The 72089-nt window shown below is 36.3% G+C and overlaps 2 protein-coding genes across 3 annotated transcripts in view; both read left to right on the forward strand.

Annotated features, from left to right (window-relative positions):
* The first annotated feature begins 22121 nt into the window (after window positions 1-22121).
* On the forward strand, window positions 22122-46172 carry LOC139115190 (uncharacterized). The gene is made up of 14 exons (XM_070677128.1): window positions 22122-22310; window positions 23279-23389; window positions 24012-24140; window positions 24955-25072; window positions 25644-25768; window positions 28246-28435; window positions 31966-32094; window positions 32650-32839; window positions 36499-36611; window positions 37958-38089; window positions 39467-39709; window positions 40683-40829; window positions 43334-43468; window positions 44925-46172. Exons 4-14 carry the CDS (start codon window positions 25057-25059, stop codon window positions 45338-45340), a joined length of 1836 nt encoding a protein of 611 aa, XP_070533229.1. The 5' UTR covers window positions 22122-22310; window positions 23279-23389; window positions 24012-24140; window positions 24955-25056; the 3' UTR covers window positions 45341-46172.
* A 19989-nt stretch (window positions 46173-66161) lies between these two features.
* Window positions 66162-72089, forward strand: part of LOC139115189 (uncharacterized) — a 35616-nt gene continuing 29688 nt past the window's right edge. For both annotated transcript variants that reach the window (XM_070677126.1, XM_070677127.1), the window contains exons 1-4: window positions 66162-66312; window positions 67216-67292; window positions 68096-68206; window positions 71357-71467. In XM_070677126.1, the coding sequence (XP_070533227.1) occupies window positions 66177-66312; window positions 67216-67292; window positions 68096-68206; window positions 71357-71467 (435 nt within the window). In that variant the 5' untranslated portion in view covers window positions 66162-66176. The remainder of the gene's footprint in view (window positions 66313-67215; window positions 67293-68095; window positions 68207-71356; window positions 71468-72089) is intronic.

Below are 72089 nucleotides of genomic sequence, written 5' to 3' on the forward strand. Positions count from 1 at the left end.
CCTGCTAATTTACGTCCAGTCCCTAACTGCCTAGCTATGCCTAGGAGACATGCCACGTCGGCTACCCCCACCACAGCCCAGTTCCGCCGCCGTTAACAATCGATTTTAATCCGAAATCGTGGTCGACCTCTGTTTTCGAGCACGCCCAACTATTCTAGATACGCGATATGCTGAGCTGCTCTTTAAAACTTACGCAAAGCCCTGTTTTTCTCTCTGTCGAGGAGACCGACCAAATCACAGCCGCCATTGTGATGTGCAATGATTTCTGGGTAGGGTTCAAATGCAGGTCAAATAATGAGTTCAGATAATAAAGTAGGTCAAATAATGAAAGCCCAGCTAATGTCATAATAATGTCGTAATCATGACCAAATAATCGCATAATAATGGCTAGTAATGACACAAAAAATGACCAATCACCAAATAATGAAATAATAATGATGAGATAAGTTCCAAATCAAGACATAAATACTAAATAATAGCAAATGTAATGCAATAAACAATTTTAGTACTTACCTGATGTAAAAATTGCTAAACAATTTTATTAATAGCATCTTTAATGTACTATATAGGCAAATCTCACTTTTGCCTCTATTTAGTATGAGTTTTGTGAAACTGATTTATAATTATCATTATAATCATGTTAAATTTTCAATTAGTGAAAGTCAACACGAGTTTGTCAATGGTCGTTTAGCTGTGACAAATCTGATATCATACACCAACTTAGTTGTTGACAAAGGAGTGCAGGTTGACTCCATTACCTGGATTTTTCAAAAGCTTTTGACTCAGTACATCATCTTCCGTCGATTCATAAACTTCAGTCATATGGCATCTGTTAACCAGGCTCTCCACTTATATAAGCTGTAGAGTACAAAGGATTGCTTTTGACGAACAACTGCCGTCATAGTAACAAATAATATTAGGTATACCCTAAGGGTCTATTTTGGGCTCACTCCTATTTGTACTTTACATCAATGACATGTCAGAATGTCTGAGTCATGCAAATTTATCTTTGTATGACGACAATTCCAAGTTATTTATGTCCTTTGAGTTGTCTGATTGCGTAATGTTAAAAAACGTTTCTGTATTTCATGTACGATGAAACAAATTGTTAACATATTTCCTACAAATGTGGGAAACGAACTTTCTTGAATCGTGCAAATCATGTATGAGACCTTGGTGTATTTTAACTAGTAAACTTAACTGGAGTATGCATACTAAGCATGTTGTTTCAAAGGCTTTCAAAATTTTTAGATTTATCGAGCGTACTTGCAGACATTTTATCAGTATCCAAGTTTTAAGAACATTATATGTCTCCTTTTCAGAAGCCAGTTGAATATTGCTCACCTATCTGTTCCCCTCCTCCATTAATCGTACTTAATACGGAAACTAGGAAGATTCAAAATGGAATTTATCAAATATCTTGCATCCGTTCATCGCATGCTTATTCTAAGGAAATGTATAGTAATTTGTGTTATAAATTTCGCCTTTATACACTCGGCAACAGGCGATAAGTTTTAGACACAGCCTTTCTTTTTAAAATACTACACTCTTGTTATAGTATCCAGATGTGCTTACACAAATTAATTTTAACGTTCTGCTTTTACATTGCGTTATAGTTTTTTTAAATCAACACGTACAAATATCATGAAAAACTTTTTTATCAAGCTCTCAGACATATTTTAACTTCATTTGCCACTTGCAAAATGTTGATATTTTTAATAACTACACTTATTTCCGACATTCACTATGCAAGATTCTTTTTACTTAATAATTTTATTTGTCTGGTTGTTTCTTTGTCTGTTTGAGATGGTTCTGCTGAGTGTTTTTTTACTCTGTGAAATATCATGTTTGTCTTTTGTTTCGCTTAGTTGTTATATACTTTGTAACGCATTTTATTTTAAACGAACCTGTTATTTGGGCAACCTGTTGGTTCGTGAGCAAAAAATGAATAAATAAAATATATGCATAATATCGTGACCATTCCTTTTCCTCTCCTGGTGGCGTTTGCGATAATATGATAAAGGCGTTTGATTATGTTACCCATACAAAGATTTGCACTGCAGTTACACCTAGTGTTGTTACATTTCTATCTATAATAACATGGCTCATCCATGTTTTCAGTTACATCAGCAGCTGCTGTTTATTTAAATGCAGTCATCTCTTCTATGGATTTGCCTTGATCATCTTGTTAGTTTATATCCCCTTGCATGATAATATCATTCATACTAAGGTGCTACGTTGGGCAAACCTTTATTGGTGATATCTGACTGTCGCCAGAACACTACATCACTTTTTCTGCCATATCTTCCATTCATCGACTTCAAAACACATTACTACAGACTTTGCTTTCAGGCAGGGCAGTATCAGCAATGTCATACAAGAGCTACATTGCCTCATATTTCAGTCACGCCAAAATGCCTCATTACCGAAGGTATAAGTCACTGCAAAGTAGCCTTTGGTAAGTTACACATGAATGTATTTGTCTGGGCAGAGTGTGCATGCTGGTCTAGCTTTCATTTTACATTTCATGCTTTACATTCAAACAGACCACAGACCCCCGAGAAAATTTCTCGATGGTGTATGACGTTTGGAACATCTCCATGTTTCTTCAATGCTGTTTATTCTATGTACGTGTTTTTTTATATTCTACCCGGTTTTAGACACGCTACATGGAACCATTGCGAAAATGAATTATGGTCATGACCATTAATTCATTTTCACCATGATAGCTTCCAAAATTGGTCTCATTTCTCAGTTAAGGCATTGCCTGCCAAGACATATCCTTCTTTTGTTATATAATTCACTTATTCTACCACATATTACATACTGTATTGAAATGGGCAATACATTTACTTCGTATCTACAGCCAATGCTCCTGTTAAAAAAGAAACTTGTCCGTCTGATTACATGTTCTGACATCAACGCTACCTCTGCCATTTTATTCAAACAACTTCGAACCTTAGATGTTCGTCAACTCTGTAAACATTACACATATTCATATTTGATCATATTTGTTCATATTTGATCTGCGTAAAGATCACTTGCCCATGATATACATAATTACCTAATCCAATTCCCCATGATTATACCACCCGCTTTGCTTCTCCTGACAATTTCTCTCTTTCAAAAGTACATTTGATACAGAGTAAACACAACTTTACATATGCTGCCACACTTCCTTGGAACTCCCTACCAAATTACATTAAACTATTTCAGATGGTGAATTCTCGGAAAGATTGATCATCGGAAAATATTTAGAACATTTAGAAGAGACTGTTTTTATTTTTCATTTCAATAAATACATTATGAAAGGGATTACGTTACATGCATATAGAGCACCTTTGATCACTAGATTTCTCACAAGCCAGACCTTAGCCTCCAGTGCTTTTGTTTGCGATCCTGTACAACAAAATGTATACCCATCCAAGAAAAATATGGTTATGTTTATAGTTTAGGGCTTCGAAACGTAATATCCTAGCATATGCCTTACTGTGAGTTGTCCGGAGAGACATGTCACTTTTAAAAGACTAGGGTAAAAACTCGCGGGGAGCAGATAATACTATGGTGTTGCAAACATTACGGTGAAAAGAATCTGGGCTGTGATTCACTTTGCAGATAATATACGCTTCTTCTTTCGTTTTCGAGAGTGACGTCAATCACTTTTAGGTTCCAGGAGCAAAATGGCTGGTTACCTACTGACAAGGAACCCGACAGTAGCAAATGTGAAGTCATGATTTTCGAGACAAGTTTGAATATTTTCTAAAGCTGCAGGTTAATGCCATGTAAAAATAATGTGCAATCCATGAGCTGAAAAGTCTTGCACTGTAAACCGTCATTCGTTTGTGTCTTATACAAAACGAAAGCCTGACGTCAAACCAATGAGGAAAACAGAAGTACAAAATCTTACATCGCTGACATTCACAACAGTTGTTCCAATTAAGTACCACATATAAAGTACCAAACGCAATCAAAGGCGTCAGTCCTTAGACAGAAAGGTTAAACATTTATTCAAATTACATTTCTGATGATGACGTCACGTTCATGTCGAAACTCCTTCAGGGAAGAAATATTATATCGCGGAAAACTCATGATGGAGAAGCGAATGTTATTGAATCGTAGGCAAAACGCCTTGTTCAAGAATGTGAAGCATAAAACTTTATATTTGCAATTTTAATACTGAAAATATAGATTTATATCCCCAAATGTCATTGTTACTTATCTTTGTTTTTCTCCTGTTTTATAAATACACACCATCCATACACATAGCATTAGATTCAAAGTCTCATAATTTTTATCCGTAGACATCATTGCAGCCTATTAATTTACATGGTTACTTATCTTTCTTCCCTACTCGTCTGTGTGTCCATGTGTGTCTCGGTGTCTCTCTCTCTCTATATCGGTGTTTCTCATAAAAGGACACCAAACCAGGAACCGTTGTATTTAAACTACCGGCAGGTGTACACAACCTTTCTAAACTCTGAGTGATGCAGGTGACTTAAATCATCAAATCCAGGGTCGAAATAAGTGAATGAACACAGATTTTATCAATGTTATCAGTGCAATTCACTTATGTATAAACATATTAAACTTCAAAAATACAACTTTACCGTCCACACTTTTTAGAAAGGAAAAAAATTGTTCAGGGCGATGTGAGATAGTGGCTTCTTTCCGCGATACTAGACTATATGTTTTTCACTTCAGTGTTTGCTTGGTAAAAGTGAAACGGGCTAGAATATTCAACGAGCAAAATTTTGCTCTTCAAGCTAATATATCTCAAGGGCCCGCGAACAGATCTTACACGTACACACAATCGTTGGAATCAATCCTAGTGCTAGTGACTCTTTAAAGGTATACAATCACCTGTAATCTAAATATGCCATATATGGTCAAAGGGGCGTTCCTTTGTATGAAAATGCCCATTTGAGGGCACTGTTTTTAAATCTGTGATTGTTTAGATTTTCTCTTTCCATTGTAACTGTGGCAAAATTGGAACAGGTGACAGTATATCTTTAATAGCGCGATTCTTTTATTACCGTGGTCACTTATTGCGTGCGTTTGGTGTACAATCGACGAATTTAATGTAAAATCGGCACTTCCAAAAAGTTTTACCAGTTGACTCTTTTCGCAGTGGAGGCGCTACACTACGCTACGTTGCCGTCCTGGCGTAGCAAAATGCAGCGCCCCATTGAGCAAGGAACGAGTCAATCTCCGTAGGACGATTTTAGTGCGGCATGGATAATTATAAGCTAGCTAGGGCGTCTCAGCATAAACTTGAACCCAGGTGTAACTTATCTTAGGGGCAACGTCAAAAGATCGATGTTTGAAAAAAAACTTAATTGCTTAAGTTTGGGGGTGGGGGGTTTTGGCCAAATTAATTTCTGTGCAGTCAAAAACGATTTAACGTCTTTTTGGCAAATTTTACGATTTCAAGGCTGCTTTTTCGTACGCTAAAACCAATCCAGTCACCCGTATTTTTGTTACTTTATAATGGTTTTCAATTTTTATTTAATTCAATGGTACATTGGTACGTCGTTTGAAAGAATTAGTACAGGGTATGAGTCCGCAATTTTTTCAATTTAGGTCAGTTATGTTAGAAGGGGGGTGGGGGGGGTCTGAGGCCAAACTTAAGCAATTAAGTTAGATTTATTATATTGAACTTTTGATGTTGCCCCTTAGTGAATGGTGCCGCACTGCTAATCGGTCATCCTTACAAAACCAATAGGAAAAAGTGTCCCTGCATTATTAAAAGTTTATCTTTATTCGAGAAAAATGTGAACTTATTTTTGTATCACACTTTTATTGCCATAAATGTGATGTAAATCCTATATTTACAAGCAAGCAATAACATATTATTATTATTATTATTATTATTATTATTATTATTATTATTATTATTATTATTATTATTTTACTCAATATTTTCTGTTTTTCTCAAATTCAACACCTCATCTCAGATATTACAGAACCATTATCAATAGTTGTTTTTCGAAGCCTACATAATTCATCATTACGGGAGGCAGAGTGGGTTTTATCGCCGATTTTTCAGAGAATGATGGCTTTATCTATTCCCATCCTTTTGACCTTGTGTATCTCCCTTCAGGGGTTGTCATGGTTGTAAAAATTCTCAGTTTTGCCCCCCTCTCTCTCTCTAAATAAGACTCAAACCAACAATGTTTCGGCTCTTCCACATCCATGTTTCAACAACAGCACCTTCAAATTAAAATAACACCAATGCAGTCTTATCTGACATGAAGGTTTTCCATAACTTCGTACACAAAGGGTCACTTTTACTTGTCGTGACTGTATAAAATTCCCCTTAAATCTTTTGAAACTCTTACAACCTCTAAATAATCATAAAAATACCGAGACACTATTCTTTTTTTTTTCAAGTATTGTTCACACAAACAATGCACCAATCACTGAAATATTTTCGCGCCTGAATAATTCCATAAAATGTTATCTTTACATCAGTGATAAAAGTTAATTAGCTAATTATATTAAAAGAAATCAAAATGAATTCAACTGGTAGAATTACATCACGGACACACATACTGAGTCGATCTTATTACACTCATTACATGTGAAACCTTCACCTGATGACTTAATAGAGAAAATTCTCTTTTGTTTAAGAAGTCAAAAACGTTAAATTTGTAACAATTCGCTATAAGATAGATTACAAAAGTGATTCTTCATGGAAACCTAATCACTATTACAATCGGCTAAACATCCAGAATAACTCTCAACCTACCTACATGTTCTCACTATTCGAATGTTTCGTCAAAGGGAAGGTCAAAGTCGACTTAAAAAGATATTCTCTAACCATAAAACACTGATCAAATAATTAAGGTATCGAATTATGAATATGTTTCACGATAGTATTTAATTGTCGCTAGATCATAATTAGAATTCATTGAGACTTTGTGCCTAGAGTCCTTGATGCTTGGAACGATACGATACTCATAAATATTTCACTTTAGAGGTCGATGATGTACGCTCCTCGCTGCGTCATATCGGTCTCCGTTGTCGGGTTACGCTGATCGGTTACTCAATTCGTGGACACGTCTTCGGTATTCTAAGTCGTACCTCTAATTTGATGATATTCGAGCTTTGTCTCCTTGTCCTTATATCGACTGTTAGCTTTTAGTGTCTTCAGTTTTACACAGAAACCGTTCTTACCATAGTCTTAACACTTGTAGTCGAGTTCAGATCACCTTTCATCGTATTCCAATCTTCGGTCGTCGCTATGGTGGTTGGTTGTCGGTTCTTCATGTCTTCGTATCTTCGTGCAGTTTGCTATACTTTGTACCCGGCAGATTTTCCCATCGCTTAATACGATTTCGCTTGTATGTAGCTCACGGAAGGACTGGCCATTGAAGCACATTTCTTCCTTCGTTCTGGATTGCATCCATCGTGCTGTACGTTCTTCCGCTTTTTTCCGGATTCTGTCACCATGTATTACTTCTCACTGTCTCCTTTCTGGGAAAAGTAAGCGAGAGGACGTCGGGATACAGATAACATAATTTAGTGGCCGTAAGTCTTTAAAGACAACACCTTGTAATTCTTCAACATTGGTGTCACCATGTTGGCAGGTGTTGTCCTCCGCTTCTTCCACGGTATTCGTAATATATACACTGGTCATTTACTTGCCAGTAAAATATTTCTGCTGTTGCCGAGAACTCGGGTGTGTGCTAGCCGTGCTATATCACGAATATACCACGATTATTCTCACATTTTGACCAAACAGGTTGCTGTATTTGCGCCATCAATATGCTTGTATAGTATAAATTCTCTGAACATGTGGACATCTTTGGAGGCCAGACCCTCTCATACACTGCTACGTCGATATCATTATCACTTTATAGTTTTGGTTATGATTTCTTGACGATTAGTTACTAGGCGCATCGGAAAGGTAACTAGTGTAGGTATTATGTAATAGACATCAAATCATGTCCAATAATCGTCATCATTCAAGGTAACTAAGAAATTTACCAGGTCCAAGGAACATATTGAAAACGACAAATGATGTCAAAGTGAATGACAAATGATGTCAAAGTGAATGACCTCTGTAACATATGTACATATTATCTATCTCTCTCTCTCTATCTATCTATCTATCTATCTATCTATCTATCTATCTATCTATCTTCTATCTATCTATCAATCTATCTATCTGTCTATCTCTAGCTAGCTAGCTAGCTGGCTAGCAAGCTATCCATCTACTCATCTATATATCTCTCAATCTTTAACTATTCGTCGATCAATCTCCTATACTATTATGGGAAAACCTTTTTCTATGTTCAAAGTATTCTAAAATATTTGCGAGACACGACGTATTACAAATAGTTATTACCAGAGCATTTATTTAGAGATAGCCTTACATTGGTTCCATACAAAGATCATGGACAATAAACGTGTGGACCATATTAATATGACGTAGATTTTACAAATGCAATTAAAGTGTAATTTCTCAGATTGTCCAAAGACAGGATTCGCAACAAAGACTGACTACAGTTCGAGTTCTAAAGTAATTGTAATTGTTATATAACTTTCAAATTCATTATGGATCCGCTTCTGTTCTTCAAACTAGGCATGATTTCTTTCTCCCAGTAATTCAATGCCTTGTCGATTTTGACTGTGAAAACTTGTGGACACAATTTCAAACTCCACTGCTTCATTTCTGCGATAGATTTCAACGATGTTTCGTGAAGACATTTATTCTCTCCTTCTGTTAGGATTGAGTTATCTTTCAAAGAAACGCATTTGCCATTTGGAAACGTGACAACTCTAAGACTCACAAGAAAAGGACCACTGGAAGGTGATGTATATATGTTATTCATGGCAGCATCGTAGCAGCTGAAGTCAACAGGCGTTAGCTTGAACTCATAAGTGTATCTCCATACATCTGTGGAATTTTTAGGCATCAGCTGCAGATCGTCAGTCTCCCACATATCCTTCTTCCTGGTTCGTAAGTGTTGTCTTTCAATCAGGTCTTCTTTTCTCACAAACTTATATTGACAAAAGGAATGACAGTAGATGGGAGATTCCTGTGTGAAACCCAGGGGAATTGCTTGGAAAGAAGGATAACCAGACCCGACATCGACGAGGAACTGATCGCCATCGCTGACCACATTATTGGCAATGGATAGGCAATGATCGTTTGGATTGGTTACCCTAGCTGAAATGAAATTGACATCAAACCCAATTGACTCCAAGATGAAATGAAAAGCTGCATTGTTCTCTAAACATAGTCCTCCAATCGTCGTTAAGGCTTTTGCTCTATTTCCGCTTTGGATGGAGCTCGTCTTTGCATTTTGTCGAGACACAGCAGAGTGATGTTATGGAAAGGAACATTGTAGTGATAAGCTTCGATGAGAGAATTCAGAAACGCTAGACGATTTTCATGAAACTTCTCAGATGGATTTTCAATTTTGAGATGACTTTGCACAAAGTCAAGAGCTTCCTGGCGAGTGATCATCTTTCAATTAGCGTTGATGATGAGAGTCTGCAAAACAAGACAAAGAAAAAAACAAGGATACATCATCACTAGTTCAGATTACAATTAAAATACAAGAGACTCAAGGTATCTTTCGCCTCAAAAGTGAAAGACTTAAACTTTGGTTCAAACTTTCCTTCAGGAATATTTCAACAACTCGCTTTTAAAACAAACAATAAAACTCGGGGTCATCGTGCAAAGTTTGGTACAAGAGAAACAAATTACCTATTTAAACATTTACCAATATTTAAAATTCAAAATGGCCTACATCCCTACGTGTTCACTCTATTGAGAAAAACAAAAGTTCGAAAAACTAAGACGATTAACATTTTTCGTAACTCCAAGCTTTAAAATTAGCTCTAACAACTGGTAGACAAGAAAAGTACTGTAAAAATTAACACGATTGGAACTAATTTGGGATAATTGGATGGTGAAGTAAGGTCGTTTTAATCAGCAAATGTAAGCTCATCTGCTTTTCTCTTTAAGTTATACACTTGTTTTTATGAGTAATTTGTAATATTGCAACATTCAGCTATATGGCACCTAACACTTTTGAGAAATGTGCAACATATGAAAATCCAATTATCACAAATTAGTTCCAATTGTGTTAATTTTAGAATCCGAATATTTGTCCCTTCAATGCATGTAGAGGCTGAAATAAATACAAGTAAACAATGATGGCATGGCCACTCTCTTTATTTGTGACCACTTCAATAAGTGCAAAACATGTTCAGGCATGATCATTATCAGCCACTTAACACATCACTACATCGGGTTGAAGTATTACAATCTTGTAAGATGGTCAGGTGACATCTGGCATAAATTCATGAAGTGTATGTAATGGCAAACCTACTCGGTTGTAAAACACCTTGCATTACTTCTTTACACGTTCCACGTATAGTTGGGTCTTAGATCTACATCATCATCACTCATCCTGTCATATATGGGTTGAAATGATAAATGAGGAAGAGGCGCTCAACGCTGAGCCTGATCCTCGTTTAAAGCATTACAATCCTGGGCGAATTATTTGATCTTTGAATATATTAGCACAAAAGTAAAAAGAAAACCCGCCCTTAGCTTGTCAACTATCTAGTTATTAGGTGAGGGTGATAATTCCAAATGTTAGCGATCTGTTTCCCTAAAAACCGAAAAAAAAACCAGTATAAACATAGCGGAAGAGATAAATATACATTCATTTAAGGTCAATGTTTATCATACACACAATATCTATATCAAAGTCTTCCATTCCATATAAAGCGTTGACATAAACCGCTATTTTGACAATATGAAATGTTATTTGTATTTTTACCGAGCCGAGTTATTTTCAGCATAGAGCTGGAATATTTAAATGAAAAGAACTGAGTCGACGGAACAGGTACATATTTGAAACTTTTCAGATATGGTTGAGCAGAAACGGTTGAGCAGAAATAATAGATAAATTAAACATAAAATTGTACAAGTACACGACCCATATGCGGAATACTGAATCATCAGAAAACAGAGGATGTTCATGATCTCATCATGACATCGGCGAGTTTGACATCACTCTTTCCATTCCTGTGTGAAATCTCGATATTCAACCTATCACACATGGTCTCATATCTGATCAAATCAACCAACTATAAATGGATTTTAGTTTTCGTTATACCGATAACTTTAAACGATAACTTTACTACTACAACTATGTGATCAACGGCTATAGTACGGTAATGATAAGATCACCCTGTCATCTGCTATGATTTACGATCGTAATGAAAAAATACAAAATGTACCAGATCAGCAAAATCCACAAATCACTCGCCACCAACAAATTGTCTTTGCCTTGCCATCGTGACATCAAAGTTGGATTATTACAATTATAGTTTTCTCCTACATAACTGCAGAAGGACTAGCTTACTCGGTAACGGTAAAAAAAAAACGCTTCTGCTCGCCAAGTTTGTCTATCGCACAAGTTCGACAATACGACCACACCCGTCTTATACACTGGCTTTTAATTGAAGCTGATATTAGACGATGTTGCGCCGGCATGAAACCTAAGTTCCGAACTGATCCCAATCAGTTTAGTTTACATGTCCCATGACAACTTATACCGCAGAGAGTGTCAATAAGTATTAAACGGCGGAATATTTCCGAGAAGTTAGACTCGGCCAGACCAAGATAAGACCTCCTTATTTTTATCCCTATTGTATATAAAACTTCGTTTAAATGGGTTTTATGCCCTGAAATGTACAAATCTTCTCCATTTGCAGATCTCTATTTGTGGATCTGCTTAACACCTTTAAAAGCAGATAATAAGGAGCGAAATTATTCATAACTTTGTAAATCAAAACTGATTCGATGTATAAAACTCTTTCACAAAGTGGCGACCACCTTAGGGATTTTAAATAAAACATGACTTGAAGAATTAAAATCTTGATCTAAAATCATTCTAGCAACAGATATCTGTTGTGTGTCTATACGAGATAAAACAGTCGTTGAACAATAACCTAATTTGTTCGAACAATAATCTAAATGGGGTAATGAAACAATTATAAAAGGTCAACAGTGCTTTTGGTGGGCGTATACGTTTTTAACTGCAAGAGTTCAAAGCTACATTACTAAATACTTCATAACATATTTATCGCACGTCGAAGTATGAGACCGACCTAAACGTTTTTATTGCTTTACACATTCAAGCTGCTCGCCATCACAAACAACTATTAAGCATTTGTCTGTTCTAGATTTTCTCTGGTAGGTTCCAATAACCATCACCCTGGTCTTTTCTAAATTTATACACATGATAGTATTAAAACACCAAACTCAAAATGGATTTCATGTCACCATTGAGCTTGGTTTCAAGTTCTAGGATGTCGTGGCCTACCGCCGTTGCCTCTGTGTCGTCAGAATAACTATTGATTTGTGAATTGTCTAAAGCTAGAGTGTTACGTACAGAGAAAACGAACAAAAGGGTGAACTCAGCAGTTAACGTTCAAACAAAATTTATTACGAAAATAAACTAATTGCTAAGTCAGGGATAGAGTACAAGCTTTAAAAGTGTACAGACTACTTATCTCAGCTGGGACGGCAAAGCTCCAGTCTCAGAGTTGCAACAGTCAGTCGGATGAATGAACAATCCTTTGGCTTGCAGGCTTGAAGTTGCACAAAGTCCACAGCATAAATCCAGCGTTGGCAGTGAAGGTCTTGAAAAGCCTTGAAAATTACTACGGCTGGAGTTTAGTAACACACAAGAGACACGATCCCAAAAGTCTGACTGGAAGCTGTGCACGTCCCTTTTTTATACACATGTGCTTACATAAGAGCATATAAGAACAGTCCAGAACTTTTATTGACATGCTAATTACTGTTCTAAAATTATCTCTCTTACACAGCTAACTAAATTTCTAGAACATTCCAAACATGACTAATTGAATTCAAGGTGTGTGAGGTCATTAAGGGCAGTGACCTTGAGAATGTTCTAGACTAATTGAACTCAGGTCATGAGTGAGTGTGTGAAAATGACCTACATAACAGGAGGAAGATCATAAATAACAGGTAGGAAGAAAATAGGGCCTAGAATTGAGCCATGGGGACACCGACACTAATTGGAAGAGCATTACTCAGGGTCCCATTGAAGCTGACTGTCTGTGATCTATTGTTAAATATGATGTAAGGAAAAGAAGAGTTTTGTCGGAACACCCATAAAGTTTCAGTTTTTGCAGCAATATATTGTGATTAACAAGTCAAATGCTTTCCTGAAGACTATCAACAAAAGCCCATTGAGATTGCCCTTGTTAATATCTTGATATCATAAGTTTGTAAGGTGTTTGACAGAATGAAGCTTACGAAAACCAGATAGATTGTTTGACAATCAGTTATTACAAGAGAGAAAGTTATAAAATGGATGTGTACATGTCTTTCCAATACTTAAATAGAACAGGTAAGACTGCAATTGGTCTGAAAATGAGACATTATCGATTGCACCTTTCCTGAATAATGGTGTAACGTTGGCAGATTCCACTGTTGTGGAAAAGAGCTGGATGTAATTGCATAAGTAAAAAGAACTGTGGGGCTTGAGTAATCTGATGGACTCCAATCTTTAAAAAGCGAGCACTTATACCGTCTAAACCAATTGATTTCTTACAATTTCTACCAGTTAGAAATTTCAAAATTTCTGATTCATCCGATACAGGTATTTGAATCAGTATTCTTTGGCGGGTTCTTTGATTTAATTTGTGTTAAAATTGTGAAAAAACTACCACCGTTGTATTAACTTGCTTGATATACTTTGACGCTATATTGTGAAACAGTTATGAAAGAGCATTTCGCATTGTATTCTTTATGTTCCGATATTTCAATGCCCTCACTGGTAAGAAAAGTGGGATTTATTGAATTTGACTTCCGAGAAAGATGTTTAAAAACTTCCAGAAATCATTCGAATAGTCGTCAAGCATACAATTGTAAAACTCCTTTTTGGCCGTTCTAATTAAATATGTAACTTTGTTTCTCCAAGGTTTATATAAGTCGTGTGATTTACCCTTTTTGTATTTATCTCTAATTTTAATTGCTAGATCTATATCCTCATTCCACCATTCTGGAACTGTTGGATATTTGACACGTTTTTCTCTAATTGGCGCATATTTATCTACATTACTGATAAATAATTTATTGCACGTAATATCTTCTGAATTATTCTGAACTAACTGACCACGGGACCCCTGCCAAATCTTTACAAAATTAGATCGGGTCAAAATGCTTGGTACACTTGTATTTTATGGTATGTCTTGTTTTAGGCACAGAATAATTTAAATTTTGTACAGGAAAATGATGGCTAAGACAATACATGAGACACGACTACTTAGAACTCTTTTGGTTCAGTGATGTTATGTTGCTACCGTTGAGTTGCATGTTGCATGCAAGCACGATAATGGTGGTATATATAATCGCATAACAAACAACATCGGTTTTTGCAGTCCTTTGACCTTTGTTCTCATTTCTAACCATACTACGGTATATATGTACCAGTACTGATTGTAAACCAACAGTTCGTAAGTGAGTTTCGTGACTGCAAAGCGGTCGTACGATCGGTCGTGCAACATGCACATATAAACGTTGGTTTATTTTTGGACCAGGTATCAGGTTGCCGACTAGTTATTTCAAATCCTAATAATGTAAAGTACGATCATTCTGGTTAACTACAAAAGTTGACCTCGTTCAATGATCGGACCTCCTAGGGCAATCATTGAAATTTTCCAAAACACTCACCTTCAGAATCGTGCACAGGTCATACAAGACAGAGAACTTCCGTGACTTTGAAAACGATGGCGTTTCACTAAATAGCCCATAAAGTGAACAACGCCCTTGCGTGAGCCCTGTGTGTGAACCTGCATCCACTGGTGTATTTGCACACTTTGTCAGTGATTTGAACGATACCAACCGTGTCAGCAAAGGTCATAGGGTGAAAGGTAATCTGCTGAGTCAGACTGGTACCAGGACGTAGAAAAGAAAACAATATATATTATGCATATGTTGAACAATTGACCCACACAGCCAGCCTTTAAAACATACAGATAAATATCCGTTTCAACTTGACCATTGAACAAAGTTAAATTCTAATAGTATGATACAAAATGAGTATGCTATTTCTTAAATTCATGGCAACCCTGGCACTATCTCAGCAACGTCTTTGTTTTTCCAAAGTTAGCCGAAAGTGGCGTTCTCCTTCCTTGGGTGTATTTGACCAGAATGAGTTGAATCCTATTTTATATGGATTTTATCTTTAGGAGTATTTTCACCATGGCCGAAGTCTGCATTCAAATCGACACTTGTTTAATCGGGAAGGCGAAATATACATTAGAGCTACTCTCATGGAAAAGCATCAATAATTTTAGCACTTCATGCGACTGATGGATGCCAAACCCCATTATCATTTTCTTAATACTTTTCTGTAACAAATGCGTTCGATAGGCCGTAACTATTTATCATGCTGAGGATGACATATCTCATACGTTGTTTATCAAAAGCGTTGACGTCATAGAATGGCCATTTGTCTACAATGAATCATGCAAAACCGAGTCACGCGAGTACCTGGGTATGTAGGTCGTTGTTATTGTTTTCATAAGTTTACCTTTTGCTCTTCATTTTTACGCTCCCATATATGCATATGTATATATGCAAATGGGAGGTATTCGTATAAGGTGGCAAAATGGCGTCTGTGTGTATGTATGTATGTATGTCTGTTAGTCCGTCCACATCAAAAACTCCTAAACCGTAGCACCTACTGTCTTAGTATTTGGTGTACAGGTGCACCTAGGGGTGGAGATGTGAATTTGTTCAAATGAACTTGTCAGTGCCAAAAATATGCAAATGAGGGGAAAAAAGGAAAAATCCTGCAAATGGCTAATACTTAGTAAGCATTGGTCAGATTTGGTTGAAACTTGGTATGCAGATTTCTTTAGGTATTCTAAATTATGTGTGCAAAAATTGGGATGAAATTTGCATGTTTGTATTTTTAGGGTATTTTTTCCGTTTTTAGTCAAAAATCTTGTTCTCTGAAATCGCTCGTCTGATTGCTATGAAACTTAATATTCATGTTCCTCTGAATGACCTCAGTCATGCTTGTACAAATTGTATTGATATTGTCATATTTGTAATTTTGGGGCAATTTTCCCAAATTTTAATAAACAATTTTTTTATCCAAAAACTGCTGATTTGATAGCTTTGATACATGTATTTGGTATACAGGTATCTAAGATTAATCTCAATATAATGTATTGAAGGTATGTTGAAACTGGCAATTTTTTTTTATTTTTGGGGCAATTTTTGCCTTTTTTGGTCAAAATTTTTTTCTCTAAAACTTCTGATCTGGTAGCTTTGATATCTAGTGTACAGGTTCCTAGGGTTTATGTTAATTAGATATATTTAAAATTATGATGAAATCTGCAATTTTGTATTTGGGGGCAATTTTTCTCATTTTTGGTCAAAAAATTTGTTTCTCAAAATTTACCAGTCTGATTGCTTTGACATTTAGTAAACCGGTCCTTAGGGTTTTTGTTAATAAGATATATTGAAATAAAGTTGAAATCCGGAATTTGAATTTTGGGGCAACTTTGTGAAACTTTCAGTTTTACTGGGATATCTTTCATTTTGTATTTTAAGATTTTTTTTGGTAATTTTATACCTACTGGAACTAAGAGTATATAATGTGGTGATTTAGTAAGCATTTGATATGGTAAACTGTATTTGGTGTTGAAATGCTGTAAAAAAATCCTGGCAGATTTTGAAAAATTCCAAACAAATGCCAATAAAAAATTCAGCCAGAGAAGGTTTGACAAAAAGAAAAGGTGGGAGAGTGGGGAAAAAAGAATGTACAATGGATCGGATAAAAAAGATAATGTACCTCATCGATCTTCCAGACACCATCCCTTATCAAATGGTCCACCCGATGTATTTTTGTGCACAATTAACCATGCAGTGTATTTTAGTTTAAGATGTCAAGTTAGTTAAGGATTTGAAAGGAAATAGTCAAGTTCACCACAGTTTAACTTTATCTCTTGTGTCATCATCCTTGTGTAATTGGTTAAGTTTGTAAGTTGTTCCAGATGTGGATGTACCAGCTGTTCTGGAAGAACAATGTTTACTTTTTCCTGTAGGGTTTCTGAGTTGATGATTGTATGTTGAAATTTCTCCATGTATCTGGTGTATGGGCAAAGTGTAAACATTGGTTGCATGTTATGTATTTCAGTCTATGTCAAATATTGTAAATGAAAAATCAAGAACAGTTTACTGTGTGCTTGTAAAAGATAACATATTTGTCAATACATAAACTGCCTTGCAGATTGATTGTCTTAAATATTATCACAGAAGTAGAAAAGGACAAGAAACTAATCAAATTGCTGTAACATACATGTATTCACTCTCAGAGCCTGTATAAGCCTATATTAACTATTTTATCATTACATACAGCTGATTGTTATATCTTTATCACTCTCCATGGGCCATGGCACACTTTGGGTCAATGTCATCACTCTGTGTCAGTCTGCGTATGTCAGTCTGTCTGTATATGTATGTCCATGTTTCATACATTGGTTGACTTGTTTTGATAACTATATGGGAGCGAACAGTGATATTGTCACTATTTTTTGCTGACGGGTACACATAATGTTTTGTCTTATGTCTTACTAATACATTATAATTAGCATCAAGGCTTCAAATGCTATCAAGGGTATTGGTAACTATAATTTACAAATTTTCGAATCAACTTGTTGTTATTAGTAGGTATCAGGCAGCAGTGACATTCCAAATGTAGCCTACAAATTATTGTATCTCTTTTTCCGCCATTTCTCTCAGCCAGCGCTTTTTAATTTGTGTTTGGGAAAAGAGAAATTTCAAGCAGATGAGTTAGTTTATAAACGTGTTGACGAACCCCCGCTCAGTTATTTAGTAGGAGATTTGGAAAATGGTCAATGTAAGTAGTGAGTCTTGTAGTAAGCACATGTAAATTTTAGGATTATCCAAGTTTGGATCATTTTCTGAGCGAAACAATATCTGGCGAAATGTAAAATACGCAATATTTCAAGCATCTGACTTTGTGTTTAATTGAAAATTTCTTTACTATAGATAAAGCGACAATGTCAAAAATATGACCCATTCATGTAATATTAATATAACATGAAACACCTATCACCCGGTCATAGGGCTATAGCGCCCGTTTATTAACCTGAGGGCCGGTGTTTAATTGATGCAAAATGCGAAATGTGTTTCATTACTGTTACATAGTTACATCATCACAAAGTTCACCAACTTTCGTCAAGTTCTTAAGTTTTATGTTCCTAATTGAGAAAGGTTCATGCAATATACAATTAGCTGATGTAAAAATGTTGAATGATTTTTAATAATTAAGTGTCTTCAATGGCATTGCAGACCAGTACCCGCGTTTTCATACGGCGCGTTCACTTGTTTTCATGTAACTAACTTTGCTACTTTCTGCGATCATCGATTTTAAGTTTCGTCTGATTGGCTGAATGACCGATACGTGCAGCCTCTCAGCAAATTATTCTCTATATGTTCCATAATGCAACAAATTGGGTCATTATGAGTTAGTGTTTGACTAAAAAATTATTACTACCTAAGATAGTGATGATGATGCTCAAAATTTTATTATTATAATTATTATTGTTATTATAATTATTATTATTATTATTATTATTATTATTATTATTATTATTATTGCTTTTGTTGTTGTTGTTGTTTATCTTATTATTATTATCCTTTATTAATCCAACAAAAAATGAAAATGCATGTTATACACGGCCTTACAGACAAAATCACTATAGATAAAATACAAGGCGATCATAAGGATCAACAACACTATTAAAAACAAACAAACACAGCACTTGTCGATCAACAACAGACTGAGTACAATTAAAAATAATGATGACGCGTAAACTGTCTCCGCGATGAGATATTTACCTGGTAGAAAACTGTTAAGTATGCTCACTGTGGCGCAAAAGAATTTCTAAACTGTTTATGTGGCGCCTAATTCAGTGATATTTGGTATCGTACCTCATTTTGGTGAAATTACTATTCATTGGAAGGGTCTTGTAAGACAATGTAGTCGTAGATTTGTTTTACATGGATTTCATGTACAAGTCGTCAAAACTAGGCAACGGTGTAAGTCGTCAAAACTAGGCAACGGTACGCTTAGAATACTTCTTTGATGACATGATATATGTGGCTTTGAGTAGAAAGGGTAATACTACGCCTTAACAGCAAATACAATAACAAATTATAGACTCAACCGTTTATCTGTAAAACATATGCAAAATATTCCATGATGCATCAAATCTGTGCAACTTAAGTAGGAAATAATTCTTTTTGACTTTTACGGAGATAGCTTATGGGCGAGCTGACAGTTGCCAAGATTTTATTGACTTTACTGTTGGAGTGACTGAGTTTGATAAGGGCCGAGTTGGATCGGGTCGAGTCGGTTTTAGGTCGAGTAATCTGTGAACTCAACTTATACCATAGTAGCTCGCCTGCATAAACAGATGATCATAATGTGATCATTGCGAACACTACCACCGGCAAGTTGGCCTACTACGCCTTAAGATCCAAACACTTTTAAAGATTTTCGAAGAATTGTATATGTAATTTTCATCGTGTTTTTTTGTTAACTCTGCAAAAGCCTCGAGTAACGTAAGCTATTAAGCTATTAATTGACAGGTTATTTATTTATTAACTGATGTCAAATATGTTTACTTCAAGGCTAGGGCACGAGACCATGACATCATGAAACTCTCGTGGACGATTTCCCTGTCACATGATGACAGTATTTACTAGACCAGCAGTAAACGTTACCCGAAGGCTACAGATCCTAGCAGCCATGAAAACAATCACCGATTTAATAATTGTTTCCAGTCTCCTGTGTTACTTTATCAACTCTGGAACTGTGACTTGTCAAGGTAGGATGGTAGTGACTGGATTGCGTTGGCTTTTTTTGGTGCAACCAAGCTAGCAAAAGACGTTTATTCGGGTAGGGACTTTCCTCAAAAACGTTGGCTAGGTAGGCTATACCACCAAGACCTATTTAAGCTGTGCGGACCGGACGTTTGTAGCTTATAATTCTGATACATTGACTGTTTCGCAGAATCATTCACAGCTTTGGTGTAATCTTGAAATAGGAACAGCAAAGCATTGGGGCGAAACTTCATGATAACGGGATCAAGATATCATATTCTTAGCTATTATTTTGACTGCTCTTAACGCCGACAGACCAGGTTCCATGTAGCTAGTCTCGGCAGAAATTGTTTTGTATCGCGACATCATTTTTGTTTTAGTTCATCAAAGAAACTAAATTATTATAAAAATGCTGAAAATCGATGAAAGAAGTTGCTTATTCCCACCTGTGAAGACATGAAGTGAAAGTCTCGAAAGATAAATCATTGGAAAAGATTCACATTTAGAATAGACCCCTGTTTGCTTTTATCTTAAATAATTACAGCATAAAAGTGCTTCATCATTTAAACAATCCTGGTATATCCAATTATCTACACCAAATCTACCCAGATGATTTAGAAATAAAAGAAACAACTGAAAGTGTGGACTCGGCTTCATACCTAGACGTATTGTTTGGAATTAGACAAAATACACTATATAATAAGCTGTATGACAAAAGAGACGATTTCAATTTTGAAATCATAAACTTTCCCTTTTTGTCGAGCAATATACCATCATCTCAAGCTTATGGTGTGTATATTTCACAACTCCTTAGATTCAGTAGAGCATGCAATTCATGTGAAGACTTTCGAGTTGAACACAGCCTATTAGCTCAAAAGTTAGTGAGGGAAGGATTCTCAGAAAGTAGATAAGTGAAATCATTTAAGAAGTTCTACGGTAGATACGGAGATGTTGTATCAAAATATGACCTGTCTGTTACTCAAATGATGAGTGACAGCATACCAAATTTTGACTCACAAAAGTAATTTGGTGATTCACCAAATAACAATGGATTTGTCGCTTTGGGTCAATCTTGACGGGTGCGGCTAGCTGGCAGGGTACGCTCACCCATTCCGGACACCTGGTACCACCACTATTTTGTGGTTCAAGATGACCCCATTGCCTTTGTCATTTTCAATATGTTCCCTGGACCTGGTAATTTCCTTAGTTACCTTGAATGATGACGATTATTGGACCTGATTTGATGTATATTACATGCACTAAAGAGCATCTATGATCACCAGGTTGTTCAGAATCCAGACTTTAGCCTTTAGTACTTTTGTTTGCGATCCTGTACAACAAAATGTGTACCCATCAAAGAAAAATAGCTTTATGTTTATAGTTTAGGGCTTCAAACTATATCATATACCCTTACTGTTAATTCTCCGGGGAATCATTTTACTTTTAAAAGACTAAGGTTAAAGCCTGAGACAATAAAAAGACATTATGGTGCCACAAACATTCCGGTTGAAAAGAGAGAACCTGGGCCGTGATTCACTACGCAGATAATATTGTGCAAATCCATTGGCTTTAAGTTTTGCACTGTAAACCGTCCTTTCGTTTGTGTCATATTAAAACGAAAGCCTAACGTGAAACTAATGAAAAAATAGGAAGTGCCAAATCATATATCGCTCATGTTTACAACAGCTGTTCCATTTGAGAAGCCCACGCAATCAAATATGCCAGTCCTATGATACAAAGGTTATCATTTTATTCAAATGGCATTTCTGATGATGACGTCACCAGTATGTCCCAACTCCTTGAGGTGGGACATATTTAGCCGCGGAAAACCCATGATGGAAGAAGCGATAATGTTATTGAAGATGAAGCATAGGCAATACGCCGTCATCAAGAATGTGGAGCATTATACATTTATATTTCCAATTTTACTGAAAATATAAATTTGTATCCCCATGACACTTACATATCATTGGCTCTCTCTCTCTCTCTCTCTCTCTCTCTCTCTCTCTCTCTCTATATATATATATATATATATATATATATATATATATATATATATATATATATATATATATAATATTATATATAAATATATATACAAATGCAAGCCATCCTTATAGAAAAGCAGATAATTCAATTCTCATAATCTTTATCCATTGACATTATTATGGCATTATGTACTTTACATTAGTTATATCGTTATTATACCTACGCGTCTGTGTATCTATTTTTGTCTCGGTGTCTCTGTCTCTACACGTGTTTCACACAAAAGGACACCAAACCAGGCGCTGTTGTATTTAAATCACCGGCGGTTGTACAAAACCTTTCTAAAAAGCTAAGTGATGCAGGTGACTTAAATCATCAAATTCAGGGCGGAAATAAAGTAAGTGAACACAAATTTCATTAAATTCACGTCATGTATATTACAGTACAAAAATACAAGTCTACAGTCCTCATGTGTTAGAAAGGGTAAAAAAGCAGGTTAGAACGATATGACATAGCTAACTTCTTGTCCGCTAATACTTGACTATACTTTTTACTCGCAAGGAAGTCCTGCAAACTTAGAGTAACTTACACTAAAGTGTGAATTCAATAACGTCTTGTCATAGCAAAGTTAATATTTTACTTCAATGTTTGCTTGGTAAAAGTGAAACGGGCTAGAGTATTCTCAAGAAAACTAGCAGTCATTACAGTAATCAGAGTTGAGATATTTGAGAATGACAACGACAAAAATTCATCTCTTTTAGCTATTTTAACCACAGGGGATAGTTTACATGTCCGTTCCAGGGATGGGGGCGGGGTAGAGGTGTCTTGGTATCAGCAAAGGCATTTTTTTACTATTGTTCATATTTATTTTAATAGTTTGACAATTATAAAATTGCCAGTAAAGATTTATACTACCAACCTCGGGTATCTTAGTGCTATCTTAGCACAAGTTTTGTATTATATAGAGGTTTATTTTTCTCCTTCACTGTTTCATCTATTTGTCCTATAAACATCTTACTTTTATCACAGTGTTGCATCCATTATCTGAAGCGTTTGATTGCCTAATGCGTCAAAGCAAGCAAGGGTACGTTACTAATCTGTGGTCGCTGCCATCGGATTATCACCGAATTAACTTTGACATATTCCAACGATGAATGCACCAGCAAGGGTGTAACAGTCGTCTGTTATACGCTTGCTGGCCGATTTTCATCGTCGAATGGCGCATTGATATATTTATATCACTGTCATGCAGTTTATCGACATTTTACCGTTGTGCATATGAATGAACGAATGACTGAACTAACGGACGAATAAATCAATAGATAAATAAGTGATTAACACTGTTAGTTTTTGTTTTCTTTCAAGAATCAACGTTTCCAAATAAACCAAACCAATGGTGATATTATCCTTGCTGGTTACCTTGACTACAACATTGACCAGATTTACGAGCTACACGTAACATTGACGTCATTTCCGGTAGGTGATTGGAACAATAAATTTTCTAGAAGTGTCTTACAGTACGTAAGCTAACAATGTCGTGCATGTACACACAGTCGATAGAATAGTGACACATGTTGCATCAAAAAATTACATTGGAATGTACATGTACGTAGTAGCTATCATTAAGTTGGAACAAACTCGCTCAGTTGAACGTTTCCTCTGGAACAGCTCCACCACCATCAAACGTTTGGACGAAGAAGGTTTTGGCAAGTGAAGTATAATCCGTTGCTGTTTACGGTCCATAAACATTGTACCTCTTCGAAAATTTTAATATCTCAATCAGCGAACTGATAACTTTGATTGTTTGAAATCGGTGGTTTGGTAAGTAAGCCGAAAGTGGCGTTCTCCTTCCTGGAGTGAATTTGTCCAAAATGAGTTCAATCTATCTTATTTTGTATGAATTTTATCTTTAGTGAGTATTTTCACAATGACGAAGTCTGCATTCAATTTCACACATTTTTAATCGGGAAGGTAAAATACACACTACAGCTACTCTTGTCGAAAGACATCACCTGGTTTAAGCACTTCCCATGACCGACGAATGCCAAATCACACTATCGTTTTTACAATACTGCTTTGTAACATATCCGTTCTATAGGACGTGAACATTTATTTTGCCGAGGATGATATATCTTATACATTATTTGTCAAAATCGCTGACGTCTCAGAATGGCCGCTGGTCTACAATGAATCATGCAAAACCGAGTCACGTGAACAAAGTGACTGGGTATGTATGTCGATGATTTTTTTAATAAGTTTCCCTTTGGTCTTCAATTTGTTCATTTAAATATCTTTTCTTCTCTATATTTGCAGTTCCTTGGCCACAATTCAGACTCAAAGATGCCCCAAGATTGGAGAGGATTTACAATTTCTTGGAGTCATTAAACATATTTTAAACGATGCGAGTAGCATCTTAGGCTAAACAAAGATATGTGTGTTCAAGGAGCTCGACCTATTCTATTTACAACCCTCCAACCTTAAACTTGTTTTTACTCGTTTTAAAAACTGAAGTATAACTTTGCATAATTATTTCCGATTTTTGTTGATTTTGATGGGTCACAACTAAATATTTATAAAAAATAAAAAAGTCTTTGACCTATCTACCCTATTTGATGAGGCTTTGTTGTTAAGAACACGATTGGAACTAATTTGGGATAATTGGATTGTGATATTTTTCAAATTCTCAAAATTGCTAGGTGTTTATAGCTGAATGTTGCAATATTACCAATTACTCATAAAACATAAAAACAAGTTTATCACTAAAAAAGAAGTGCAGATGAGGTTATGTTTGCAGATGAAACCGACATTACTTCAATTATCCCAAATTGGTTCCAATCGTGTTAAGGGAGCACACTCTGTTTTTCTTACGCTTTCATAACACAATATTGTTAGCATCAAGCTGTGAATGCTATCACGTGTATTGGTAACCATTATTTACAAATTGTAACTCAACCTGTTGTCAGTAGGAAACGCTAAGCATGAGTGTAATTACAAATATATCATACAGAGTAATGTACCTCTATCTTCACCTTTTCTCTCAGCCAGCGTTTTTTAGATGTTATTTGGGAAAAGAGAAACTTCCCGCAGATGAGCTAGTTTATAAACGTGTTGACGAGCCCCCACTCAGTTATTTCGAAGGCGATATGGACAATGATCAATGTAAGTAATGAGTCTTGTGGAAATATCAACTTGTAAGCATATGTGATTTTTAGGATTCGCCAGTTTAAGATCATCTTCTATGCAAAACCATGTCTGACGAAGTAAATAACACAATATTTCAAGCTGCGGAGTTAATATTCGAACTGAAAATGTCTTTACTATAGAGTAAGCTACTTTGTCAAAAATATGACCCATTTAATTTACTACTAATCAGTCTAATGTAATACAATTGGTAATTCTACCTTTACCAATGGCCAACATTGTGACCCAACAAGATGATTTCTATATCTACATCTATATTTTTTCTATATCTATATCTACAAATTCACTGACATTGCCAAACTACAAAAGAGTAGCAAATACTGTAGCAAATAATGTACTCCTAAAGGCTCCTCCTACAGTAGGGGGTACAACATTGTTTAAATATAATACAGTACAACACAGTACCTTATATTATGAAATAGTGATTAATTCAGCGTCACACATAAATGTATTTGATAATGTCACAAATTCAGTATTAATGATAATGCACATAAACTTACTGCAAGAATTAACGATATTTTTCTAACAGGTCATCTTCGAGCATTTGCTGAGGTCAGGGACGACTATTTTCCGTTTCAGAGTGTAGCGGACGCATCAGTTCGCTGTTCAAACCACAATTTTCCAAATATTCGTGTTCTTCGCCACTACAACAAAGTAAGTTATTCTTTTCAGATACTTTTGTTCACATCCGTTCAATATTAATTTGCCTTTCTCTCTGCACATGATTCAAAGGTGTTAAATCGACAAAGGGGAAGTAATCGGTAAGGAACCGGGTAAATCTTTGATTTAGGGCCTCAAGTTTTGACGTAACCTATAAAGGTCGTTTATTTGATACAGGAAACCAAAATGCTTTACGGAACCTTTTAATAAACTGGGCTAAAGAAAAAGTAACGATATTCCTTGGGCAAAATAATTGTATCATACATGATACTGATCTTTTTTGCAGAAATGGAATCTAACTTTGAGGGTTTTTAAACACTCTAGAAACCCTCGCTACTGAAATAGATTCGATGATAAGGTTGATCAATATTTACTGAGCGTCAAAACCAAGTTTGAATAGCAACTAGATATAAGAGAAGGATATCTTGACCAGCCCCTCTTGAAGAAGTGGCTAAGATGTTCAACACTAATATCTTAAGAAAGCACTGGGAGTTGAAATATTACTATATGAATTTTTCCAAAACCGCGATTGCAATTGAACTACTTCATAAGATATTACAAAATACCATGTATATGTGGGAAAATCAATAATACAACAATATCAAAAAGTGCACTCCTTAATTTTAGGTAATTAGCTTCTTTCTACTGTAGGCAATCTATACACTGCTATTTCAAATAAGAGACTTGTCCAATATTTAGATTCAGACAATTATTCGTCGAGGCACAGGACTGCTTCAGGAAAGTGAGAGCATGTATTAATCTATTTTTGTCTTCTTCCGGGTTTTCAATTCATGGGAACTATTGCGCCCCCATGATTAAAATCGTCACCTTGGAATTTCATTCAGTGATGAAGAAATAGGTATTCTCGTGTATGCTAATGACATGATAATTGTTTAAGGTAGTATGCACCTTGAAAGTGAAAGACTTAAATTTTTGCTCAAACTTTCCTCAAGGAATCTTTCAATCATTCTCTTTCAAAATCAAGAATAAAAATAGGGGGTCACCGTGCAAATTTTGGTACTAGAGGAACAAATACCCAAGATTTACCGAAATTAGAAATTAAAAATGGCCGCCATTCCTATGTTAACTCTATGGAGAAAAATAAAAATTTTCGAATTTCGAAAAACTAAGTCGATGAAAAGTTTTCTTTAACCAAGATCTTTAAAATGAACCCCCACATGTGGTATTTCAGAAGAGAATTGTAAAAGTTTGAGAGCCCGAATGTCTGTCCCCGAGGTGCGTTCTACCTTAAGCAGATATTGAGGACAGTCCCAAAAACAAATTGACAGTTCAAATTTTGATAAACAGCTGTGTCAAAATTGGCGCTTGGCTATCAATAGCCAAAAACTCCAAAAAAACACGGCTATCCCACTTTAGAAATCACAGTATGCAAAGATAAAGGATGTGCTTTATAAATGCAGGGGAAATATTAAGTAGCATTAATTTCCCCTTAACGAATATCTTTGGATTGTCACCAATGAATGTTCAGTGCCTGTCTAGGGGGCAATCCTCTCAAATGTTCATAAATTTAAGGATTTTCATTGCAATCCTTTCTCTACTCTTTTTAACTCTTGTGCTACACATATTTTAGACTGCTAAAGCTAATAGGATTGGTAGAAAACTATTTTTGATTAATGTATCATGAATTCAAGAGGTGAAATTTTACGTCGGGGAAACTGATAAAACTTAGCATATGATGAGCAACAAATATCTAACATGTCAAAACTTAATGGAATACTCGTCTGATTGCTGCTGGTAGTGTAGAGTCTGTATCACTTTGCCGCACTCTTTAATCTATCGCGATTTCCTGTCATTACCTCCTCTTTGGCATATGATATATATGTGGAAATACCAACTGTTAGGGTTGCAGGAATGTGTACATTTTACATGTTAATACCTACATAAAATATGTATGTACACACCATGAAAATATGTGACAAGGAAATAGTCATTGATTTTGTTATGACAAATAAACTTCAGGTAATTTTTCAAAGCAATGCAGACAAGATTGGTGGCATTTGGGAAACACGATATATTTTATTCCACACATGTTTGCAATGGAAACGTGGGCATGACCCGGTTTTTATTACGACCCAAGAAACCAACGTCATAGTAATCAAATCTATTTTCTATGGAATTTGGGAAAATTGATACTTTCAACCCTAAAATGTTTGCCGTGGGAACAGGGGCATCAAAACGTATATATCTGAAACACCAATTCGCTGAAACTTTCGTAAAGGGAACCTATTATTTTTAGTTATGATATTATATCATTCTTTATTGGATTAAATTGTTGTCATTACTATTAATACTAGGGATACACTACTACTACTACCACGATTGGTACATGATGTATATAGGCCTCAGCCCAGGCATCATATATGACAAGTGAGTCAATTTTTAGATATGCCAATGCGATAAGAATGGACGTCGATCGTTCATAAGCCCATACTTCATTGTAACTGTTACAGGAAGACTTCCCTTCCGATGCCATCGTTAGTCCCTACTGGTTTCGACAAGAGGCAGGAAAAGGTCACTATAGCCTGCTTCAGCTTGACATTTACAACATTGAAACAAGGAAGCAGCCTTTTGCTAGCAACTGTTCCCTGTATCTTCAAAATCATCTCATATTTGCAAAAGAGGTTTACTTATATATACTAGGTAAGTTGACCTGACATTAAATCAGCATATCACACAGCCATTTTGCTGTTAGGGTCTTTTATTCAGGGAGTATTTAGACAACTCTTATTTCAATTGTAAATACGGACCCGAAGAGCAGATTGGCCGACCCTTGCTTGAAGAGTGAAAGTTCCTTCTTACTGGTCACCTTTACTTTTGGGTTATCTCATTTGTTGCCTTCCAGATGGAGGCAAAAATTTAAATACAGTCATCTCATCCAAGGTCGAACCGGCCATGAGATCCAATATTCAATCAGTTCTCAACCTTCAAAATAAACTATCAAAACACTGGAGAGGGGCGAGAGGGAGGAGTGACATGTAAGCAGAAGTTATCTCAGAAAGATGTTTCCTGGGGGCTACTTTCACACTGCTTCATCCTCCTATATACTTAACTGTCATTGTTACAGTAGGTTTACACAGAATCAAAACTGAAATAGAGGAGGGTACATCAAAGCAAATTCCCTCAACCTAGGTAAAACCTCATCTCAAGAACCTGAAGAAAAACCAGCTTCCATAGGCACATTCCTGAGGTACAAGTTAATTAAGGTATTTTATGAAGCACAAAAACCAGCTTTCAACTAAAACACTTTTTTAAAAAGCCATTAGACAGCCATCGTTTGCCTATCATGTGCTCTGATGGAAAACAAAAGCCTACGTTGGCCATCGGAAGATTCATAGGCAAGTTGGGTTGTATTCCTTAACCATCTAGAAATAGTGTCCTTCGATGCTGGTATATGTTGAACTGGGGTCACCTAAATGAACAACTGTTCTGTATCACCACGAAGTAGTGCAGTCCTATTAATGTAGTAGCGGAGAGCCATAAAAGGACAAATAAGTTTATCCTGTTGATCACTAGACATATGAACAAGACTCAGAATGAATATATCTGTACCAACATGAGATACAGTTTCAGTATTGGAAGGAAGACCTGCCCTGGGCAACAATCTAATACCTGTAGCCTCCCTCTGAGATAGCAGTGTTGATAGACAAAGTATGAATCTCACTACGACTACGTCCAGATACCACAGCTATGAGAAAAACAGCCTTCATAGTTAAATATTTCAAACCAGATTCACTGATAGGCTCGCAAGAAGCATAATTTTAATGAATCTAACACTAATGAAAGACTCCTAGAAGGCGACAGTCTCCTCTGAGGAGTAAGCTTAACAAAAGAGCCTTTAATCAGACTATCCAAAAGAGGATGCTGACCTACACTATGTTCACCATAAATCGGAAGAAATTAACTCGACGCTGAACGATATGTTGAAATAGTTTGGGTTTTAGACCTCTAGCCTCAAAAAGAAAAAACAAAAAGTCACCCACAGAACTTAGAGGTGGATGAATGGGATCGACATCATGTTCTTTGCATCATCCACTGTATACTCTGAATCTAGCTGTAATTATATCATTTCATGGTTGATGATCGACGAGAGTTTGCTGCATATTCTGCAGCTCTCACTTAAAATCCCTGAGCAAAAGCGTTTCCTGACAGTTTCCAAGCAGTCAGCTGGATGACTGATCGATCTGGGAGAAGAAAACCTGACTACGGCTGGCTCAGAATGTCTGGGGTCTCTGTTAGCTTTATTTGAATTTCTTTTAGCAACTGCAGCAATAGAGGAAACCATGGTTGTCTCTGCGAATTTGACGCTATCAGATGACAATACTCTCCTCGTGTCTTATCTTGCTTAGAACTCTAGGAATCAGAGAAACTGAAGGAAAAGCCTACGCAAACATGTTTGTCCAGGGAATTGAAAAGGCATCCACTGCCTATGCTCTTTAGTCTGGAGCCAGAGAACAATACACCTGCAGATTGGCATTGTGTGCTGTGCAAACTGGTCTATATGAAGCCTGTCTAACACTTTGAAAAGGGACAACACTAGCTGATGCTTTAATGTCCACTCTGTCGGGATGGGTAGAAAGTTTGTCTACGTGACAGAGCATCTGCTGTCAGATTACACCTGCCTGGTATGTGAGCTGCCCTGATCCACATATTTCTGACAATGCACCAATTCATTGGATGCCATGTAAGGACGCACAGAGGTGGGGATCGTGTTCCCCCCTGCCTCTTCAAATTTGATACTACGTTTGAATTTTGATTCATAATTCAAAGCAGTAACGGTAAACCTACAGTATACAAGAAACCAGCACGTTAAATATCATACACTACAGTACACATTGCACGAGCAACTGACTCACATGCAGCTCCAGACTTACCAAACACGTAAAACACGTGCAATTCAAACAATGGCAACGCACCTGCTACGTAAACTCCAAGGAGTACTTCAAACGGTCCAAAAAACTACCGTCAAACAAAACTGACTGCTAAAATACAAAAAAGGAATAGATAAACAGAAAAAAATAGACAAGACCTAACTCACGCTCGCAGGAAGGAACTATAGAGCAAAACCGGACGTCAAAAAACTAGATACTGGAAGTCTGAACAACGGTGTGTGTACACACACCACACCAAGACCAATGAGAACAGATTGAATATGGAATCTCATGACGGTTCCCGCCCCGGATGAGATGACAGTATTTAAGTTTTTTCCACGTTCTTGAAAGGCAGCAAATGAGATAACTCATAAGTAACAGTGATAGGTAAGTAAGAGGATAAAGTAGAATGGCATTGTCAACATTGCTTGAGGTTCATAAACAGTTGTTGTTGTACATACTAATTAAGGGCACGGGTCGTTGCAACAGGAACGAGCATGAGGAATAAAATTACAAATAATTGAATTTAAAAATACCTCGGATTGATTATGACCTTTATGATAGGAGTACGGACATGGACGTGGAATCTCAATGAATACACAAACATACATGTCCGCCTTTCTGCTATTAAGGCTTGTGTTTCCTTCCAAGGTACTATCTGCTGTTCGTTCAAGGTCACTAGGCTATGCCAATCTTCAGTTTATTACATGCCTCGTATATGGAACTACTTGCCCTCCTGACGTCGGCCAAATGGACACCTACGTTCGGGCACTTGTTTTGGCTATAATATAAATTATGCAATAATGATTTCAAACATATACAATTTCTGACCAATAATTTGAACCTCACAACAGATAAACAAATCACTAATATGAAACTTAAAATCTATAACATTGTGAAGTTTACTTTAAATGTATCTCATTAATACTAATCATACAACTAACTTATAGCATGTCTTTAGGTCATTACATACTATTCTTCATTATGATTATCAACGAAAATTTGGTTATTCATAATTAATTATCGTCATAACATTTCTTAGAACTCTTTGAATACTAGGCGTTTTAAATGGCTACTTATTCGATCCGGTAAGCTCAATTAGATGGTAATGTTGATGACAAAGTACCTTAGGCCTATGCTTGCTGATGCGTTTCAAGTGTCATTACAAAATGTCATCGCGTTGTCGATAAGAGACCACATACATTGCTTGTTTCAATGCCTTGTTCCTTGTGTTTGACTTCTCGGGACATTATCAGAATGGTTGCTGGTTTATATTGCTTGATCGGTTTATGCTATCAACAGGTTGCCCATCTGGTAAGCACGGATTAAAGTGTGAGAAAGAGTGCATCTGTCAGAATGGTGCCAGTTGTCACGTGTTTAACGGGGCTTGCAAGTGCACGACAGGTTGGTATGGACCGGCATGTGATATCCGTAAGTGTTAGTTGTTTATTTGTCACCATTACGGTAAAACAAAGTAATGCAAAACGATGATTTTCTTTGCTGTAAGCGTTGAACTAAAGATGTACCGAATGAATGATCTCTTATTGAACGAGGCTTTGTCTCATATCTTGTAACATATTGAATCATGCTATTCTCAATGTCTTTAACAGGCGTAATGAACCAAGTAAAAGATATTCTACCAATCAAAAAAATTTTGAATCCACAGTAATAAACATCTGGGCCTCTAACTAAACGTGACCACGTCCTCCGGTGCCTTACGTTGTTATTTTACATATCAGCCATGCTGTATCCACTCTATACAAAGCAACTGAAATTATGGCTTAGACTAAGGATAAGGCGCAGACTATAGTCGACTCGACATATTTTACTTTTCATCAAATGTTCGTTGATCGTACGTCGCGAATGATTCTGCTAATACATAACTAAGAATTCTATACTAGGATTTGAATAGGTAAGATGAACTGATTTTACATATATCATATTAATCTATAGTTTTATATAAAAAATATGACATCTATTTGACAGCGAGACCTTCAATCGTTTTGTCTCCAAAAGACGAAGCGGCCAGTTTTGGCGGCATGCTAGAACTGTTATGTGAAACTGACAACATCAAGACTGTAAATACGCCACCTATTAGATGGTTCTTAAATGGCCAAGAAATTGTTAAAGAAATAGGCGACAGCTTTGCCATAATAGGCGAAGAGAGGTATACCAGGTGATTGCTCACGAAATTTGGATAGACGGATCTCGTAGTTAAGATGTCGAGAGATAAACATCACTACATGAAGTTAAGAGACATTGTGCATACGAGGCGCCAAATGTAAAAAAAATTAATTTATACAATCACGCTTATTTCAGAGATAAAACAGATGGAAAATGTATATAGAGAGGAATTTTAATATATATATATATATATATATATATATATATATATATATATATATATATATATATATATATATATATATATATATATATATGTAAGATTGGGTTCTGTGTCATCAGGAATTACATATTCAAGTACAGGGGCACCACAGGGTACTGTGCTTGCTCCCTTTCTTTTTACCTTGTATACTGCTGATTGCCGAGCAACAGAAATGACTTGTCCTTTAGTTAAGTTTGCAGATGACTCCGCCATGGTGGGTTTGATTAGCAATGATGACTACTCAAGTTACTTACTTGAAATTGAACGCTTTGTCAACTATTGTGATAGAAATTACTTGGTTTTGAATGTTAATAAGACGAAGGAAATGTTAATTGATTTTCGTAAGCAGCCAATTGAGCCTGACCCAGTTGTTATAAAAGGTGTAAATGTTTGCAGAGTTGTGACTTATGAGTACCTGGGTATCACTATTGATAGTATATTATGCTGGCGTTTTCATGTTGAAGCAATGTTGAAAAAGCTTAATTCCCGTATGTATTGTCTTCGAAAATTAAGGTCTTTTAATGTAAGGAAAGAGATCCTGTCTGCATTTTACAATGCCGTTATCAGCAGTGTTTTAAGTTATTGTATTGTCTGTTGGGGTTGTAACATCTCAAAGCAAGAGAAAGCTAGGCTTGACAAAATCATAAAAAAGGTGGAAACAATCATCGGAAATTCACAGCGACAAGTTGACCTTATCTACCATGATCGACTTGATAAGAAATTAACACTAACTCTGACCGATGAGACTCATCCTCTACATCACGACTTGGTCGATAAACGCATTGTTAGAAGTGGCAGACTTAGGCCACCGGTAGCCCGTACCCAGCGTTACGCAAACTCTTTTATTCCACAAGCTGTCAGTCTTTTTAACGCAAATTTTAATCGTGGAAATTAACGGCCATGTTCTTTGTGTCTCTGTTTTTCGCTTTCATGGTCTTGTTTTTTTGTGCTTTTTGACTTTGTATTTATTTTGTATCGTTCGTCAAGCAGGCATTCAAATTGCCCTTTTAGGGATTTAATAAAGTTTTTTATCTATCTTATCTATCTTTTATCTATCTATATATATATATATAACCGTACTCTCTGTGCCAAAGTTCAGAGGTTGCCATAAAGCCATTATGGTGATAACCAGGAGGGCACATTGTATACATTTTGTGTATATATATATATATATATATATATATATATATAGATAGATAGATAGATAGATAGATAGATAGATAGATAGATAGATAGATAGATAGATACAGATATAGATATATATATAGAGACATTGGCCATACATATATATGCATACATATACATACCCATAATCATACTCGCACGCATATAGTGTATTTATTCATACATACATACATACATACATACATACATACATACATACATACATACATACATACATACATACATAGAGCTTGGACATGGATAAAGGTTGAAAATTTACATTGAGTCTCGCTTTCGAGACATACAGCTGAAAACATTTACATTCAGCCTCGATTTTATGCAGCTGCGAAATTTTATATATATATAGGCCCTTCTTTTTCATACAGCTGCAAAATTTTATACATATAGGGCCTTGTTTTCATACAGCTGCCAAAAGTTTATATGTAGTGCCTCGTTTTCATACAGCTGCACAAATTTTATATATATAGGGCCTCGCTTTTGTAATACAACTGCAAAATTTTATATTCAGAGTCGTTTTCACACAGCTTGGAATTGATATATATTTATACATCCTCGTTTTCGAAACAAGATAGTGACTTCCAAATGTTCATATAATGTTGGTCGCAAGTGGATTTACATTAAAAATGTTGCGTTCACAATGCTGCATACAGCAGGACCCTAAGTAGCCCAGCGTACGATGCTGTGTGTTCCTGGCATTGTACGGTGGTGGATGGGAGGCGGTAGGCCTCTCATGCCACACTGGGAGCACACAGTATCTTATGCAGGGCCATGGCGCTTAAAAAGTACCATGGCAGGACTAAGAAGGACCCTGGCTAGGTTTAATAATTGTAGCCCATGGGCCGTGCGCCGGCTTTTCTGATGTATTGTCTTTGCAATAGCCGGCGCTGCACAGCAACACGTTAGAAAAGCCGGCGCACAGCCCGTGGGCTACAATAATTGCACCTAGCCTGGGTCATTCTTAGCCCTACCATGGTACCTTCTTAGCTCCAATGCCGTACGTACGATACTGTGTATTCCAAGCGTGGCGTGAGAGGCCCATCGCCTCCTGTCCACCACCGTATAGCGCCAGGAACACACAGCATCGCACGCTGGGCTACCGGGATCCTTCTATGGTCTTGTGAAATACACAAGCCCTGCTGTTTGCAGCAGTGTGAACGCAACGTCTTTATGTAAATCCACTTGCGACGACATTATATGAACATTTGGAAGTCACTATCTTGTTTCGAAAATGAGGATGTACATATACAAAAATTTCCGAGTCCTAGCTGTGTGAACATGAGTCGGTATATAAAATTTAGCAGTTGTATTATGAAAGCTAGGCCCTATGTATAAAATTTGTGCAGCTCTATGAAAAGCACGCCCTATTAATATAACCTTTTTGCAGCTGTATGAAAACGAGGCTCCATATATATAAAATTTTGCAGCTGCAATAAATCGAGGCTGAATGTAAATGTTTACAGCTGCATGTCTCGAAAGCGAGGCTCAATGTAAATTTTCGACCTTTATCCAAGTACAAGCTCTATTCATGTATATATGTATCTATGTATCTATGAATGTATGTATGTATGTATGTACGTATGTATGTATGTATGTATGTATGTATGTATGTATGTATGTATGTATGTATGTATGTATGTATGTATGTATGTATGTATGTATGTATATATGTATGTATGTATGTATTCTACATGTATGAATAAATTCACTGTATGCGTGCGAGTATGATTATGTGTAATTATATGTATGCATACATATGTATGGCCAATGTATATGTGTGTGTGTGTGTGTGTGTGTGTATATATATATATATATATATATATATATATATATATATATATATATATATATATATATATATATATATATATAATATTAAAAATTGTTCTCTATATGCATTCCCCAGCTGTTCTATCTCTGAAATGAGGGTGATTGTGTAAATTATTTTTTTTTTACATTTGGCGTCTCTTATAGTACAATTACATGAAGTAGCACGTAACTTCAGCGTGACTGATAACATTGGATCTGTCCTTTCCAATTTTAGCTAATATGTGTGGCCAGGACAGTTGTAATACCAATATTCTGGATATACATCTGCAGGAGTATATTAGATTGCGATTATATTGTCGTTTCCGGGGTGGGCTGCTGCTATTTTCAAACGATTGGCATGGCAACATAATCGAAAATAAGTTTTGGGTTTTCAATTTCTTGGCTCGGTATTATACTGAGCTATAAAATTAAACGTTTTGTTTCATTTTTACATGCAGTTTCAGCGAACTTCAAATTACAAATGTATCAGATAAGTTGGCTGGGGTGTACACGTGTCAAGTACAAGATATCAATGGCAAAATTTACAGGGATTCATCTACCATTGACGTCAGTGAGTGTACTTGATGTAATTCGTAAATTATTGTGAAAAGGGGAACACGTGCAAAAGTAGACTTAAGGTAGAACGCACCTCGGGGACAGATATTCGGACTCTCAAACTTTTACAATTCTCCTCTGATATACCACATGTGGGGATTCGTTTTAAAGCTCTTGGTGAAAGAAAACTTTTCACAAGCTTAGTTTTCCGAAATTCCAAAATTTTTATTTTTCTTTATAGAGTTAACACAAGGATGGCGATCATTTTGAATTTCTAATATCGGTAAATCTTGGGTAATTTGTTTCTCTAGTACCAAAATTTGCACGGTAACCCCCTATTTTTATTCTTGATTTCGAAAGAGAATGATTGAAAGATTCCTTGAGGAAAATTAGAGCAAAAGTTTAAGTTTTTCACTTTCGAGGTGCATACTACCTTAAGCGCCGTAACTGTTCCTCTGAGACACAATTACATGTTTTTCTGTCCTTTTTGAGTCTGTATCTCATTTCTCTATCTCAAGGTCAAACTTGTTCCATAGAAAATATACCAACTCGTGGATAATCATTGCTTGTTGAGTTGATGTTTGAAGACTATAAGATGTTTTACTTTTTTATTTAAAGCTAGTTCTAAACATTCCGTCTAAAAATATGACTCGACCTCACACGGTCCGGATAAGAGACGGACCATAACCGGAAGACTCGAGGCTTTGAATACGACGACGACGTAGGAACTCATCCAGTAATTACTAGACTTCTGTAACAGATACTTCTGGATGATCAAATCAATTTAAGAATAACACAATAGCCAAACCAATTAATTCATAAATAAATGAATAGGTAAATAAATAAATAGTAAATAAATAAATAAACATCTAAATTTATGTTCAATGATCTCGGTACGCGTTAATATGGGTGTCCTATGTTTGTTTTAAAATCATATTGAGCCACTCCACAAATGATGAAATTTGGACCAATGGCTTAGAGTCGCATTATTTGCTACATATAGGTTTCTGTTGAGCAAATTTGTTCTTTCGATGTGTATTCGTTAAGACATTAATTTTGACAAAGGGATACAGTTTTTAGCTGTTGTAGTTGTTGTTGTTGTCGTTACTATTGTTATTATTTTTGTCATTATTATCGTTATTATTATTATTATTGTTGTTGTTGTTGTTGTTGTTGTTGATACCGTTGTTGTTGCTGTTGTTATTGTTGTTGCTACTGCTGCTGCAGATATTATTGTTATCATCATCACTATAATCAGCATCTGTACAGGCATGTATCATACACCACGCAAGTGTTCAAAAACCTCATGTTTCTTTTGACACTAACAAAAACTTATTTCTAGATTCTTCTTTTTCCTTACAGAATGTGTCGATAATACATACGGTTTTGCTTGTCAATCGCCTTGTAATTGCCTGCCCGAGACATCAATATCGTGTGATCGATATCGAGGTTGTATTTGCAAAGAAGGCTGGAATGGAACACACTGCCAGATAGGTAATGAAAAAAAGAAACTAAATATAGCTGCAGAGTAGCAATGACCGGGTTTCGAGACATCTCGTTGCACAGGGGCATCGGAGAAATAGATACGCAAAAAGATGGAAAGCCATAGTAGTATTTATGAAATCAAGGTTAAAGGTCATCGAGGTGATGTTACATTTTGTCAAAAGAATTATATGTCATAGTTATCCCTATACAAAAAAATAAGTCCTCTAGCTCTATTGGCTTGCCCAAAATTAGATATGTACATAATTCATGAGGTATCTGATTTGGCACCATAAGGTCTCTCATCATACCAAATATGAAGGGTGTAACCCTTGTGGTTACTGAGTTATGGACATATATGTATATTTGGGGTCAAAAGTCATCGAGGTTGCGTGATATTTTGACAAAAATTGTATCCAATAGTTATCCCTATGTACCAAATATCAGACCTCTAGCACTATTGGCAAGCCCAGAATTAGATATGTGCCTAAAAATGAGTGCAGGAAGATGCAAAGGTCAAGTGGAATCCCCAAAATTGCAGAGTCTAATTTGGTCCCCTACTGGTCATAATCCGATAGACGCTGGCATTCTCAGAATTTAACATAGGCCAGAATAAGCCATTGCCATAGCTTAGCTGCATATGTATAGGGCAGGTCAAAGTTCACTGAAAAATATAATAAATAATACTTTTAAAATCTTCTACTAAAAATTGGCAGGGCCTATGACCTTGATATTTGGCATTAAGGAACCTAGGCCTATGGTCTACAAAAATTAGGACAGAATTTTGATTGATTAATTTATATGCAAATGAAGTCAATTTGAAAATTTAATTTGAATATGGCCGCCAGGTCACGTGACCCATTGTTATGGTCTTGTATAATAATAACTATAGCTGCAAAGCAGCAATTACCGGGTTTCGAGACATATTGATGCATAGGGGCAATAAGAGAAAAATAGATATGCAAAAAGATAAAAGGCTCTGGGTAAATTTGTAAAATCGAGGTCAAAGGTCATCGAGGTCACTGACATTTTATCAAAATCTGTATCCAATAGTAATCCCCATATACCAAAAATCATCGATATGTGCATATTTAATGAGGTACAGGATGTGTCGTCATAAGCTGTCCCATCATACCAAATATGAAGGGTATAGCACTTGTGGTTACTGAGTTATTGACACATGTATCTTTGATGTCAAAGATTATTGAGGTCATGTGACATTTTGTCAAAAAAATTGCATCCCAGAGTTATCGGTATATACCAAATATCAGACCTCTAGCTCTATTATTAAGCAGTGATAAAAAGCAAGCAAAACTAATAGCGCTTTCGAAATACATGTTTTCTTAGTGGCTATTTTAATAAAGTTTTTTCCTACATATCTTACCACAGATAACATGAAACCGACAATACAGATGTGCCCGATAAATATCACACAGTACGTAGATCGTGGCAAGGACTTCGCTACCGTCGTCTGGAATGAACCTGAACCTTTCGACAACTCAGATCATCTGAATTTTACCGGTACACATCGACCGAACGACAGATTTAGAATCGGAAGAACTTTGGTAACTTACACAGCCGTTGATGGCAGTTACAACATGGCGACCTGCACTTTTTATGTACACGTTGTGGGTAATGTGAACTACTAAACTTCTGAAACAATTATTTAACATATTAATCTGTCATATCCAGTTAATTTAATAGTCACGCCAGCGGCTTACTGACTACGCATGCGCATATTCATAATATACTATGCGAGTAACCGGAAGTGTACCCTTCTTTCGTGGGCGCCGCCATGTTTTTTTGAGTGCTCGTAAATAAACAAATTTGAAACGTGCTCGCTATTATTTTATAACATGCCATTAATAAAATATATCTTTTTTATTAGCGAGTACTTATTATTATCCACCCTGTCGCTGATACAAAATAGTGTTACTATCACGCCTAAAAAATAGAAGAAGTGAGAAAACTGTCGTGCATATGAACGAGAACATTCGCAAAGAATGCTGGGATTTAATCTTAGAAAGGCGCCCTCTCTGTCAATAACTATGTGCAAAATTTGCCCGTTTTTAGAAGTAACGCTGGTTTTCAGCTTACAATATCGGAAGTTGGGCGTTACAGTTACTATTGCAAAGTTAATGATAGCACATTACGTCCCATGTTAAACACAATAGGTAATAATCATGGTAAAAATTGCCAATTTATGTCAAACTTTTTTACACATAACAGAAAACCTATACCTACAAGGTCTGACATCGTGTACGTGAACTGTCATCAGAGGGTAAACCGGTCATACTTGTACAAACATATACAAACGTATATAGAAAGTAACAATTAATTCTATTTTATCCTTTATGATTACTAATCATGAATCGATACAAATAACATTTCTAATCTCAACGCCTGGCGCGAAACCAAGGGTTGAGCCCTATATAATATTATTTCATGATTTTGATGACCATACTAAAAGTATGTTTGTATTGATGGATTGATGTTGGACTGATAGAAGTAACCTTTGGTTTGAGAGATTGAATTATAATATCATTTTGCACCGGTTTCCTTCCTAAATGTTTTATGTGTAATTCCATCTTATTACTTTTAACAGCAAAACCAATCGATGTGGGTATAATTGCAGTATTATTCATACTTAGTTTCATCTTCCTTGTGCCCCTGTTCATTTACTTCGGTTATAAGTACAGGCTCAAGATATATCTAGCCTTTTCACTTCCCATCGAAGAATATGATGATGATGGTAAGTACCCATAAATCAATAGATACATTCTGTGTCCATAGCCACTAGAGCTTCCACTCTGTTCCTGTTTTATATCTAGCAGCCCTAATAACTAAGCTGTCGTACTTTTATTAGTCCCCACAGACACCGTCCGGGGGACTTATAGGTTTGGTCATGTCCGTGCGTGCGTGCGTGCGTGCGTCCGTACGTCCGTTCACGCAGATATCTCAGACATGCCCAGGTCAATTTCTTTCAAACTTTGCACAATGATAGTACCCTACCCCATACAGATGCACGTCGATTTGTTTCACAATGCGATCAAATTTGGCCGTGTTAGAGGACTTTTTAGTTTTCACCTCCATAGACTCCCATGTATAAGGCAGTCTCCATAGACTCCCATGTATAAGGCAGTCCATAGACTCCCATGTATAAGGCAGTCCATAGACTTCCATGTATAAGGCCAAGAAAAATAAAAATTTAGTTTCTCATCGTATTCATATTGCAAAAAGGATGCAGTGACACAGTTTTTAGTCCCCACGGATGAAGTCCAGGGGGCTTATAGATTGGGTCATGTCCATACGTGAGTCCATCCGTGAGTCCATCCGTTCACACAGATATCTCAGATATTTTGACAAAATGTCATATATGTCCATGAGTCGGTAACCACAAGTGCTACACCTTTCATATATGGTATGATGGGGCAGCTTATGACGCCACATATTGTACCTCATTAATTATGCGCATATCTAATTTTGAGCGAGCCAATAGAGCTAGAGGTCTGATTTTTGGTATATAGGGATCACTTAGCAATACTATTTTTTTTTCAAAATGTCACGTGACCTCGTGACCTTTGACCTCAAATATACATATTTGTCCATAACTCAGTAACCACAAGTAATACACCCTTCATGTATGGTATAATGGGACAGCTTAAGACGCCACATATTGTACCTCATTAATTATGCGCATATCTAACTTTGAGCAAGCCAATACAGCTAGAGGTCTGATTTTTGGTATATAGGGATAACTTAGCAATACAATTTATTTGACAAAATGTCACGTGACCTCGGTGACCTTTGACCTCAAATATACATATTTTTCCATAACTCAGTAACCACAAGTGCTACTATCTTCATATGGTATGATGGGACACTTTACGACGCCACATATTGTACCTCATTAATTATGCGCATATCTAATTTTGAGCAAGCCAATAGAGCTAGAGGTCTGATTTTTGGTATATAGGGATCACTTAGCAATACTATTTTTTTTCAAATTTCACGTGACCTGATGACCTTTGACCTCAAATATACATATTTGTCCATAACTCAGTAACCACAAGTACTACACCCTTCATGTATGCTATAACGGGACAGCTTATGACGCCACATATTGTACCTCATTAATTATGTGCATATCTAATTTTGAGCGAGCCAATAGAGCCAGAGGTCTGATTTTTGGTATATAGCAATAACTTAGCAATACAATTATTTTGACAAAATGTCACATGACCTCGATGACCTTTGATCTCAAATATACATATTTGTCCATAACTCAGTAACCACAAGTGGTACACCCTTCATATATGGTATGATTGGAGACCTTATGATGCTTCATACTGTACCTCATTAATTATGCGTATATCTAATTCTGAGCAAACCCATAGAGCTGGATGTCTGTTTTTTGGTATATAGGGATAACTATAGGATAGAATTTTTTTGACCAAATGTCATGTGACCTCGATGACCTTTGACCTGAAATATACGTCTATGTCGATAAATACCTAACCACAAATGCTATGTCCTTTGTATTTAGTAGGATGGGAGACCTTATGACAACACACGCTTTAACTCATTAATTATGCACACATCTAATTCTGGGCAAGGGAATAGAGCTAGAGGTCTGATTTTTGGCATATAGGGATTAATCAGCAATACAATTTTTTTTCAAAATGTCACCTGACCTTATGACCTTTGACCTTAATTATACATATATATGCATAACTCAGTAACCACAAGTTCTATACCCTCCAATTCTGATAGGATATTAGACCTTAAGATGTCACATCTTGTACCTCATTATTATGCGCATATGTATTTCTTGGCCGGCCAATACAGCTAGAGGTCTGATCTTTTTTCCCGATTTAGAACCATAACTTAGACGTGCCTCATGTGTTTCAAATTGGGAACAACGACATAGACCTATGTGCCCATAGACCTCAACATATACACTCCAGTGATACTTCTTAATGACCACATTTCCTTGCCCCATCAAGACTAATACTCCTATTACAAGTGGGGACTATGTCATTGTCAATGACTTGTTGTTATTGCGTCATACGTTTTCAGCATATCCACAACATTGAATCTTTCCAAATTGTTTTCGATGAACCTTTAAAAACTAATCATATATGATCTTTTCCAATGGATTCTATGACGATTCCCTTATTGTAGGGATTCCATGGATTTAAGGTATCGAATAAAATGTTTGCATTATTATGACCACGTTTATTTAAAAACTTGCAGATGAAAAGGAATGTGACGCATTTGTGACGTATAGCAGCAAAGATGAAGAGTTTGTAGGTGATGTTTTAACAGATCTCGAGAAAGATAACAGATACAAGCTTTGTCTGCATCAACGAGACTTTCCAGGCGGCAAAAGTAAGTACCATGTATTCAATCATTAGATAACGATTTAAACCAATCGCCAGATTTAATATAAAGGATGGGGGAGCGGCTTTTTCGATTTAAATGGGAAAATACTGTAAAAGCATAAATTATTCACTGGGATCTAATTTCACTATTTTCACTGAATTATAAAATCTGCTAAATTATATCCCAGTGAAAATGTTAAATAACAATAGAATCTATTGTTTTACTGGCAAAAACAGTGAACTTAAATCCTAGAGGAATGTCTCAAACATCAAAACAGTGAAATTAAATCTCCTAGAAAATTAATGATTTACTGTATTGATTCACCTTGACATCTTGGTTCAAGCATCGGCAATGAACTTGAGCAGCTGTGTACTCTGGGTTCCGACTTGCAATAACATTTGTTCACAAATTTTATTTGGTTATTGCTTGTCATAAAGAATACCTACCTACCTACCTACCTACCTACCTACCTACCTACATACATACATACAGTCATACAGTCATACAGTCATACATACATACATACATACATACATACATACATACATACATACATACATACATACATACATACATACATACATACATACATACAAACAGCCATACAGACAAACAGACAAACAGACATACATACATACAGTCATACATACATACAGACAGCCATACAGACAAACAGACATACTGCAGTCATACATACATACATACATACATACATACATACATACATACATACATACATACATACATACAAACAGCCATACAGACAAACAGACAAACAGACATACATACATACAGTCATACATACATACAGACAGCCATACAGACAAACAGACATACTGCAGTCATACATACATACATACATACATACATACATACATACATACATACATACATACATACATACATACATACATACATACATACATACATACATACATACATACATACATACATACATACATTGTAAGTTGGAAAAGAGAAACAGTTGTGTTTTCCAGGCAAATCCAGTACAATGGTTGTGTGAAGTAATTTGCACTGCCATATCCTTGTTTGTGAAGAGGAATGACGATTCTCAAATTAAAATATCCTTGAAACTAGCGGCGTTTTTCAGGATGCAGCAGATGACGAACAGCTCCATAACTTGCAAGAATATTTCGAGCCCAAGTTGATTCTTAACACTAAAATAGTTGTATTTTCTAGATAGAGAGGAATATAAATGATTAATTGTAACCCTCACAGAGTTGCATCGCAGCCTGGCGCAGTGTGCAAGTCCGACAACAGTACTATTACATGATCAGCACCGTTGCAATCTAGTTATTTTATAATATCAGATGACAGCTTCCTGATCAGCAATCACAGAACCAAACAAATCTATCCTAGAAAACACCCTTACTTTTAAACCTGATGACCGTTGCACTTTTACTAAAAACATTGGTCACAATTTGAAGGCTTGTTTTTTCAGGTATATTTTACAACATCGAAGAAGCATTAAACAAGAGTAGATGTACCATTTTGGTACTCTCTCCAGCATTCATAGAGAGTAAATGGTGCCAATTTGAGACAATGTCAGCTATGAGAAGATTAGTAGACAATGGACAAAGGCTGATACCAATCATGAAAGAAGATGTCATGCATCTTGAACTACCTCTTCTAATGAAGAGGATTCTGGAATCTGTCACTTACATAAAATGGACACAGAATGGAACAGAGAAACAAAAACGGAAGTTTTGGGATGAGCTTCAAAGTGCAATTAGGAAACGAACAAGACATCCTGAAGAAGGTCGTGTGAGGAGTATAATAATTGCCCTTCGCCGACAAATTTTAAAGTGTGTTGCATTTCGTTATAATAGACTGAATAATCATGAAGATGTAGCATAGCTTAATTTAAAGCCTTCCATTTTGTAAAATGGTAACACTAGTATGATGTCAGTAAAACTGGCATATTGGAAAATGAATGCGTTCATTCGTACCAGTCATGGAAAAAAGCCTGAATTTTCAATCTCTCTGTCACAATATAGATATTTAACACTATATGCTGCTTTCTGTTACATTATTGATATGGGTTTTACCATGTCAGTAAAATAATCCAGGAACGATATTCATCGTGTATTAAATTAAATATGCATTAAATATGCGAATTATAACACTAAAGTGTAAAAATGCAAAACTATTATTATGATCACTAGGTATTTTATAATTGTATCATCAATATACACAACACTTTCACACACTTTGCTGAAGTCATTCAAGTTATCACTGATCGACAAAGTTTATCAAGTTAACAATTATATGATAAGAGAATGCAAAATGTATATCGTTATTTTGTCATTGCTACTTTCACCAACTTTGATCAAGTCTTACCAGTTTAATGTGCTTAAACGGGAAAGTTCGCTAACGCAAATTAGCTGACATAGAAATGCGAAATGTCTTTCACTGCCACGATATTATCGTCTCATGAATATACAAATCAAATTTCCTCAGCTTTCGCCACGTCCTTCCAGTTGTTTTAAAAATGGGTTAAGGTCGTCAAATATGCTGATTATTGATTAATTTGACAATTCCACAACATAACATTAGGTATGCAGCTGTGAAACACTGGAATTCCCTGACTGGCTATCTCAAACAGTTGTCAAGTAGACAAGTTTTCAAGTCCGCATTGAAACATCACTTACTGGATCTACATTAAAACTGTGTTTGTTTCTATCCTTCATCACACTTAAGCTTGTACTGAATAATTATTAGTATACTCAATGGCCATGAACTCGACTAGTCCTTTAAGACTATTTTCATGGTCCCCGCCAGATTATACAATACAGCAATGTTCTTTCTTTTCTTTGACTTTGTACAACTTCAGTAAGACACCTTTTCTTCTTATTTTCATTATTGTAGAACCATCTGGTGAAATAAAGCATTCATTCAAAATGATAAATGTCTTTCACTACTATTACACCTTCATAACATCATCAACATGCTCAATAAAATTCACCAACTTTTGTCAAGGTCTTAGAGTTTTATTTCTAATTGAGAAATGTTTGTGCAATATAATAATTAGTAATAAGCTTACGTGAAAATTATAAACGACTTTCATAAATGTTATATCATAATATCTTCAATATACATATACATAGCATCCTGAACATTCCCATTCTTCAGTGGGTGGCGTTGGCAATGGTACTGTTACAGGTGGTTAAATATGATACGCTCACAAAGATTTACACACGGTATAAGTAGTACATAAAGTGTTGTTACACTTCTGTGTAGACCAGGACTTAACCATGTTGTCACCTACCTCAACAGCTGCTGTTGTCATCTCCTCTGTAGATTTCGTCATCTGGATATGCTTATCAATCTCAGTATTATCAGTATCCTTTCATGATAATACTGTTCCATACTTTTGGTAAACCATTATTCGTGATATACGACTGTCATTCAAACATTACATCACTTTTTCCCGCCACACCATCCACTCATCTACCCAATACACAATACTACAGACTTCCCTTCAAGGTAGGGTAGTATTAGGTCATTCAAGAGCTACATTGTCTCACATTTCAGTCACGCCAAAAGCTCACCATTGCCGAAGGTATAAATCACAGCATAATAAAGAGGTGTAGTTACACGTAATTACGTTTCTCTGTGCGTTCGATCAGTACGCGTGGCGACTTTGTCACGTGATAACGCGTACGTGTAGCACAGACGTTCGGAACGTCAAACGACACTTATACACGTAGTCATGATTACCCGTAGTATTTTTTAAATATTCTTGATGATTTCCGCTAATTTAGACAAAAAACCTTGTAAAGTATTATTGCAAATTGGCAAAAATCTTTGACATAATATTTTGAAGAGTTTGCACCAGCACAAGCAGTACTTGCTATGATTTCCTGGGGTGAATAAAATGTTGTGGTCTCATTCCATTTTTAATCTAACGCCGCCACAAAGATTTCGATCAACCGCATAAATAAGTGAATCAAAGAATTAATTTGAGGATACAACAAGCTAGAATATTAGTCCCGGTGAGAAATTAACGTTTCTTAAAACTTACACAAATTTAGCATGTTTCTGAGAAAACATACAGCAAAACTATTGGGAACGTATAACTAAACTAAAAAATCTACATGTGAGCACGGATACGCGTAGGTCATCGCGCGCCATCAGACGTACACGTAATTACGTGTATCTAAACCTCTCTAAATAGTACTATAGTAAGTTACACATGAATGTATTTGTTTGGGCAGAGTGTTAGTCGCGCACAGTGTGCGTGCTGGTCTAGCTTTCATTTTACATTTCATTTTTCATATTCAAACTGACCGCGGAACCTCGAGAAAACTTATTCAGGGTCTATAAAGTAATGTACATCTTAATGTTTCTTCAATGTTATTTATTCTATGTACAAAAAAATCGCAAAAAAACCACAAAAGCAAAAGGAAAACATCGGAGACCGACTTCTCGATGAATACACCCCAGACTCAAATTCTTGTAGTTATTCGTTTAGAATACAGCGTCTATTCGGAATTATCCTGTAACACACTTCCAAATACAAAAATCAATTGTAGTAAAAATAATTTATTTTTACTATTGTAGTAGGTCTATTTTAACGCTAACGCTCATGCCCTTGTCTAACCCTTGTCAAATTGCATTTCAAATGTTGTCCTTGAAGTTGTTGAAGTTGTGCTTAAAGTTGCTGAAAATTGTAAAAAAGCCTGAAGTTTCTGAAACATTTGATATTGGGCTGGATGCTTAATCCCTTCATGTGTAACACAACCTTTTGTTGACAAATCAGGATAAGCCCGGCCTGTAATTATTAAGAACAGCAATGTACATCAGATATCCGGTGCAAGCTATGTAAACAAGCCGAATTGAGTATTCCAGCATGTTTTGAGGAGTAAGTAGGGAGAAATTGTAGTACTAACACATTCAAAAATAATAATAATTCTATGTAAAAAAAATAATAATTCTATGTAAATTGCCAAATTGAAAAACCGTGTAGAGATAAAACACCAGGGAAAGTATGAGAGGCGTTTGGACATTTGGTAAAAAAATGCAATTCTGAAAATTGGGCGCCCTGAGGGCACGCCGGAAATGAAGGGCAGAAAGAAACTGTCGGTTCATTTTTCTCTTTTTACTTCGTGTCTGCTTGTAATCGTTTTATCTTTCCTGCCATCCTTGGCTGCATTTCTTTTAAAAGCAACCTCTTGTAATTTTTCCTCAAATCTCAAGGCCCCCAGGATATCAAATGGTCTAACCCTTCGGCCTACGGCTATTCGGTCATTATGAGTTGGTTTTTGACTAGGTTAAAAATTGGTCTATGATGATGATGTAGATGATGATGATGATGAATATTATTATTATTATTATTATTATTATTATTATTATTATTACTACTACTACTACTAACCGTTAGTAATCTAATACAAAATGAAAATGCGTGGTGTATACAGCCTTAAAGACGAATACGAAGTGACGACAAAGATTAAAACACTATTCAAAAAAGACAAACACAGCACTTGTCGATCAACAACAGTACAATTCAAACTAATAATGATGTCGCGTAAGCTGTCACTGCGATAAGGTATTCACTTGGTAGAACATTGTTGAGAATTCTCAATGCTGAAGGCGCAAAAGGTATTTTTAAACCTGTTTGTGCGGCACATAATTGAGTGATACCTGGTATCGGACCTCAATTTAGTGAAATTACTATTCAATGGATGAATCTTGTCAGACAATATAGTCACAGGTTTGTTTTTCATGCATTTCATATACAAGTCGTCAAAACTACACTGTAAAAATAGCGGACGCTAGACGCGTCTTTACGCGTTCAAAATGTAGATGTCAGTGTTCAAATTTGAACGGCTAGTTTTCATATTGTTAACAGCAGTGTTCATATTATTAACAATGATGTTTTAAACCTGAACACGTAGTGTTAACAACCATCTCCTTTAAGTGTTCAAAAACTAAGCATGACATAAATTTTGCAATACTGTAAAACAATTAACAATCTTTAGTGTTTTTTAATTTATTATGGCTATATTAAATTTACTACTGCATCGCTGTTAGGCAAACGTACACGGATTTTGATGTAACGAATTTCTCACTAAGTGAAAAATATGTCCAGTCTAAAATTACTGAAAGCATGTTTTTTTCCAAAAAAGGAAGTATACAAAATAATTTTACACGTTTATTATTTTGAAATTCGGTTGAAATTTGGGGAAAAAAACCGATAACCACCATGAAATTTTAATTTAACATCGGCGTGCAAGAGGCGTTCTACTCCTTAACACTTGGTGTTCATGTTTGGTGCCTCTTCTTATCCCGTCATGAATCAAAACGGAAGTTGCGACATTTTTCTTGTAAAAGCACGCTGAAGTCGTGATCGTGCGGAAGCAAGACCAGAAAGGGTAAGTTTTCTCTCCAAAATAGTAAAAGGTGTTGAACTTTGAAGCATCTGTATTATTATCCTTTGAAATTATTTGTGTGGTACTTTGTAATAGCTAAAATACGTGAAGAAACCTTCTTTTCTTTCAGTGGCTTGTATACAATACAGTAGCTGTAAATACGCAGCGGTGTTTTGGGCCATGGCATATCGATCGCACTCGGGTCAAGGGTCATCACCGCAAAACTGTGGCGATGACCCTTGACCCGAGCGCGATCCATATGCCACACACCGCTGCGTAATCACAGCTAACACATGTCTTTTAGTAATCACAATCACATATAAAACATTAGTTAAACATCGCAGAGTGTACACTCTATTGTTTCAGCATATGAGAGTTGGCCTTTGTTTTTCTTTTCATCAGTTGATGACAAGGAGAAGCCAATATTTTGTAACAGTATCGAAAAGAGGCACTGTATACCAAAGTCACCCCTTTTCCTATAAACCTAATAAGGCCACCTGTCTTTCATTTAAAGTCTCATGTCGCGATAATACCTATTGTTGCATTATTTTCAGAATGTGAAAAGTTGGATTTACCTGGTAATCGAAGAGTTATTACAGAAGCTGATGGTGCAGAAATTGAAGAAGATGAGTGTAGAGGTAGCTGTCTGGAAACAAGCTTGAAAACCTCAGTTCATCTCTAATGTAGATTTAAACTTCCAAGGGTCAGTAATTGAATTTTGATAAGTTTCTCTATTTTTTTCTGAATTTATCTAAGCTTTGGTAGAACGCTATGATCAACTAAATGTTACTGGAGAATAAGTTTTCAAATACGTGTAGCCTCCCTTATCAGATGCAAGAATGGAATGAAGAATTAAAGCAGAATGCGACAGAAAATTCAGAGTGAAATTTCTGAATTTTCTGAAATTTTCACTCTGAATTTTCTGTCGCTTTCTGCTTCAATTCTTCATTGCACCCTTGCATCTGATGAAGTAGACGTTACGTCTTTGAAGGCTTATGCTCCAGTAACATTTAGTTGATCATAGCCTGCTACCAAATCTTAGATTATTTTGTATTGTAGATCAACACCTCTTTTGTTCTCGATTTGTTACTGCTTTTTAGCTTTGCTCTTAGCGACGCAGAGCTCATCTAATAGGTGAATGTGAGGCATCTTCCTCTAATTTTTACATCCCAAGCTTTTTCTTCAAAACGGCCTGTACGATTCCTTTAATATTTGGAGTACAGGTTCCCAGAGATTACCCTAATCATATATGTTCAAGTTATGGTGAAATACGCAAACTTGTATTTTTGAGGCAAATTTTGCTATTTTTGGCAAAATTCTTCTTCTCTCTTACTGGTGGTTCGACGTCTTCAATATTTAGTAAACGTGTCCCTAAGAATGCCTTTCGTAAAATTTGTACTAGTTGTGATGAATCTTTATTTTTCATGGCTTTTTTTTCGTTTTTGGTCAAAAAATCTTTAAAAATCTTCTTCAAAACTATTTAATAAACAGCTTTGATATTTTTGACATAAGTCTCTGCGGATAGCTTTTTCAGATTGTTCAAATTATGCAGAAATATGCAAATTTGTATTTTTGAGACATCAAAGACATTTCAGACATTTTTAAGACATCGGGAATTATGAGAATGTGATATATTCAAGTTATGATGAAATCTGCAAGTTTTTTATTTTGGGGTCAATTTTTACCATTTTTGGTCAAAAAATTGGTATCTTAAAAATTACCTGTCTGTTAGCTTTGATATTTGCTACACATGGTTTTTGGGATGATCTCAATTTGAAATGTCCAAATCATGGTGAAATCTTCAGTTGTGTAGTTTTTGCAGCTGTTTTCCCATTTTTGGTGAGGCCATCCCGAAGTGAGCTGTCAGAGATCCTTGACATAACATTGCGAGCTCTTTCGACGTCTAAGTCGCTTGTTGTATTGCTATATCGGTGTTGACATGGCTAACATTTAGGTTCTTGCCATTGATTTTAGACTGCAGTTTCCTTTTACAAGTGAATTTTAGTAAGGACTTACATTTCCAGGTTCAACAGCAAATGCTTATTGACATACAGAACAAAACTTATGAAACGAAGTCAAAATTAGTTAATGTGTTTTTAATTTCTGAGAAGTAGAGTTTTGAAATGTCACTGATTTATTTCAGAGTTTATTTAAAGTTATTACAAACCAACGAATCTTTTTGTTCATGAAGGACTTTGTTGGACAAGGAAATGGGTTTTACAGCTCCAAGGACCCCTTTATCCACTTTCTGCATGTTATGTCTTACTGTGAAACTTTGTGTCAACTTGACATGTTGTGTTTACTTTAGTGTGGACAACTATGTACCATGTGCATCAGGGAAGCACTAACCTTTTTCCAAGTTTGCAATTGTCTATACAAGAGGAAATGTCTTAAACTATCTTAAAAAAACGGAGTAAACATTTCATACGAATACGTATTTTCAACACAATAAGTAGACAAATTTTGAGCTTTTTCAAAACAGATATTTTTGTACGTTTTTACAAGTATGAACATATAACGTAATCCACGATATTGAAGTTAAAGCTGTTTTGTCATTACTTTGTTCATATAGTTTGAAAACGATCGACAGTGTTTATAAAGATTTTCTTTTGTTTATGTTTTGATAGGAAGGTGTTTACACCGCTGGTGTTTACCTCTGAAAAACTTTACAAAGTGGCCATGTTTATTTTCCCGTTTTACACTAAATAATTGTATTTTACTCAACTAATTTTTGTGTATTTTTAGAATAAAATAATTTTACTGAATATCAGTGGTCCGTTATGTTATTTCCAGGCTTGAACACCCCCTTAACGCCAAAAGTTAATGTGTTCAACAGGTGCATATCATGTGTTCAATCCTTTAACACACTTATCGTTGAACGGCGTCCATGCGTTCAAAAAGTGTTACAGCCCTTTGAACGCATAAGTGCGTTCAAATTTTTGAACACATTTCATGTGCAACGTGTGTTCAGGTATGGAACACCATGTGTTCATTATAATGTCTGATGAATACATAGTGTTCAAAATCTATACACTTGTGTTCAAAAATTGAACGTTTGTTGAACACGTAGTGTTAAATATCTGAACGTCTAGACGCGTTCAAAAAGTGTTACAAAAAGGCGTTTAATTGGTGTTCTATCCTTGAACACTTAACTTTACAGTGTAGACATAGACCTTTTCCCGGTTATCCCACAATGCATTGCAGTGACTTTATCAAACACCGTATATAGGCTCAAAACAGCGAAAACATACTGATTTGTGTTGTACAACGGATTGTTATAGAAGAATGACACAAATTTGCAATGCCAAATAATGCCCCGTGTATAATCTAACCATCAGCGACGAAAATATAGGTCAGGGTGTACTCTACCATAGAGTTCTATGAGAAACGTACCCTGCGTGTACCCTACGGCTAAAACGTTCTATGCGTAACGTACGCTTTGTAACCCTGGCGCGCACTGCATCATGGAACCGGTAAAAGAACTATTGGTACGCCTAGAATATTCCCACCATCTTGGATGACACGACTCATCTGAATTTGATTAGAAGGCGGTAATACTACCTCCCCAACAGGACATATAATACCAAATTATAGACTCAACCGTTGATCTGTAAAAATATATGCAAAACGTTTCCTCATTCATCATATCAAAGTAACTTACACAGAAAAATATCCTTTAATGACATTTATAGAGATAGCTTCTACACTGTAAAGTTAAGTGTTCAAGGATAGAACACCAATTAAACGCATTTTTGTAACACTTTTTGAACGTGTCTAGACGTTCAGAAATTTAACACTACGTGTTCAACCAACGTTCATTTTTTTAACACACGTGTGCAGATTTTGAACACTTTGTGTTCATCAGACATTATATTGAACACATTGTGTTCCATATCTGAACACACGTTGCACATGAAATGTGTTCAAAAAATTGAACGCATTTACGCGTTCGAAGGGCTGTAACACTTGTTGAACGCATGGACGCCGTTCAACGATAAGTGTGTTGAAGGATTGAACATATGAAATGCACTTGTTGAACACATTAACTTTTGGCGTTCAGGGGGAGTTCAAGCCTGGAAATAACATAACGGATCACTGACATTCAGTACAATTACTTTATTCGAAACATACACAAAAATTAGTTGAGTAAAATACAATAATTTAGTGTAAAACGGGAAAATAAACATGGCCACTTTGTAAAGTTTGTCGCAGGAAAACACCAACGGTGTAAACACCTTACTATCAAAACATAAACAAAAGAAAATCTTTATAAACACTGTCGATCGTTTTCAAAATATATGAACACAGTAATGACAAAACAGGTTTAACTTCAATATTGTGGATTACGTTATATGTTCATACTTGTAAAAACGTACAAAAATATCTGTTTTGAAAAAGCTCAAAATTTGGCTTACTTATTGTGTTGAAAACACGTATTCATATGAAATGTTTACTCCATTTTTGTAAGATAGTTTAAGACATTTCCTCTTGTATAGACAATTGCAAACTTGGAAAAAAGTTAGTCAAGGCTTCTCTGATGCACATGGTACATAGTTGTCCACACTTAAGTAAACAAAACATGTCAAGTTGTCACAAAGTGTGACAGTAAGACACAACATGCAGAAAGTGGATAAAGGGGTCCTTGGAGGTGTAAAACCCATTTCCTTGTCCAACAAAGTCCTTCATGAACGAAAAGATTTGTTTGTTTGTAATACCTTTAAATAAACCCTGAAATAAATCAGTGACATTTCAAAACTCTACTTCCAAGAAATTAAAAACACATTAACTAATTTTGACTTCGTTTCATAAGTTTTTTTTCTGTATGTCAATAAGCATTTGCTGTTGAACCTGGAAATTTCAGTCCTTACTAAAATTCACTTGTGAAAGGGAACTGCAGTCTAAAATCAATGGCAACAACCTAAATGCTAGCCATGTCAACACCAATAGAGCAATACAACAAGCGACTTAGACGTCGAAAGAGCTTGCAGTGTTATGTAAAGGATCTCTGACAGCCAGTGTTCCCTCTAAGGTTTTGAGAGGGTGCGCAACAGTGTTTCTCCCCAGGATTTTTTGAGAAGATGGCGAAGACGTGGTGCGAAGCACCACAAGCGACCGCGTCAGCGGTCGCGGGGGAGGTCAGGAGGGGGGTGTCCCCCTCCTGCCGTTGGAGCTTTTGAAAAACAGCGATTAAAATGGTGTCATTTGGTGGCACTTGGGAGTATTTTTTCAGATTTTTTCGTATAAAAAACTCAAAGGAAAGGAGATCTGAGACAGTGTACCATAACTTTTATTACAGTTCACTGATTTCAATTATGAAGATTTCATTTTTTGAAAACGAAAACGTAGCGAGAGACATACATTTATTCATCGATGTCAAAATTATCACCATAACACTCAGGTTTGGGGAGCATTTTTCAGATTTTTTTCGTACAAAAAACTCAAAGGAAAAGAGATCTGAAACAGTGTTCCATAACTTTTATTACAAACGAAAACATAGCGAGTCTAGAGACATACATTTATTCATCGATGGCAAAATTATCACCATAACACTCACGTTTCTCATCCTGATACCAGTCCGACCGAGCCTAAAATTAGGTTGTTTTGCTTTTGGAAGGAATACACAAACGAAATTCTAACCTCCTATAAAAACTTCAGTGTACTCTGCTGTCCTTGGTTACCCTCAAGCTCCTTGCCATGTTTACTCAGCTAAGTCGGTTACCTAATGCACGGTCCCTATGGAGGGACCGTGGCTAACGTAACGTTACGGACTGAGCCATGCAAATATAGCTGCCTTCGATGAGTTGCACATGGGCTTATGATCTCGGATGACATCACAAACTCGCGAGATTTGCAAGATCGATGAGAATTACGTTTGCAGTCTGCAGGATCGACGCTCACGCTCGCATTTTGCTTGTAAATCACTGTCAACTTTTTTTCCCCGTACATTTTATTGTTTTATTTTTCAAAAAAATAAATCTTTTTCATTTCTGGCAAGGGGGCGCTCGGAATTTACAAGAGGGCGCCACGCCCCTGTTACCTTATTCAGGGAGAACACTGCGCAACTTGAGATACGCCTGATTGCCTCACAGGTAGGTCCATTCATTTATATGCTAATTTATTGAGGCACGTCACACCGTACAATGAACGTTGGTGGCAACTGCGCCGCAAATGGGCGCTAAACTCGAAACACGGAAGTAAAATCTACGCTGAGATCCCACATTTCGCCCCGAGTTATCGTTTCCAAAACTAATACCGATCGAAATGACTGAGACTAATGTTGCGCAAAACATGAAATTTCACTGCGAGAGCAGTCGGAGACACTGCGCAAGTAGCGCGCAAATAAGCCTTAGCGGGAACACTGCTGGTGACAGCTCACTTCGGGATGGCCTCACAAAAAATGGGAAAATAGCTGCAAAAAATACACAATTGAAGATTTCACCATGATTTGGACATATCAAATAATCGCAACCACACCAATCCACAATCCAACAACACCAGGTCAAAATTTGTAAGACAACAGCTGTAAACACAGACACACAACAGCACAGAACAGACAGCAAACAGACGGCACACAACAAAGTCAAATTCATGAAAGAAAGATATATGGACCTCTGGCCAAAAGACCAAGAAGTGATGTCAGGTGTTTCGAAAATAGTAAGCGCATCCTGCCCCACATGTGGCACCCGCCATATATCAATCTGTAAGTCAGATAGGCAGTGGCCACCAACCAAGGCCCCACGTCACCGATGCCACCAGTGATCACCCGTCGAAGAGAGACATCGCATTCACCAACCAGCCCGCGACACCTGCCAAAAAAGCGCCCGAATGCAGAGACAAGTCCTGCCCCGGTGCAACCCCGATTCAACAGCCTGAAAGAGAGACGGCCATGCCCCTCTACAAAATCACCACACGAACTGCATGCCCCCGCATATCGAACAAGCTGGGAAATGCATACCCCACAAGCAGGTGAGAGTGGAACATTACTGATGAGGCGCGGAAAATTAATTATACTAAAGCCGAAATCATCTCTCTTGTCATATAGCCTAGTAGAAAGGTGACCATTAGAGTCAAATTCAAGTAAAATGTCCAGATATGAAGCAGAAGAGGCCGTTTCTGTAGTTTCTTTAATCTCCAATTCTGGAGGATAAATCATAGCGAGATATTTACTGAATTCAGAGTTATTCAATGAAATAACATCGTCTATGTATCTAAATGTAAGGTTGAAAGTACGAGCTACAGAGACCTTTTTCTGCTTGATAAGGTTCTGGATAAATTCTGCCTCGTATGAGAACAGAAATAAGTCGGCAAGTAAGGGAGCACAGTTAGTGCCCATGGGAATTCCTATACACTGTTGGAAAATGTGTCCTCCAAATTCAACAAATATGTTGTCAATGAGGAAATCAAGCATACTGATAATGTCTTTCTCGGTATAAAACACTTTAGCGTTAATAATATTTTTAACAAAATATGTAGAATTATACCCTAATACCACATATTTGTAACGGCGTGAACCGTTTTTGTAGAAAAATGCTTGGTTGATGATGTTTTTCAAGCGTTCTTTCAATTTATCATGTGGTATTGTGGTATACAATGTGAAAAATCGAAAGTTTTAATAGATGTTATTTTTGAAACAGATCTTGATTTCAAATTTTCCAAGAGTTCCTTCGAATTTTTTAATATCCACATTTGATTTATACCACTCCGAGAAAAGACAACATCACAGTATGATTGAAGTCCCCGTTTAACAGTACAAAGAACAGAAGTCAGTATCTTCGATAACTCTGTTGTTGAACATTTTGAAGATCCTGCGATAAACCTAGCTTTGTAAGGTGTTTTGTGGAGCTTTGGTATCCAGTATAAGCTAGGCAACTTGTTATGGTCATCCTTTGTTGTAATATTAAAATTATCCATGAATGACTTATGGTTTGCCAAAATTTCAGATTTGTTGAACATTGATTGTCTGTAAGTGGAGTTGGTTGAGGTCTTAGTTACACCAAGTTCGTCTATAAGACATTCAAAATAATATTTCTTACAGACAAATACAATGTTATGGCAGCTTTATCAGCAGGAACGACAACATATTTGTCATGGATATCATTCAAACACTTAACAGCATCAAGATCTTTAAATACAGAATAGCTCTTCTGCAAACATGTGATCTTAGTCGACCAATACGGCCACGAACTATTTTTCCTCACAGATTTGACCCATTCTGACAGTGTGTCCAGCTCTACATCCTCCCTTTTAGCCCATTTCCTGGCATAATCTTCAACTGAGTCCATAATGATCTTAAAATTATGGTTCCAGTTGATCCTGCGAGGTTCTCTGAACTTGGGTCCACAAGATAATATCTTACGAAGGTGGTGATGTTCAACCAAGTTCAGATCACCAGTGATGACATGGCCAACTGGAGTATATTTGAAGGGAGATGTAGAGCAGTCACAGGATGCTGGTGTTTGAAGGAATTCATCAATTTTTAAGTGCCGCAATGCCTTATTGTAATTGAATATTTTATTGGAGATTGTCTTGGTGTATTGATATGACAGAATAGGTACAGACTGGTTCTTAAAGTATACAGGTATAGTTGATGTAACCTTTTTGTTGTGTAGTATATTGCTGATATTAATGGCATCAATTCCTTTGTTAGTAAATGGAAGATGTATGAAATGACGATGATCATCAGTCATAGGTTCAGCACGAACAGGCTTGTATAGTCTGTATAGTGCAATGTCAGCAATAATACCAACCAGTCTGTACGGTTGTTTGTTCGGATCTGTCAAAGACAATCCCAATGCATAGACATGCAACCTTCTTAAGTCCTTGATGGAAAGAGCAAATAATGAAGTACGAATGTGATGGAGACCTAAAGGCTTCCGCAATAAAAGAAGCAGTTCATGAAATTTGTCATGGCAATTGGAGGTAGCTGATGACATATCAAATTGAGATCATCCTAAAAACATGTGTAGCAAATATCAAAGCTATCAGACGGGTAATTTTAAGATACAAATTTTTGACCCAAAATGATAAAAATTGACCCCAAAATAAAAACTTGCAGATTTCATCATAACTTGAATCATCACATTCTGATAAATCCCTATGTCTGAAACAGACGTGAAATGTCTTTTATGTCTCAAAAATACAAATTTGCATATTTCTGCATAATTTAAACAATCTGAAAAAGTTATCCGCAGAGACGTATGTCAAAAATATTAAAGCTGTTCATTAAGTAGTTTTGAAGAAGATTTTTAAAGTTTTTTTGACCAAAAACGAAAAAAATTGCCACGAAAAATAAAAATTTGAATTTTTTATCACAACTAGCACAAATTTCACGAAGGTCATTCTTAGGGACATGTTTACCAAATATTGAAGACGTCTAACCATCAGTAAGAGAGAAGAAGATTTTTGCCAAAAAATAGCAAATATCGCCTCAAAAATACAAATTTTAAAATACAAATTACAAAGTTCTTACTGTTTCATTGAAAAGAAAAGTTCATATTTTCCCTTACAAACTCGACACTCATGCATTGAGTAGAGTCAGTAGCATGAGAGATCTCGGTGTTATTATTGACCAAAGATTATATTTTTGTGACCATGTAAATAACATGATTCAAGGTGCTAGAAAAGCTCTCGGTTTTATTATGAGGAATAGCCATTGTATTAACAGTGTGCACGTTTTAAAATTATTGTACTTTACCTTGGTAAGGTCTAAGCTTGAATATGCTTCTGTTATTTGGAACAGTATTAGTAAACACCAGTCTGATAGAATTGAAAGAGTACAGCATAAATTTTTAACATTTCTTCATAAAAGAATTACTGGTTTTTACAGTGATGACATTGACTCGTTGTGCAATATTTACAATTTACAGTCATTAAATCAAGGAGGACTATTTTTAATTATATATTTTTATACAAATGCATAAATGCAAAGTTTAATGTTAATGCTTTAGCTTCATTTTTTGCTCACGTGTGAACACGTGAGCATATGTCGCAGCGATGTCTGTCTGTCTGTCTGTCTGTCTGTCTGTCTGTCTGTGTGTCTGTCTGTCTGTGGGTCCATTTTCTCAAAAACGGCTGAACGTATTTCAGTCAAATTTGGTAGACATCTTCAGAATTCAAATGGCTAGAACTGAAAAGGTTTTGGTGGGCGTGGCTTGGATATTAATGAAGTTATGAAAGTTTTAATTTTTCTGTTACGCCGCGTATGACAAGTGAAAACAACGCTGTGCATTCCCTGTGTGCGTTCCTAACACACAGCGTACACTGCGTACGTACGCAGGGCTAGCGAGAGAGTTGCCGACATCGACGGTTATTTACGAAAAAAGAATAAAAGACTGGCATTTTTGGAAGCGATCGAGTAGCTGAGGTAGGCAGGGATACGACTTGGGCCCAAGAACGCTGAATTTCGGCAGTAATTTGGCTTTTTACGTCAAGTCCAAAAATGGATTTGAAGTCACCAACTCTACGTACGGGTCTTTGCAGGGCTGTGGTGAGCGGGGCTATTAGCTGTATAGCGGAACACACAGCATCGTACGCAGGGCTAATACGTTCTCTACCTAGCCTCATGGCATGGAAGTGCTGATGAATAATAACTTTGGGTCAAAGGTATTGAAGTGTCCAATCCGGTTCGTGCACAGAGTCCAAGGCCATGACCTACTTCATGTACTTCTGCACTGTTTTGATTTTGCTTCGCCAAGAAACGTATTCGTCATTGTCCATAGAAGTATGTTTGCTCTCCTTTGAGGTTGTTTGTGAAACAAATTCCGGGATAGGCCTTGGAATGCATACGATCGGCATCGCGGCAGTGCATGTAGCTAGCCCTACGAGTATGGCGAGAGTGTCCGGCTTTGGCTACGCCGCCTCCCACCTCCGGTAGGCGGCGTAGCCCCCGGCGTAGCCAAAGCCGGACACTGTCGCCATACTCGTAGGGCTATGCATGTAGCGTACCATGCTTGTGTAACTGCCGAGCTCAACGTGCATTCACGGTTGATACTCGTGTACAATCATGATGTGTTCAATTCTGATGAAGATTCATAAGTCTTACTTTTGCAGTCTTTTTTCCGTACGACAATACGTGTTACTGTTAGACGAGGTGGCCATTTTATGATAAGTTTCAATACTGCACAGCTACATAGCGTCACTATCGTGTGATCGAGGTACAGCGTTGTTGAACGGGATACAGAAACTCTGCAGAGGAGAACGATCGTTGACATGAACAGTCAATGTACTTCAGCACGTAGTCCGCAGATAGCGGATCGAGAAAATAAACGTGTCCCAGTAAATAACGGAATATTTATGTACATTAACTCGATATTAATCAAATTTCCAGCTCATCGCAAAAAAATGTATTGCAAAGATTAATTTGTCACTGACAAATACTGCACTGTATGGAAAAAACAGTCTGTAGACAAGTGGTATTACCGAGACAAACACTTGTGTTGTCAATTTTGATTTCATTTCATAAACTTCATACTTCATCGAGTATCGTGTATTTCAGCCTTTGTGAAGCCATTTTATTGATATTTTCAATTTTTGTCTTGGCTTTGTTGTGGAACATGTTGAATCGTCTCCGTGGACATGTAGGCAAAAGTGTGACGGGGTCGAAGTGACTTGGGTACCTGGGGCCGACCAAAACCAGTGTGAATTACTGGGGTCAAAGCGGACAGCGGCCGGGATGACGTGTTCCCCAAGCGAGCTACCTTCAGAAGTCTGTTTCATCGCAAAAAACGTCAACTTTTAAAACCCGTCATTTATTTACTGATGTTATTCTCAGCATCACAAACATATACGCCTCTGCTATGTATCACAGCAAATAGTTATATTTGAGCGCCCCGTAAATGGGATCCTCGTTTTTTGCGAACCCGGAAGTGTGTCTTGCTCAATGCATTTCCTACCCATAGCGAGGGAAACTGCCCGCGTTCCCATGCTCCCATGCACCCTTTTTCAATGCCAGTGCAACGCCATCTGTGCAAATTTGTGGTGGTATGCTCCCGTGTTATGGAAAACCTCTCTTATTCTAACAATGACGTAGTTGACTTTGGACTTCGATTTCGTAAATGTGATGTCCATGCAGTGAGTTTGGGTTGGCGCGCTTATAATGCAATCTTCGCCCGCCTGCGGTCCGATATCCCGCATTTATTAGCGATATTTATCTGTTTTGACTCGACCAAAGTTGGCAAAACTTGCTATGTACATTAAAGATACTATGATACAAGATTATTGAAAGTCATTTGACATTTTTTTCAGCCAATTCCCAATATGCATATTTAATGAACCTTCCAAATTAGGGATATATACTGGCATTTACTTGATAAAATTTGGCGAAACATGCTGTGTACATTGATCATTATACCAGGTTATAACAGTATTGAAAGTCATTTTGCATTTTCATGTCAGCTAATTCATAATTTGCATAAATAGCTAACAAGCTTTCACGGTTTGGCATATAGAGCTTGAAGGACTTGACCAAAGGTAATTACACATGCTATATTGTGATACAATGACAGTACTCAAAGAAATTAATTATTTTTATTTCAGCTAATTACATATTTGAATACTTAATGACCTTTAGAATTGATCTGTGGTGAAATTCATTGTGTTGATCATAACACTTTAAATGTAGCAAAGCATGTAGCAAAGGTTCAAACTTGCACATAAATGCAATATATAATGAAACACGTGAGCATTTTCAGTTCATATCTGGTTTAGTCTTCATTACCAAGGTTTTCAACTCGGCGTACTACTTTGTTTCATGTGCCATTTGTAGAGTTAATTGTGTTCGTGATTCTCTTTCTAGTAGAATTCCGAGACAATTTAATTTGCTTTTAAACGAATACAATGACATCGATCCTTTTTCTGTAAATTTAAATGGTTTTAAAAATGTTTTAAAACATTGTTTTCTCAGTATTTGTTAAAGTTTGTTCGTCTTGTCTTCATGCTTTAACTCTGTATCTGTATTTTTACTAACAGTCTTCCATAAATGGCCTCGGCTGTGGAAGTCATTAATAAAAAAAAATGATTAGAGTACTTTCTGGGAACCTGTACTCCAAATATTAAAGGAATCGTACTGGCCGTTTTGAAGAAAAAGCTTGGGATTTAAAAATTTGAGGACGATGCCTCACATTCACTTAGTAGATAAGGTCTGCGTCGCTAAAAGCAAAGATAAAAAACAGTAACAAATCGAGAACAAAAGATGTGTTGATCTACAATACAAAATAATCTAAGATTTGGTAGCAGGCATGATAGACTAAATGTTACTTGAGCATAAGCCTTCAAAGACGTAACGTCTCCTTCATCAGATGCATGGGTGCAATGAAGAATTGAAGCAGAAAGCGACAGGAAATTCACAGTAAAAATTTCAGGAAATTCAGAAATTCAGAGTGTACATTTTTCACTCAGAATTTTCTGTCGCTTTTTGCTTCAATTCTTCATTCCACCATTGCATCTGATAAGGGAGACTACACGTATTTGAAAACTTATTCTCCAGTAACATTTAGTTGATCATAGCGTTCTACCAAAGCTTAGATAAATTCAGAACAAAAATACAGAAACTTACCAAAATTCAGTTACTGACCCTCGGAAGTTTAAATCTACATTAGAGATGAACTGAGGTTTTCAAGCTTGTTTCCAGACAGCTACCTCTACACTCATCTTCTTCAATTCTGCACCATCAGTTTCTGTAATAACTCTTCGATTACCAGGTAAATCCAACTTTTCACATCCTGAAAATAATGCAACAATAGGTAATATGGCGACATGAGACTTTAAATGAAAGACAAGGTGGTTTTGTTAGGTTTAGGAAAAGGGGTGACTTTGGTATACAGTGCCTCTTTTCGATACTGTTACAAAATATTGGCCTCTTCTTGTCATCAACTGATGAAAAGTAAAACAAAGGCCAACTCTCATATGCTGAAACAATATAGTGTACACACTGCGATGTTTAACTAATGTTTTATATGCGATTGGGATTACTAAAAGACATGTATTAGCTGTGATTACGCAGCGATGTGTGGCATATGGATCGCGCTCGGGTCAAGGGTCATCGCCACAGTTTTGCGGTGATGACCCTTGACCCTTGACCCGAGTGCGATCGATACACCATGGCCCAAAACACCGCTGCGTATTGACAGCTAGTGTATGGTATACCAGCCACTGAAATAAAAAAGGTTTCTTCACGTATTTTAGCTATTCCAAAGTACTATACACAAATAATTTCAAAGGATAATAATACAGATGCTTCAAAATTCAACACCTTTTACTATTTTGGAGAGAAAACTTACCCTTTCTGGTCTTGCTTCCGCACGATCACGACTTCAGCGTGCGTTTACAAGAAAAATGTCGCAACTTCCGTTTTGATGCATGACGGGATAAGAAGAGGCACCAAACTTGAACACCAAGTGTTAAGGAGTAGAACGCCTCTTGCACGCCGATGTTAAAATTAAAACATTCATGGTGGTTATCTGATTTTCTTTTCCAAATTTCCAAATTTCAACCCGTAATAAACGTGTAATTTTGTATACTTTCTTTTTTACAAAAAACATGCTTTCAGTAATTTTAGACCGGAGATATTTTTCACTTAGTGGGAAATTCGTTACATCAAAATCCGTGTACGTTTGCCTAACAGCGATGCAGTAGTATGACAGAACCCCATGGCCGGTGAGTGCAAGCGCGCCGTACTAGCGGTATTTGCACGAGTGCTGCGGTGTCCGCAGCACTCGTGCAAATACCGCTAGTACGGCGCGCTTGCACTCACCGGCCATGGGGTTCTGTTATTATTACATATGTTCTGTCTTTTATTTGCATCATTTATCGAGAGAATAGACGATTAGTCGTGCGTACTACTTGTCTGTCAAAGCTTCAGGGCGACCCTGCGGAGTTATGTAACATTGACATCACTATAATGAGGCGTTGAATCAGCTTTCACTTTTCATTGGTCAACGCCGCCACACCCTCTATTTTGATTGGCTAAACGATTGTTTACTTGTTTATCAAGGATGACGTAAGAGGAACGTCGAAGGGCTCGAACTTCGAACTCTGCTTGCGATCGCTCACACCATGGAGGTCTCTACTACCTCCATGCTCACACGTACACATACGTAGCAACATGCCAAAGATAGCCAAATTAAGAGAACTTTGAACATGGAAGCGAACGCTTTTGATTTTTTTACATGTTGAGCTCGAAATTCTTCTAAATGATCGATACAAATAACAGTTTGAAGAGTTTTACGGGAAATTTAAGAGTAAGATACGGCAAATGTAACTTGTCGAACGATCAAATTTCAGTGTTTACCGTGGCACACAAGCGCTCATTGTTATTATCAGTAGCATGTAGGACACACAAGCACAGAATAAACTGCATGCAAAAGTGACATTCTATTGTTGTAAACAGGGAATGTCCGGTGAGAAAACTACTGGCAAAAACGACTCTGAAAATGTTAACTGTTTAATTGGCTCCGCTGCGCCCGCAGTTACGTGTGTTTCGATGTATGATGGCCGCCATGGTACGGCGGCCACCTTGCATTCATGGAGCTAGAAACGGACGTCGCCCGTTGTCAATGTTTTTGCTTGGCTGACAAACAAACTGCTCTTCCGGATACTAAAAATCATCCTCACACTATAACAAGTACATGCAATTTTCTTTGTCGTAGTTTTAATCTGTAATGTCATGCATTTTACTATAACGAGCATCGAACAAAAGTGAAATGAAATCTTGTAGACGGCATTTTTTGTGTTTACAAACAAAAATAGTTCCGGGTCAAAGTTGGTAAATACTCATTAACATAAAGGTATGGCATAATGTTTTTGGTATTGCACTGCAGTGCAAATACCGGTAGTACGCGCGCGCTTCGATGCAAGTAAACTGTGGTACATATGTAATAATAAATTTAATACAGCCATAGCAAAGTAAAAAACACTAAAGATTGCAAAATTTATGTCATGCTGAGTTTTTGAACACTTGAAGGAGATGGTTGTTAACACTACGTGTTCAGGTTTAGAACATCATTGATAATACTGTGAACACTAGTGTTAACAATATGAACACTAGCCGTTCAAATTTGAACACCGACATCTACATTTTGAACGCGTAAAGACGCGTCTGGCGTCCGCTATTTTTACAGTGTAGCCAAGCTGACGTTTGCAAAGTTGGTTTGACTTTGCTGTTGGCCGGCTTAGTATCTGCCTGAGTTGGGTAAGGCCGAGTTGGTTCGGGTAGAGTTGGTTTTGTGTCGAGTGAACAATGAACCCAATTGAATCATTACCTGTCTGCTGTATAACACGAGACTGTGACGTCATGAAACTCTCTTGGACAATTTCCGTGTCATATGATGACAGTATTCACTAGACCAGCAGTAAACGTACGACTAAAGATCCCAGTAACCATGAATGTAATCACAGATTTAATAATTGTTTCCAGTCTCCTGTGTTACTTTGTCAACTCCGGAACTGTGACTTCTCAAGGTAAGATGGTGGTGACTCCTTCGCGAGTGTATCTTTTTGCTGTGTGTTGGTTAATTGTGGTGCAACTTTGCTAGCCAAATGTTTTTTGTTGAGGCAGGGACTTTCCCTCAAAAACGTTGGTTAAGGAGGTAATGCCATCTCGACCTACCAAGCTGTTTACAGCTTATAATTTTGATGTATTGTCTCTTTCGCAAAAATAATTTACAGTTTTTATGACATCCTGCAATAGGGGTGACAGCAAAGCATTGGGGCTAAACTTAATGATAGCGGGATCAAGACATATTGTAAGCATGTATTTTCCTGACTACTCTCAACGCCGAACAGACCAAGTTCCTTGTAGTCTCGGCTGAAATTGTTTTGCATCGTGACACCATTCAATTTGTTAATTCATCAAGAATTGTAATTACAAAAACGCATGCGATCGACGAAAGAAGTTGAATCTTCACACTTATGACGATATAAAGTAAAATTCTCGAGAGATCAATCATTTGAAAATATTTATAAAATTTAGAATAGACTTATTTTTTTACGTTTATCTTTCAATAACAGCATGGAAAAGAGCATCTTTGAGCTCTAGATTTCTAACGGGCCAGACCTTAACCTTCAGTGCCTTTGCTTGCGATCCTAACAACAAAATATATACCCATCGAAGAAAAATAGGTTTATGTTTATAGGTGTTCGGGCTTCGAACCGTAATATCATATCATATGCCTTACTGTGAGTTGTCCGGGGAGAAATGTCACCTTGAAAAGACTAACGTAAAAACTTGTGAAAGGAAGTAACTATTTACTATTATGGTGTTGCAAACATAAAAGTTGAAAAGAAAGAATCGGAACCGTGATTCACTACGCAGAATGTACGCTTTCTTCTTTCGTTTTCGAGAGTGATGTATATTGCTTTCAGGTTCCAGACAACTAAATGGCTGGTTAACTATTGACAAGGAAACCGTGAGCAGACAGTATGAAGTCATGATTTTCGAGGCAAGTTTAAATATTTTCTAAAGCTGCATGGCTATGTAAAAAGTATGTGCAATCCATGGGCTGTTAAGTTTTGCATAGTAAATCGCCATTTTGTTCGTGTTTGTAGAAATGTCTAGATCAAATGAACGCATATTATTCATATAAAAAAAAAGTCTAACGTCAATCTAATGAGGAAGTGCGAAATCATATATTGCTCATGTTCACCGGTTGAGTGTTCAGCGCAATCAAATATGTCGGTTCTTCGACACAAAGGTCAAAAATCTATTTAAATGACATTTCTGATGATGACGTCACCTATATGTGACAACTCCTTTAGGGAAGAAATATTTAGCCGCGGAAAACCCATGATGGAGGAAGTGAATGTTATGAAGCATAGGCAATACGCCTTCTTCAAGAATGTGGAGCATAAAACATTAAGATTTTTAGAATTTTTCATCATGTTTAACCGTGTACAGTTCTTACGTTTTTGATTGTTTTTCGCTCTAAGTTTCTTGTCTTTTGCTTTTCTGATATTTTATCGATTTAAAAGTGTAAAACGCACTGAGACGTATGTGTAGAACGTTTTAAAGAAATATAATTTTTTATTATTATCATTATATTCGCAATTTTAATACTGGAAATATAGATTAGTATCACCGATATCACTGTCACTTATCTTTGTTTTTCTTCCGTTTTTTTAAATACACATCATCCATACACATAGCAGCAGATTCAAATCCTCACAATCTTTATACGTTGGCATTATTATGGCCTTGTGATTAATATTGGTTATATCTTTATTGTACCTACTCGTCTCACAAAAGGACACAACACCAGGCACCGTTGTATTTAAACCACCGGCAGGTGTACAAAACCTTTCTAAAAGTCTGAGTGATGCAGGTGACTTAAATCATCAAATTCAGGATGGAAATAAAGTAAGTTGACACACTTTGCATTCATTTTATCAGTACAATTTACGTACATATATATTAAACTACAAAAATACAAGTTTACAGTCTGCATATGTTATCAGGAGGAAAACAGGAAGATATGACATATCGAACTTCTTGTTAGGCTATACTTTTACTCATAAGGAAGTCTTGCGAGCTCAGAATACATTTACATTTACGGGTAAATTCAGTACATTCAAAGTGAACCGCAACTATTTTCAATTTGACAATTTTGCAATGACCTTTACAAAATGTTGTTTGATAGAAAATTCAGTTTGTAGAAAATTATGCCTGAAAAATCGATAAACTGAATACCAGTTATTTAAAAATATTTTAACTCACTATTACAGGAAGTATAGTGAGTAGTGGTACTGCCGTCGCATGTGAAATTATGTTGCATGAGCTGTTCAGTCAATCATTTCAATCTTTTTTCAATATGCTGTTGTCTCTTACACTCACACACATACATTATAGATAGATAGATAGATAGATAGATAGATAGATAGATAGATAGATAGATAGATATAGATATAGATATATAGAAAATAACATAAATTACTTCAAGTACAAAGTAATAATATCTGTTAACAGATTACTTTATACTTGAAGTAATTTTGTGTTATTATTTATAACGCTCTGCTTTAGCATCGAGCACTGTAATTTCCCACGAGGACATCTGTACACTTCGATATATATATATATATATATATGTGTGTGTGTGTGTGTGTGTGTGTGTGTGTGTGTGTGTGTGTGTGTGTGTGTGTGACCCCTTCCGTCGGTTCGGTTGTGTTCGTCGATGTTGTCTAGCATTGCGTTGTGTAGTTTTAATCCAAACCCTCTAGGGTGTCACTTTCATACTATGACTTACTCGCAGACGTGGTTAAACACTACAACTTTAATGCCTTTATTGCTATTCAGTCAGCGGCTCCATCTGTCCATGGCAATACCTACTCAAGGCAGCCATGTTAGCAAAGAGAGAATTACAATACTTATTTACACAAGTCGACAAAATATGTATCAAAAATATCATTCTAACTTCAAGCAAAACTTACAGTCTCTGTTCAAAAACGCATATCACAGCAAACAGAATCATATTGCGGCACGTTTCACAGTAACTGTACTGACGCTAACGAAATGAACTGTTTCCAAACTCGTCAAAACTGTTTACAGAAATTCTGGGAAAGCAGAGGATATTACTTGGGTTACTGAGCATCAATGTGTTCAAGGCTTAAAGCTGAGAAAGTTCAAATAGCTGACGGCAGCAATGGCAAATATGACAAACAACAGCTCGGCCATAGCACTACAATGCAACATGTGACTATCAATAACAAATCCATCCACTCAATATAAATGCTCAAAATTCACGAAATCCTGAACATCCTTCATAAATATTACAGTTGAGAGTTCTCTAGACACTATATATCAATTCCATCTCAGTAATAGACTCGGATGTCAAAGATTACACATTTTTATGAGCGATTGTAAACAGTGACAGAAAGTTACCAACCCACTCAAGGCAGCCATGTTAGCAAAGAGACCGATGTCACCTCTTTGCCTCACGAGGGCGCCTTTCAATGACGTAACAGTTTATGATATGCATCACTAAGAGAATGCGTATTGCTGATAACTACAATGCAAAAGAAACTATACTTTACATTTTATCAAAAAATCTTGGTCATATATATATGTGTTATATATATATATATATATATATATATCATATATATATATATTATATATATATATATATATATATATATATATAGATGAAAGTCCGGAGCTGGATTATTAGATTAAAACATTTATTCGCTACTCAGAGTTTCGTGCATCTTGCGATGCAGTCATCAGGCAACTGCCAAATACAAACCAATACATTCTAGAGTAATGAGAAAATAGAACAAAGGCATTCTGAACGGAACATATCGTGATGCGCGTATTTACGCGCGCGTATACTTGTTTAATTTATGTGGGATAGCAGAAATCTTTTAGAGTGCCTGCAGCACGAAATTAGCTCATTTCTTTTGTTGAGCGTTGCCATGGTTGGTCTACATATGATAAAAAACTTTTCCCACAAACACAAGTTGCACTTCTTGTTGGTATTGAAGTATGGCTTAGCTTGTTTTACCTTTCTCCATTTGATTTCATACTCAATGTTCTGGTCTTTTAAGTTCCAAATATATTTACTTAACTCAGTTGCATTTTTATAGCGTTGGTTTTTGAACGAGCAAATATGGTTTCTATATCTAAATTTAAATGTTGTATCACATAGTCCGATGTAAGTTTGTTCTGAGTAGCGAATAAATGTTTTAATCTAATAATCCAGCTCCGGACTTTCATCTACCTATGGCTCTAGTTCAACTATTGAGCACTCTGCCAGTCCGATGAAGACATCAATCTACGTCCTGCTCGTATATATATATATATATATATATATATATATATATATATATATATATATATATATATATATATATATATATATATATATATATATATATATATATATATATATATATATATGTATATATATGCGTGTGTGTATAATTTTTTTTTAATTTAACGTTCTATGATATTGTATGTATATATATATATATATATATATATATATATATATATGCGTGTGTGTATAATTTTTTTTAATTCAACGTTCTATGATATTGTATGTTTGTTTAACAATTTGTGTATGTTTGTCTATATGTTTGTTTTTATGATTTGTTTATGTATTTGTATGCTTGTTTGTATGTTTTCATATTTTTGTTTATTGATTTATGTGTTTGTATTTCGATTGCTAGTTTTTCAGTTTTTTCTGAGTCCTCTTGGAACTGACAAATAAAAAAACAAGCAAAGAAAATGAACAAACCCGTTCTTTATCGACAATTAGGAACACAGGTTCTTAATTGTATATAAAAATTATCATACGTATCAAATAAACAAGAACGCATAAACAAACAAACAAAGAAGGAACCTGAGCTCCCTGTCATGGGTCCTATGAGAATGTGCTAATTTCATGGACATTTTACCTTTGCAAATGTTAATGAATGAGGGAAGGAATGGTGTATATATCATGAATGAACAAACAGAGTCATGATTGACTATATGAAATAGGTGAATACTATTGATATATTTTCTTTCAAGAATCAACGTTTTCGAATAAACCAAACCAATGGTGACATTATCCTTGCTGGTTACCTTGACTACAACATCGACCAGACGTACGAGTTACGCGTAACATTGGCGTCATTGCCGGTAGGTGATCAAAATAATATTTTTTAAAAGAATGTTTTCCAGAAGTGTCTCACAAAATGTAAGTACTATAAATCGTATTCGGTTCCAAGGTTTAAGACAGATTACGAAAAGGGATCTTTTTTCCTGTGAACTTTTAAGGACTTGAATAATTTATCCCCAGACATTGTGACAGCTGAAACACTTGACGCCTTCAGAGCCAAAGTGGCAAAATACTTTGACTGAACCGTTTTTCTTTATGTCCTTAAAACTCTGTAAAGTTAAGTTGCGTACAACTAGCAAACTCTTCAATTTGGTGGAGGTGGCTAGGATAGAAAGAAGGAGAAGAAGAAGCAAACAATATCGCGCATTTACGCTTTGTCGATAGAAAAGTGGCAAATATTACATAGAAAATTACATTTGAATATAGTTGCCAAATTTAGTTGGAACAAGTTTGCTTATTTATTTGAACGTTGTCTCCGTACAGCTCCGCAACCATCAAATGTTTTTTGACGAAGATGTTGGCAAGAGGACTAGGAAAATAGAGTATAATCCTTTGCTGTTTACGGTTCATAAACATTGTACCTCTTCGCAAATTTTAAGATCTCCATTCTTGACGTGGATATAGATAAACGCCTGTTGTTTG

Source organism: Ptychodera flava, chromosome 17 (genome assembly GCF_041260155.1).
Source record: "Ptychodera flava strain L36383 chromosome 17, AS_Pfla_20210202, whole genome shotgun sequence".
NCBI classification, from domain to species: Eukaryota; Metazoa; Hemichordata; class Enteropneusta; family Ptychoderidae; genus Ptychodera; species Ptychodera flava.

Coding starts and splice junctions, on each gene's coding strand:
- LOC139115190 (XM_070677128.1), top strand. Junction 32,095..32,649: donor TGGACCGGCATGTGATATCC/GTAAGTGTTAGT, acceptor TCTATTTGACAG/CGAGACCTTCAATCGTTTTG. Junction 36,612..37,957: donor TTCATCTACCATTGACGTCA/GTGAGTGTACTT, acceptor TTTTCCTTACAG/AATGTGTCGATAATACATAC.